Source organism: Camellia sinensis, chromosome 9, assembly GCF_055761805.1.
Source record: "Camellia sinensis isolate YWXY chromosome 9, ASM5576180v1, whole genome shotgun sequence".
Taxonomy (NCBI): Eukaryota; Viridiplantae; Streptophyta; class Magnoliopsida; order Ericales; family Theaceae; genus Camellia; species Camellia sinensis.
This window is the reverse complement of record NC_138969.1, coordinates 64652395-64724483: the sequence shown is the minus strand read 5'-3', so window position 1 is coordinate 64724483 and position 72089 is coordinate 64652395. Positions and strand designations below refer to the sequence as shown.

Below are 72089 nucleotides of genomic sequence, written 5' to 3'. Positions count from 1 at the left end.
TTCCAGCAGTGTTCCTCATTAGTCTGCAAACTAAATCACAATACATAGGATTTTTCAAACACCTCTTTGCTCTATAGGATAAGTATAATGATCTACTTCAAGCAGTGTTCCTCATTTTCATGCCAAACTAAATCATAATACAGAGGTTTTTTCAAACATCTCTTCGCTGTATAGGATAAGTACTATAAGCTACTACAATAGTATGAGAAGCGAGAAGACAAGATCTAAGTGCACTCCTTGTTTTATTTACTCTTAATGCAAGAAAGTAGGGCCTCTTCTTCATTTTAAAAAGTGATCATTAGCATAACATAAACATTTTACTTGTAACTCAAGGCATTAAGGCCTTGCTAAAATAAATCTACAACATTAATCCCATACAATAGTTTATTTGTGACGTGTAACATATATACCACTTGATATCGCACCATTTTGAATAAACTTGTCCATAACCTTCAGCAAGATAGAATATAAAAAATACTGTATGTCATTAGTGTAACAGGCAAATCCAGACACAAGTTTTTTGTTATTAATAGCAGTAATACTTTAGCAATTTTTAAGCATTGCTTATACATTGTTTTTCCTCAGGCATGACAGATATTCTAATTTCCATTGGAAGAAAAGTTGTTGAATTATCGGTGCAGCCAGTTGGGCGTGAGTTCAGTTATGTGATTCACAGAAAGAAATACGTTGAAAATTTGACAATCCAAGTTGAAACTTTAGAGGCTCTGCGAAATGGAGTGCAGAGATCCATTGATCATGCAAAAAAAAAAAATAGAGAAGAAATTCGAGAAGATGTCAACCACTGGATTACAAAAGTTGATGGGTTCATAGTGAAGGCTAAGAAATTTCTGCAAGGAGGTTCCAATGTGAACAAGAAATGTTTTAGTGGATGGTTTCCTGATTTGGTCACACGTCGCCGGCTAGGTAAATAAGCAAAAAATAAAATAGAGGAGGCTAAAGAGCTACAAAAAGATGGCAACTTCACTAGCATATCCAACCCTGCAGCTCCCTTGGGGATTGAGTCCATACCCTCTAAAAGGTTTGAGACTTATGGTTCTAGAAATTTGGCAATGACGAATGTAATGGAGGCACTAAGTAATGACAAGATCAACTTCATTGGAATACATGGTATTGGGGGCGTTGGAAAGACAACTTTGGTAAAAGAAATTGGTAAACGAGCAAAATCTGATAAGCTTTTTGATGAAGTTGTGATGGTTGTAGTGTCTCAGAACCCGGACATTAAAAAGATTCAAGATGAAATAGCTGGCATGCTGGGTTTCACCAGCTTAATTAATCAACCAAGTGCAACTGAACGAACAAGCATGTTGTGTGCAAGACTCAGGGATGTGAAGAAGATCCTTGTTATATTGGACGATGTTTGGGCCAAACTTGATTTGGCAGCCGTGGGCATTCCATTTGGTCATGATCACAAGGGTTGCAAAATCATAATCACAACACGGCATGAGCAAGTATGCAATTCCATGGGAATGAAAATGCAGAGGACAAAGATTGTTCATCTCAGTGTTTTATCTGAAAAAGATTCATGGAACTTGTTCAAAAAGAATGTTGGCCATGTTGTTGACTCTAACGTGTTGACTGTCGTCGTTAATGAGGTTTGTAAAGAATGTGGAGGCCTACCAATAGTACTCGTTACGGTTGGAAGTGCAATGAAGGATAAAGATGACCCTACTTTATGGGATGAGGCAGCTCGAGAATTGAGAAAATCAGTGCCAACAAACATTGAAAGTGTCAATCAACATGTGTACAAAAGTCTTAAGTTGAGCTATGACTACCTGCAAGATGAGGAAACCAAGGCTTGCTTCTTGCTTTGTTCTTTATTTCCCGAGGATCATAACATCTTAATAGAAGACTTGGTGCGATATGGGATGGGGTTGAGGGTATTCAAAAAAGTTGATACAGTGCATGAAGCCAGAGGCAGAGCAAAGTTAGTGATCAAAAATCTCGTAGCTTCCTGTTTGTTATTAGCAAGTGATAAACAAGATTGCATCAAAATGCATGATATTGTACGTGATGTTGCCATAAATATTGGATCCAAAAAGTATTTTGTACGAGCTGGTTGCAATTTGAAAGATTGGCCAAATATGGATAGTTTGGATCAATACATTGGCATATCGTTGATGAGAAATCAAATCAGTAACCTTCCTGAGGTCTTGGAATGTCCAAAGCTCCAAATATTGCTATTACAATACAATAAAAATGAATGGTCATGTTCACATGAATTCTTTTCAAGTATGAATGCACTTAGTGTTTTAGATTTGAGCCAACAACTTGACTACAATTTTGACAATCCAATTCGTAGTCCTGATGCTTTCAATAACCAAAAGTGTCTTCGAACATTAGTTCTTGATGGAATTAAGTTTGGGGACACTAAACTTCTTGGACAGTTAAAGACGCTTGAAGTCCTTAGCCTCAGGCATGCCTTCTTTTCTAAGGCACCAAATGCTATAAGGGAGTTAACTAATCTAAGGTTGTTGGACATGACTGAAAGCCATCATAAATTTCCGATTCCGGCCACAATGGTATTGCCTTTATTCCATTTGGAGGAGTTATACTTGTTTGGCATCACATCTTCGAGGCGTATCAGATACCCTACAGTGGAAGTAGTTGCTGTACTAAGATCTTTGTCTCGCCTAAAAATGCTAACCATTTCCATACCTGACATTGCGTATATACCCAAGGACTTTGTTTTTCCTGAGATGGAAAGTTTTTTTGTTTTTATTGGAAAACCGAGGTACCATTTTGTGGTTGAAGATTATTCCCCAAATTATTTGAATCTTGCAAATTTGGTTGGATCCATGGTTAATTGGAGTCAATGGCTAAAGATGGTGTTGAAGAGAGCTAAACATCTGAGGATTGAATATTGTTCTGATTTGGAATACTTGATCGACACAGAGGAATGGGGGATATCATCACAGGCACAACCACGTGATCTGCAATTGCTCTTCAACCTGGAAAAATTGCAACTCTTTGGTTTGGATAGTTTCAAAGGGATATGTGCAGCAAGTGCAGTTACTACTTCCAGCTGGGTGGGCTTCCTAAAGCTTAGTAGTATGGAATTGCGCAATTGTCCTGAACTATCAACTGTTCTTCTTCCATTCAATTTGCTTCAACATTTGGAGTATCTTTCCGTAATAGAATGCGTGAAATTTGAACAAGTATTTGATTTTGGTTCTGAATGAGAAGGCATGAAGCTGCTTTCTAGATTGAGAGATTTAACTCTAATCGACTTGCCTAGATTGAAGCATATATTGAATTGCTCCAGTCATCAACATGTGGAACTCAGCAACCTAAGAGATTTGACTATCTATTCATGTGGCAAACTGAAATATGTCTTCCAACCTTCCATAGCTCAAGCTCTTCATCAACTTGAATCCCTTAGGGTAAGGGAATGTGAAGAAATGAAGGAAATTGTTGCTACCAAGCAAAACGAAGGGCACGAAGAAGAAGAGAGAGTGGACTACAAGATGGTGTTCAAAAGTCTCAAAGAACTATACCTTGAATATCTTCCAAACCTAAGTGGTTTCTGCACAGGAGGAGACGACTTTCCTTTTGAATGGCCATCCTTGGAACAACTCGTATTGAATGAGTGCCCCAAAATGAAGATTTTCGCTGTCACTACTTCCGGTAGCACACCAAAACTGGAGGAAGTTGAATTGGATTACAGGGTGATACCGCTACAGGGGATGGACTTGAATCAGTTTGTGCAAACCCATAAGGTACTTCTCTATTTTACCACATTTGACATGTAACGCCCTCAAAATAATAACATTAAAACCCAACAATATAGACATGCATTGATATATTAAAACTCCACATTCTTCTATTCATCAGAGTTCTATTACAAAAAGTATTACATGTTAACGACAAAAGCAAATGCCCTACGGGCTTACAGCTTTCCAGGTTAACACTTGGTTATAATAAAAGAGTGCTAACTCATTTACACATTAAGCCCTTGGCTTGAATTTACATGTAATACATCAAAAGAAAATAAGACAACAAAAGTGTGTCCGCCTCTAGCCTCCCAAGCTATGTCCTTGGAGGTGGCATGCTACCTGTACCTGAAAATGATATTCCCATATAGGGTGAGCCACAGCCCAGTAGAAATACACTAAACCAAATATGAACAATGACTAAAAGATTAGCAGTTGATAGATGGCCAACACTGATACTTCCTCATATCACACTTTACAGTTTCATGACATACAAGTCCATGTTACAATTCATTTTCCAGTTTCTTTTCAATTCTCATTATTTTTAACCATGGCTCAGAACTTGGCCAAACAACTCATATGAGACGGTAACTCATATCAAACACTTCCCCATTTCATAATAGATAAGCATACTAGCTATATCACAAACCAACAGATAAGCATACAAGCTATATCATCAATTCCACAGATATGCATATGAGCACTATCACACTTTCAATGACAAGCATATGAGCTCTGTCAACACATCACTAGATAAGCATATGAGCTCTATCTACGGGGTCCATCCCCTATCTCCTCCCATCAACATCCGGTTTAGAGGTCCATCCCCTATCTTCCTCTAAACCGTGGAGTACATCCCCTATCTCCTCCAACACAACACAATGCATATAAACAATAATTATACACATCATCACACAACACATAAATTTAACGTGTTCTTTCAATCATCATACTCAATGACTCATTCCAGTGATTAGTTTCTGTTTGCCTAATCATCATGCATTGTCTACAACAATCAAGACTATCTTCCACCGATAGCCCAAAGCAGTTATTTCTATACAGAAAATAAATGCAACAAATGGATCTAAAATCAACATTTCCAACTAGGTGAGTGACATAAAATCCAACTACACCCTTTAATCCCATATATTCCCAATCTCAACATTTCCAATTCAATTCCTCATTTCTCACAATTAATTTTACAAATTAATTAACCAATGTAATTAGGGCATTTTTCATAATTAACATTACAACCCTTAGGTTCCATTTTCATTAATGTTTTAACATTAATTCCACTTTTACATGCCAAACATGCATCTAGGCTTTTATATAGTTAAAACCCCAACTTTGTAAATTTGCACAAAAGTCTCAAACTTTCACAAAATTACCAAACCAACCCCAACATCTCAAAATACTAAAATTTAAAGACAAAGCTCATAAAGAGGAGTAGGATATCCCTACCTCAAAAGATGACTCCCAACCGAGAAGATGAAGAAAACGGAAGTGCTCCAAACCACAAACTTTTCGGATAAAAAGGTAGCCCTCGACGATCAACAACTCTTTTGTAAAGGCCAAAGGTGAGCAAATCACTCCTACTAGATCAATACCTAGAGAGAAGGTAGAGTCCTAGAGTGAGAAGCTCAACAATGGGGTTTTTGGAAAAGTAAGAGAGAGTAGAGAAATGGAAAAAGTGATTTGAAAAGTCAAAACACGGAGCTTTAACCCAGTTGCCCCGCTCGAGCGTCAAATGCCCCGCTCGAGCGTCACTCACAGACTCCCGCTCGAGCGTCAACAATCCCGCTCGAGCGGCGGATACACACTCCCAGAACTTTTACAGAACTAGGTCTCCGCTCGAGCGTTAACTCTCCCGCTCGAGCGTCACACACAACATCCCGCTCGAGCGTCAAAACTCCCGCTCGAGCGTACAACTCTGCAGAGGAGATACTGGAAGATGGAAAACTACGCTCGAGCGTCGAAAACCCCGCTCGAGCGGACAGACAACAACGAAGGGCCCGCTCGAGCGTCAAAATCCCTGCTCGAGCGTGAAGGCCAAAATCTGGGCAACTACTCTTGGTTTCTAAGTTCAACCAACCTGTTTCAAACTCGCCCAACACAACTCAAGACTCGAATGCAAGGAGTAAAGGATGTAAACAAGACATATACAACAACAAACTCCACGGAACCTAAGTCCGGGTACAACAGTTAAAGGAAAGGGGAAACCGGGATCGTTATAACCTCCCCCCCTTAAAGAATTTCGTCCCCGAAATTAAACACAGTTTCAAAAATAGGTTTTCTCCATGTCCAACAATATTACGACATAATATTAAGCATTCCGACCCATTACCGGTCAATTCCATCTCTTTTCAAGAGGCATTTCACAACCCATATTACAAGTGCATCATCAACATGCAATTCTCTTCCACTGTCAACTATTTCCAATAGACATGGTTCATAGTTCATATCATAATCAATATACATGATACAACTCCAATTCTACAATATAGCCAACAAATGCAATATCATAATCAACTCCCATTTCAGGGTAAGTTCTGCAACATACTTCCATTAAACCAAAACATTACCAATGTTTTACAACTTAAGACATATATAAAGCTCTTAAGTCCAACAATATTACAAAATCTAAATACAAGATTACTCATCAATAAACAAGTCCGGATATTCCTCGCGGACTTCCAACTCACGTTCCCAAGTGGCTTCCTCCACTCCGTGATGTTTCCACAAAACCTTTACCAAAGGGATGGTCTTGCTACGCAGGACTTGATCCCGCCTATCCAAGACCCGTACCGGTCTCTCCTCATACGAGGCATCCTCATCTACCTCTAAGTCGGTCCAATCTAACACATGCTATGGATCCGGCTCATACTTCCGAAGCATACTCACATGAAACACGTCATGAACTCCGGACAACTGTGGCGGCAACGCTAAACGATAAGCAACCTCGCCAATCCTCTCAAGGATCTCAAAAGGCCCAATAAATCGAGGGGATAACTTCTCATTCTTCCCAAACCTCATCAAACCTCGCCTAGGTGATATTTTCAAGAAAACATGATCACCTACCTCAAACGCCAATGGCCTCCTCCTACGGTCGGCATAACTCTTTTGGCGACTCTGGGCTGTAACAAGCCTCCTATGGATAAGTTCAACTTTCTCCGTCGTCTCCCTAACCAACTCCGGACCCAACAAAGGTGCATCACCCACCTCGGCCCAACACACTGGAGACCTACACGGTCGGCCATACAAGGCCTCAAACGGTGCCATACCGATACTAGACTGAAAACTGTTGTTGTAGGCAAACTCCACCAATGGCAGTGCCTCTCCTACGTCCCACTGAAGTCTAGGACACACCCTCGAAGCATATCCTCAAGGATCTGAATAGTACGCTTGGACTGCCCGTCAGTCTGAGGATGATAAGCCGTACTAAAGGTCAACTTAGTGCCCAAGGCACTCTGCAAACTCTGCCACAACCTAGCAGTAAAACGAGGATCTCTATCTGAGACGATCGTCACTGGGACCCCGTGCAATCTCACTATGTCCCGAATATACAAGTCGGCAAGATGATCTACTGAATCTCTCACGCGCATAGGAATGAAATGCGCCGACTTAGTCAACCGGTCTACAACCACCCAAATAGCATCACTACCCCGCTGAGTCCTCGGAAGACGTACAACGAAGTCCATAGTGACATGCTCCCACTTCCACTCGGCAATAGGCAAGGGTTGTAACAAACCCGCTGGCCTCTGATGCTCGGCCTTCACTTGTTGGCAAGTAAGGCACATCGATACGAAAACAGCCACATCTCTCTTCATACCCCGCCACCAAAACTGGCGATCCAAATCCCGATACATCTTAGTGCCTCCTGGATGCACCGCAAGGCACGAATGATGGAACTCTCGGAGTACCTCCTCTCGGTGAGACTCCGGCACAAACAAACGGTCTCGGTATCTCACACTCTGGTCGGGATACACCGTCAAACCCTTCTCAACTTTCCCACTGGAGATCTTCTCTCGGAAGGATTCTACCTCAAGGTCACCTCTCTGTGCCTCTAACACTCTAGTCATAAGTGTAGGCTGCGCAACAACGGAAAACAAGGCCGTAGCCTCAACAGATTCGCCCAGTAGCAAATCAAACTCACCAAGTGCTCCCAACATCTCCCATTCCCAGATGGCTATACAAGCTACATCACTAATGAATTTTCTACTAAGGGCATCGGCCACAACATTGGCCTTCCCCGGGTGATAATGCAACTCAAAATCATAGTCCTCAATGTACTCCATCCATCTCCTCTGTCTCAAATTCAAGTCTCTCTGTGTAAACAGATACTTCAAACTCTTGTGGTCCGAGAACACTTCGAACCTCTCACCATAAAGGCAGTGCCTCTAGATTTTCAAGGCAAAGATCACTGCTGCTAACTCTAGGTCGTGTGTAGGGTAATTCTTCTCGTGAATTTTCAACTGACGTGAGCCATAAGCTACCACTTTCCCCTCTTGCATTAACATACAACCCAAACCCTCTCGTAAGGCGTCACAATAAACCACATAACCCAACTCTCTCTCCGGAATAATCAAAACCGGAGCGGTGGTCAATCTAACCTTTAACTCTTGGAACGACTTTTCACAAGTCTCACTCCATACGAACTTGACCCCTTTCCGCGTCAATCTAGTCAAAGGCGAAGCTAGCCTGGAGAAATCTTTCACAAACCGACGGTAATACCGAGCTAATCCCAGAAAACTGCGGATCTCAAACACACTCTTAGGCTGTGCCCAATCTTGCACTGCCTCAACCTTGGATGCATCAACAGACACCCCTTCCTCGGATACTACGTGGCCTAAGAATTTGACTTCCCTCAGCCAGAACTCACACTTCCCAAACTTGGCATACAGCCTATGGGCTCTAAGCAACCCAAGCACCACTCTCAAGTGTTCCTCGTGCTCCTCCTCTGAAGGCGAATAGATAAGAATGTCGTCCACGAAAACAACTACAAATCGATCCAAGAATTCTCGGAAGATCCAGTTCATCAAGTCCATAAAGACTGCCGGTGCATTGGTAAGCCCAAATGGCATCACCAGAAACTCATAATGGCCATACCGCATACAGAATGCCGTCTTAGGAATATCTTCCTCCCTGACCCTCAACTGGTGGTAACCCGATCTCAAGTCTATCTTAGAGAAACAACGGGAACCCTTCAACTGGTCAAACAGGTCATCTATACGGGGCATAGGGTACTTATTCTTGACCGTAGCCCGATTCAACTTCCGGTAGTCTATACACAATCTCAAGGCACCATCTTTCTTTTTATCAAAGAGGGCCGGTGCTCCCCACGGTGAAACACTAGGGCGAACAAAACCCTTATATAGCAATTCCTGGAGCTGAACTTTCAACTCAATCAACTCTGCTGGAGCAAAACGGTAAGGTGCCATAGAAATCGGCGCCGTGCCGGGCACTAAATCAATAGAGAACTCTATCTCTCGGTGAGGAGGCAAACTAACAAGGTCTTCGGGAAAGACATCCGAATACTCACAAACCACCCTCGGCAATACAAGTTGGGTCTCACCACTCTCACCACTCTCAAAGCTAGCAAGTAGACCACTAAGCTCACTTCGCCCTCACGAATCATACCCCGGTGGCAAAACACTACCAACCCGGTCTCCCAAGAAATGGAACCATTCCACGCTCAAGGTACATAACGTGACCCTCTGGCGGTAGCAATCGATAACAGCCCGGTATGACGATAGCCAGTCCATACCCAAAATAACATCAAAGCCCTTCATGGGCATGACAACAAACGGAAAAGGAAGCCTATGGTCGGCGACCTCTATATCACAACCTCTAACACCTTGTTTCAAGATCAGTTCACCCCCAAGAGGTGACACTACACAAATAGGAGATGCTAACTGTGCTAACTCTAACTCCAAAACAGATGCAAATGCAGTAGATACAAAAGAATGAGATGCACCCGTGTCAATCAACACATCGGCAACCGAGTTGCAAAACAGAAAAGTACCTCTCACTACTGATGGAGCCGGTACTAAATCCTGCGCGGTAACAGCATACACGCGCCCTGTAGGCCCCTGATCTACCTGCTCACCCTTCGGAGCATATGACTGCTGCACTGACTGGGATGACGAAGCTCCCGGATTGGCCCTCGAGGCCTGCACAGACTGAGCTGGTTGAAATCCCTGCGTCTGTCTAGAACCAGACACTCCCGATGTGGCGCCCAACTGTGGGCAATACCTCTTCAGGTGCCCAGGCTGACCACATTGATAGCAAGACAAAGATTGGCCTCTGCCCTGACTCTGGCCCTGAGGTCTAGCTGAAGAAGAAGCAGCTCGCTGACCCCCTCCCTTCTGCGGGCAAACCGAAGCTTTGTGACCCAGCTGGCCACACTCAAAACAAGTCAAGCCTCCCTGACTACCTCTCCCTGAGCCTGCACTCGACACCGGAAAGGTCGATCTAGTAACTCCGCCCTGAGACTGCTGAGGGTTATAACCCCTCTGTCTCCTGTCATCACCCTGGCCATCTTGCCTCCTCTTGGAGCCTCTCTGTCCCTCATTCTCCTCCTGCATCATGAGCTCCATATGAGCTGCAGCATCCACCAAATGTTTATACTCTCGAATGTAAGACCCACCAACCCTCAACTTGAGGCCCCGCCTCAACTTCCGCTCAAACTCATAGCAACGGCGTTCTTCGGACGCCACCAACTCAGGTGCAAACCTGGACAAACTAGTAAAAGTGGCCTCAAACTCTGCCACAGACAAACCCTGCTGGTTAAGCCGGCTAAACTAATCCCTCAGCTTCTCCCTAGTAACTGCAGATAAGAACCTCTCTTGGAAAGCATTTACAAACGCCTTCCATGTACCACCCACACGAGCCTTTTCGTACTTCCACCATTGACCTGCATCTCCCTTCAGCTGGAAGGATGCCAAGGTCACTTTCAATGCTCCGTCCTCGATGCCAAGCATCTCGAACGTCTTACTCATTTGCTCTAACCACTCGTCAGCCTTCAGTGGTTCCTTCGGATCTCTAACAAACTCGTCCAGATTAGACCGGAAGAACTCCCTCTTCAAGAAAGAAGGCCCTGCCTCAGCTGCCTGATTTCCTGCTCTGAGAATACCCAAAGCTCCTGCTATCTCTCGGGCCAAGGCACTCATAGCCTGCTGACCCGCTGGCTCGGCCACGTTGGCCTGACCAACTCCCTCCTGCACTGCCGGAATATCATCCGGTAAAGGTACTTCCTGCCTCACAGGCCTACCACGCCTAGCACCTCTTCCTCGTCCTGACATCCTAATAAAGGCAATACAGAACGTTAGCACATTCACAAATGTGCCAAAACTAAACACTCACGTCCTAGTGCATGGACAACAGTAATTCACTCCACATAAGCACATAAACACATAAGCACTTACGAATTTCATTTCCGGATAATGGTAGTCCCGAGGCGTTACTAGAGTTCCGATTAGAAACAGCATTGATCAAGTGCCTTTCCAACAAGACTCACAGAAACCCAAGGATCCAATCAACATCCTAGAAATTAAATCCCATACCCACATAGTCACAAAAGTATGTTATCAATTAAGCACATAGCATATGACACTACATCTAAGTCTCTATTAAGCGAGACAAACCCATTGTGATCCTAATCACTTCCCATGTACCCAAAGTATTCGAACCCGGTACGCTCTGATACCAAGTTGTAACGCCCTCAAAATAATAACATTAAAACCCAACAATATAGACATGCATTGATATATAAAAACTCCACATTCTTCTATTCATCAGAGTTCTATTACAAAGCGTATTACATGTTAACGACAAAAGCAAATGCCCTACGGGCTTATAGCTTTCCAAGTTAACACTTGGTTATAATAAAAGAGTGCTAACTCATTTACACATTAAGCCCTTGGCTTGAATTTACATGTAATACATCAAAAGGACATAAGACAACAAAAGTGTGTCCGCCTCTAGCCTCCCAAGCTATGTCCTTGGAGGTGGCATGCTACCTGTACCTGAAAATGATATTCCCATATAGGGTGAGCCACAGCCCAGTAGAAATACACTAAACCAAATATGAACAATGACTAAAAGATTAGCAGTTGATAGATGGCCAACACTGATACTTCCTCTTATCACACTTTACAGTTTCATGAGATACAAGTCCATGTTACAATTCATTTTCCAGTTTCTTTTCAATTCTCATTATTTTTAACCATGGCTCAGAACCTGGCCAAACAACTCATATGAGACGGTAATTCATATCAAACACTTCCCCATTTCATAATAGATAAGCATACTAGCTATATCACAAACCAACAGATAAGCATACAAGTTGTATCATCAATTCCACAGGTATGCATATGAGCACTATCACACTTCCAATGACAAGCATATGAGCTATGTCAACACATCACTAGATAAGCATATGAGCTCTATCTACGGAGTCCATCCCCTGTCTCCTCCCATCAACATCCGGTTTAGAGGTCTATCCCCCATCTTCCCCTAAACCGTGGAGTACATCCCCTATCTCCTCCAACACAACACAATGCATATAAACAATAATTATACACATCATCACACAACACATAAATTTAACGTGTTCTTTCAATCATCATACTCAATGACTCATTCTAGTGATTAGTTTCCGTTTGCCTAATCATCATGCATTGTCTACAACAATCAAGACTATCCTCCACCGATAGCCCAAAGCAGTTATTTCTATACAGAAAATAAATGCAACAAATGGATCTAAAATCAACATTTCCAACTAGGTGAGTGACATAAAATCCAACTACACCCTTTAATCCCATATATTCCCAATCTCAACATTTCCAATTCAATTCCTCATTTCTCACAATTAATTTTACAAATTAATTAACCAATGTAATTAGGGCATTTTCCATAATTAACATTACAACCCTTAGGTTCCATTTTCATTAATGTTTTAACATTAATTCCACTTTTCCATTCCAAACATGCATCTAGGCTTTTATATAGTTAAAACCCCAACTTTGTAAATTTGCACAAAAGTCTCAAACTTTCACAAAATTACCAAACCAACCCCAACATCTCAAAATACTAAAATTTAAAGACAAAGCTCATAAAGAGGAGTAGGATATCCCTACCTCAAAAGATGACTCCCAACTGAGAAGATGAAGAAAACGGAAGTGCTCCAAACCACAAACTTTTCGGATAAAAAGGTAGCCCTCGACGATCAACAACTCTTTTGTAAAGGCCAAAGGTGAGCAAATCACTCCTACTAGATCAATACCTAGAGAGAAGGTAGAGTCCTAGAGTGAGAAGCTCAACAATGGGGTTTTTGGAAAAGTAAGAGAGAGAAGAGAAATGGAAAAAGTGATTTGAAAAGTCAAAACACGGAGCTTTAACCCTGTCGCCCCGCTCGAGCGTCAAACACCCCGCTCGAGCATCACTCACAGACTCCTGCTCGAGTGTCAACAATCCCGTTCGAGCGGATACACACTCCCAAAACTTTTACAGAACTAGGTCTCCGCTCGAGCGTCAACTCTCCCGCTCGAGCGTCACACACAACATCTCGCTCGAGCGTCAAAACTCCCACTCGAGCGTACAACTCTGCAGGGGAGATACTGGAAGATGGAAAACTACGCTCGAGCGTCGAAAACCCTGCTCGAGCGGACAGACAACAATGAAGGGCCCGCTCGAGCGTCAAAATCCCCGCTCGAGCGTGAAGGCCAAAATCTGGGCAACTACTCTTGGTTTCTAAGTTCAACCAACCTGTTTCAAACTCGCCCAACATAACTCAAGACTCGAATGCAAGGAGTAAAGGATGTAAACAAGACATATACAACAACCAACTCCACGGAACCTAAGTCCGGGTAAAACAGTTAAAGGAAAGGGGAAACCGGGATCGCTATAACACATATATACATATATATCTATATATATATATATATCGGGTAATTAGTTTTTTGGGTGAATAATATATTAGGTAATTAGTCTTTTATTATTTAGTTAAAATTTAATATATTATCCTCTTTCATGCATAGAGTTTTATTTTTATTTTTAATTGTTAAGTTAAGTTGATGGATAACGAAATTTTACTTTTTATTGGATTATGAATCCGTGATACTGCTACAGGGGATGGACTTGAATCATTTTGTGCAAACCCATATCATTTCAAAGCCACCTAAGGTACTTCTCTATTTTACCACATTTAACATATATACCTACATATCTACTTACATTATGAGGCAATGTTTTTTTTTCCTTTCAAAAAAGTAAATTAAATTGGGTCCTTGACTAATAAACTAGTAAAAATCAATGGACTATATATATATTCATTGTGTTGGTATGATTCATATCCAACTAATTTTAAATTTATATCATGTACTTCAGTTTTGAAAAAAATTTCAAGATGAAAATTCATGATACATTGTATTTTTTAATAAACTACAAATCAAATTATCAACTCCTCCTCATAGTTGATAATTTAGTTTGTACATAATTATAGATCTCTAATAATTTTAAATTAAATTAGAGCAATACTACATACACAAAATTTGTACACTTAAAAATGCTTAAAAATTTTAATATACGGTCGAAATTCATTCAAATTGTGGACTTCACTATATTAGAGTTGAATCTTAAATACATATTATTTTTTTAGGTATATTTTTTTGTATGAATTTTGTGCATAGAGAGGTCCTTTATTACACTCAGATAACATTTTTAATTTTTTTTTCTGGGTGTAGATTACACTTTTTAATGTAAAATTTATTGTTTTATTTTATTATTTAGTTAAAATTTAATATATTATCCTCTTTCGTGCATAGAGTTTTATTTTTATTTTTAAGTGTCAAGTTAAGTTGATGGATAATGAAATTTTACTTTTTATTGGCCTTTTACAATGAATATTCATTCATGCCTTTATTATCGAGGGCCTTTGACTATCTTAAAAAAAAAATTGCCTTTGGACATGAGATAATAAATTATTTAATATTCTAGCAACCACTTATATGGTAGTACTCCCTATAATGCTTAGAATTTATAACCATTTGAATAGTTCTATTTTTATTTGGGAGATTTTTGTCAAATTTTAGTATAAGGACCTTTGGATAATGAATGTTTTTTAAATATGGAAGAGGCCTAGTGGATTGAGATAATGCCTTCCTTAAATAAAGAAGAAAAAAGAAAATGTTAACACTCAATTTCTTTTTTCTTTTTTTTTTTGTTTTTGTTTTTATGCATTTTAATAAATTTTATATTAAGTTTTGATTAGGATTTTTTCTTTTTTTCTTTTTTTGGTTTCAAGTTGCCTAATTCCAATAGTGAGACCTTAGGCCATTAAGTCAAATGTGTGTAGTGTATTTGATAAAATTAAAAACTGAAGATTGAAGATTATATATTGAATATTGAATATTGAGTTTTTTAAATTAAAAAATTATTTGATAAAAATTTAAGTGCTAACTAAAAATAAGTTGTTTGATATGTATAAAATCAAATTTAAAATCTATTATTTTCAAATTATATATTTTAATTTTTATATTGTCATGGCGGCGGCGGCGGCGGTAGTGGCATGGTGGTGGTGGTGGTTACAATAGTGATTGTAATGGTAATAAAATGATGATAGTATTTATGGCAACAATAACAATAGTGATGAAAGTGGAGGTAGTGATAGTGGTGTAGTGGTGGTAGTGGTGGTGGTGGTAGTAGTAGTAGTAATAACGGTGCTTGTGATGACAGTGATGGTGATGGTGAGTTTATAACAGTGTATATCAATATTTATGTGTAGTTTATCTAATAGGCAATTGATTATCACTTAATACATTCAGTTTTAAGTGCTAAATTTGGTTATCAAACACCCCCTACATGTTTATTTATATTAAATATTTTATTTTTCCTAAGATCAAACAAAAAAAAAATGTACACACAATCAATCAAAAAGTGATAGATGCCATGACTTGGAGTGATGATAAAAAGTGTTATTTGCCAAAAACTGAAAGAGAAGAAGAATGCCTACTCGTTATCTCTCTTAGAAAAATCTATGGTCCTTCTGCATTGTGTAAGATCTTTATTCAATTGATAAGTAATTTAAGAATGTTGTGAGTTTTCAATATAAATTTTACTACATTAGGAATAAATAAAATTAATTGGCCTTTCAATCTACATATTTTCTTTGAGGTGCATTCAACATACACTTGATACATTTGTTAGGCTATGAAATCATGCATAGGTTGTTTAAATATCTTATTTTCCATCCACATACAATATTATCAGGTTTCTCACTTTTTTTTTTGGTTGTCATTATGAATGTTTCCTATCATTATCTTTCCTATTTTTTTTTCTTCTTTTATGTGTTTCTTTTTAGGCAAGACCTACCGATGCTCCTGAAAATGAAATCCAATTGTGAACCAGATTATGAATTTATGAGGAATAACTCTCATGTGTAAGTGGACAATTCACGATCTACATCAAGCTATACCCAAAAACCATACAATTCTTACCTGAAAGGAATTTTTATTACGAAAAAATAGACATGATTTGTGAATTATTTTTTGAATACTTTTTTAAGAATTTTTTTCTAAAACCTATGTCATTTTTTAGGAAACAACAAAAATTTATCTCCAAAATTTCAAAAGTTGTTTTTTGTGCAAAAATGAAAACAATGTGAAGACAATGGTGGTTTTGAAATTTTCATATTTTTGCTTCCGAAAATAAAAAACAAAAAAGTGAACATTATATGTAGCGAAATATAGATATTACTGCTAGATTATTATTGAGTTTTCATTTTCTTTTTGCAGTTGGCAACCATAAAGAATGTTGAGCTACTCCTTATGGTTATGAGATGTCTACCTTAGGATTTTATTGTGTAAGGGCATACGCTTCCTATGATTTGTGTTTCTAAACAATTGTCTTGCTTTGCAATATCAAAACTACTACCCTAAAATAAAGGTATGTTTACCTAATGTGTGCTAAAGATTTGAAGGGTGAATAAAGGGGAAACAAGAAAACCCAACGTGTGTAATTTTACTTTCTCTGCATTGTAATGGAGCTTGTATCCAAAATTATTTATCTCAATTAACAGTATTATATGTTTGTTTTCATGCTTGTTTGTATCTATGATAAAAAATATATATATTGCAATTTGCTCTTTACAGTAATAATTTAAAGAACAAAATGAATTGTTGCCTGAATTTGTTAAGATGGACTTGTAATTCATTCGAAGGGAGTTTATATTACGGAATCCAAAGAGTCCATACTTAGATTTATGTTACGGAATCCTAAGTGTCCATACTTAGAATCAATACATGTTATTTCAAACATGCATCCACTTAAAGGCTGAAACATATATGGGGTGAATCCATCCGACATATATTAAAGACTTTCTTTTGCTCCCCCCTCCCCCCCCCCCCCCGATATGGGACCATTTTATTTAAAAAAGTTCCAACAATCTCTGCCTCAAACATAAACTTGTACAGCAGGCAAAGTTTTTGCTCGAGTCTAATTTACTACTCTAACATTGTGTCTTATGCCTTGTAATGAGGTTGTTAAGAAGTTACTGCTCCAGAAAGGTAGTTGAACTATCTTATGCAGCGTTTCAAAAACATGGTATGATTATAAAAACATGTGGGAAAGAATGTGTAAAACCCAAGTTGTGTGTAGGATTATTTTATTGGATAGATTAGTAATTAAATTAATTTATATGGGTCATTTATTAATATCAAAGAATTAGTTATGAGATGGCATTATATTTTCTATTACTTAGATGGGTAATTTTGTAACTTTGAGAAATTAGGTTAATAAGCCCACCTATATATTATGGCTTTAAGTCTTGGGAAACAAACAAAACAGAGGCTGGGAATTGCTGCATAGGCGGCTAGGGTTTGAGAAGGTAAAAGAAAAAAGAAAAGAAAAAGAGAAGAGAGGTTCAAGTGAGGGTGCAATAGGGATTGGAGGCAGCATGTTGGTGATTTTGGGACACCCATTGGTTAAGGTAAAATCTGTCTTTACTGTTAATTGTTAAGTTTATGTTGAGGAATTTAACAATCAATGCATTAAGGGGATTTGGAAGATCTTTAGGTTCCTACTTAGGTTTTGTCACGTTCCAAGCTCCGTGACAACGCCGCACACTCATTTAAGTAAGCATGCAAGGCTAAGAGTCCAACACATAACCAATAATGTAAAATATTCCAATTAAATCCTTAATTATCATAATGCTAAAATCCATAAAAATTGATTATTTTTATCGTATGAAATTATCCACCAAGTCCACTAATAAAATCCATTAACAAAACAATAATCCAAGTACTTAAATCATAGTCCTACTCTCGGCACATTATGATAATTATCCACCAAGTCCACTAATAAAACCCATTAACAAAACAATAATCCAAGTACTTAAATCATAGTCCTACTCTCGACACTCCCACATGTAAAAATCCCATGCAGCTCTACTCTTCAGAATCTGAAAAAAAAAAATAAGGGTAAGCTAGATAGCCCAGTAAATAACCAACCATCACTATTAGCTGGATCAAGTATACAAATAAATTAATAAATAAATCGATAACCAATAAATATAAATTTTTCTACTGTTCAATAAATGAATAATTATTTGTAAGATGGTTTCATAGCTAAAAATAAATAATGTACAATACATTTTAAATGAAAAGCCAACAAGATAATTCAAAGTAATTCGTTGTTCAAATCGATGGTTCGATATTCAGATGGTTCACTGATTTGATTCACAAAACCCAAGTCTTAATGACTATGGTCACTTAGCCCGTGACAAGGCCCAGAACCACACATAGGCCGGTGGTAAAGCCCCAAAAGAAACTAGTTTCTATGCCAATAAATAATTCCCATTGGCTAGGGTCCAAATCGTAGTCAGACTAGAGTGATGTTCAAAATTCAAACAATAGACAAATTTTAAATAAAACATTCAATATTTTCAGAATAAACGTTTAGTACAATTTTCAGAATAGTTCCACAAAATATTCAAATAATTTTCATAATAATATTCGATGCTGTTTTATACTTGACCCATATTTTATTTTAAGAGAACAGGAAAACTATAAATAAATACTTATAATTTTAAATGATTCAATAGGAATAAAAAATGTACCAACAGTGATAGAGGGTTATTTACCTCAAACAGCTAAAATAATATTTCCCAAGCTAATCTCAAATTACCAAGATCCACCTCAATCTCACAAACCTAATAAAATATTACACCGCATAAATAATTATTAAGTGCACCCATCTTTCTCTTCTTGTAACAACAATAGAATAAATTAACCCAATCGCCTATTAGCAACTCCCACAATTTAGCATCAAAACAAAGTCATCACGGCTTCGGAAATTCTCAACCCATATTATTCTATTGTTTATATACATGTAAAAATTTGTAATTGCTTGTAGTCAATCTTGTATCCCACAAACACACCACCATTAAACCTAACCTATCACATATTAATCTAAAAATATGATCCACCCAAACGGAATGCAAAATACACTCTAAAATTGAGCAAAATCGAGAACCCCAACATAGACTACATCAATATAATTATTTAATCATATATGCCCATAAAATCATCTATTGATATATTAACACCAAAATCATAGATAGGAATACAATAAAATAAATCTTACCTAAGTGATGAATAAAGCAAAACCACCACTCTTATGAATCCTCCCTCTTCCTTTTGGTTTTGGTTTCTTTTCTTTAATTTTTTTTTCAAACCCTTGCTGAGCATCCACGCCTCTCCTTTTTTTTTTTTTTCCTTCTACTTTTCAAACCTTGCGCAGCCTTTGAAATAGTCCTCCCAAGCCCTCTGTTTTTTTTTGTTCTTCTCCTAGACTTGAAGCAAAACATGTGGGTTTATTAACCTAGCTTCTCAAACTTACAAAATTGCCCATCTATGTTATAGAAATTATAATACCATCTCATAACTAATTCCTTGATATTTCTAAATGACCCATATAAATTAATTTAATTACCAATCTATCCAAAAATAATAATATACAAAATTTGGGTTTTACAGGTTTTGAGAATTGGGTGCAATGTGTAAGTGTACATTTGGGTGGGTAATAGAATCAATGGAGTTTTGTATTATGGGTAAAGGTGTGTTTGGCTATAATATAGCGATCCCGGTTATCCCTTTACTGTTCTGTTGTGTTCCGGACTCAGTTCCGTGAAGTTGGTAGTGGTATCTATCTTGTTGTCGTCCTTTAATTCCACTTGATTGAGTTTTAGGATGTTTCGGGCAGGGTTGTTACAGGTTGGTCAGGCCTTGGTTTCAATTCCTTGCTGTTCAGTTTTTAGGCGATCCGCTCGAGCGGGTCTTCTTGCGCTCAAGCGGGGATTGCACACCTCCAGTATTTTCGTGTCTCTGCAAAACTTCTGCAGATGTGATTTTTACGCTCGAGCGGGTTTGTTTACGCTCGAGCGGTGGCGCTCGAGCGGGTAGTACTTTCTGGGTTTAAGTTCTGGGAAGTGAAAATCTACGCTCGAGCGGACTGGTTTTCGCGCTCGAGCGGAAGTGCGTTATTCTTGTGTCTTGGCGCTCGAGCGGGCCTTATTGCGCTCGAGCGTGTCCAGATTTTTGTTCTTGGCGCTCGAGCGTCGTGTTCTCCGCTCGAGCGGATCATACGTATATGAGTTATCCGCTAGGTGATTTCAAATCACTTTTTGCTTTTCTTTCTCTCTCCTACTTTTTCTAAAAACCATTTTTGAGAGCCTCTCTCTCTAGAAACTTCATTCTCTCTAGGGTTTGATCTAGTTAGAGTGTCCTCCTTCTCTTCGGCCTTTGTAAAAGTTGTGTGGATCGTCGAGGGCGTCGTTTTGATCCAAGAATCTTGGTCTTTGGAGCATTTCGGTTTTGGCTTCTTCTCCATCCGAGCTCTAACTTCGAGGTAGGGATATCCTACTCCTCTTTATGAGCTTTGTCTTTAAATTTTAGTATTTTGAGATGTTGGGGTTGGTTTGGTGATTTGTGAAAGTTTGGGGGCTTTTGTGTGAATCTGCAAAATTGGGGTTTTAGCTATATAAAGCCTAGATGCATGTGTGACATGAAAAATGTAAAATTAATGTTGAAACATTAATGAAAATGGAACCTAAGGGTTGTAATGTAAATTATGAAAAGTGCCCTAATTACATTGGTTAATTAATTTGTATAATTAATTATGAGAAATGAGGAATTGATTTGGAAAGATATGGGGTTAAAGGGTGTAGTTGGATCATGTGTCACTCACCTAGTTGAAATGTTGATTATATATCCATTGTTGCATTTATTTTCTGTATAGAAATAACTGCTTGGGCGATCGGTGGAGGATAGTCTTGATTGTTGTAGACAATGCATGATGATTAGGCAAACTGGAACTAATCACTGGAATGTGTCATTGAGTATGACGGTTGAAAGAATACATTAAATTTATGTATTGTGTGATGATGTGTATAATTATTGTTTATATGCATTGTGTTGTGTTGGAGGAGATAGGGGATGTACTCCACGGTTTAGGGGAAGATAGGGGATGGACCTCTAAACCGGATGTGTTGGGAGGAGATAAGGGATGGACTCCGTAGATAGAGCTCATATGCTTATCTAGTAATGTGTTGACAGAGCTCATATGCTTGTCATTGGAAGTGTGATAGTGCTCATATGCATATATGTGGAAGTGATGATATAGCTTGTATGCTTATCTGTTGGTATGTGATATAGCTAGTATGCTTATCTGTTATGAAATGGGGAAGTGCTTGATATGAGTTACTGTCTCATATAAGTTGTTTGGCCAGGTTCTGAGCCATGATTATAAATTGGGAATTGAATAGAATTGGAAAATGGACTTGTATGTCATGAAATCGTAAAGTGTGATAAGGGAAAGTATCAGTGTTGACCATCTATCAACTGCTAATCTTTTAGTCATTGTTCATATTTGGTTTAGTATATTTCTACTGGGCTGTGGCTCACCCTATATGGGAACATCATTTTCAGGTACAGGTAGCATGCCACCTCCAAGGACGTATCTTGGGAGGCTAGAGGCGGACACACTTTTGTTGTCTTATTTCTTTTGATGTATTACATGTATATCCAAGCCAAGGGCTTAATGTGTAAATGAGTTAGCACTCTTTTGTTGTAACCAAGTGTTAACTTGGAAAGCTGTAAGCCTTTAGGGCATTTGCTTTTGTCGTTAACATGTAATACTTTTTTGTAATAAAACTCTGATGAATGGAAGAAGGTGGAACTTTATATATCCATGCATGTCTATATTGATGGGTTAATGTTATTTTTTTTGAGGGCGTTACAACTTGGTATCAGAGCGTACCGGGTTCGAATACTTTGGGTACGTGGGAAGTGCTTAGGATCACAATGGGTTTGTCTCGCTTGATAGAGACTTAGATGTAGTGTCATATGTTATGTGCTTAATTGATAACATGCTTATGTGACTATGTGGGTATGGGATTTAATTTCTAGGATGTTGATTGGATCCTTGGGTTTCTGTGAGTCTTGTTGGAAAGGCACTTGATCAATGTTGTTTCTAACCGGAACTCTAGTAACGCCTCGGGACTATCATTATCCGGAAATGAAATTCGTAAGTGCTTATGTGTTTATGTTCTTACGTGGAGTGAATTACAGTTGTCCATGCATTAGGACGTGAGTGTTTAGTTTTGGCACATTTGTGAATGTTCTAACGTTCTGTATTACCTTTATTAGGATGTCAAGACGAGGAAGAGGTGCTAGGCGTGGTAGACCTGCGAGGCAGGAAGTACCTTTACCGGATGATATTCCGGCAGTGCAGGAGGGCGTTGGTCAGGCCAACGTGGCTGAGCCAGCGGGCCAGCAGGCTATGAGTGCCTTGGCTCGAGAGATAGCAGGAGCTTTGGGTATTCTCAGAGCTGGAAATCAGGCAGTTGAGGCAGGGCCTTCTTTCTTGAAGAGGGAGTTCTTCCGGTCTAACCCGGATGAGTTTGTTGGGGATCCAAAGGAGCCACTCAAGGCTGACGAGTGGTTAGAACAAATGAGTAAGACGTTCGAGATGCTTGGCATCGAGGACGGGGCACTGAAAGTGACCTTGGTATCTTTCCAGCTGAAGGGAGATACAGGTCAATGGTGGAAGTACAAGAAGGCTCGTGTTGGTGGTACATGGGAGGCGCTTGTAAATGCTTTCCAGGAGAGGTTCTTATCTGCAGTGGCTAGGGAGAAGCTGAGGGATCAGTTTAGCCGGCTTATTCAGCAGGGCATGTCTGTGGCAGAGTTTGAGGCCATTTTCACTAGTTTGTCCAGGTTTGCACCTGAGTTGGTGGCGTCTGAAGAACGCCGTTGCTATAAGTTTGAGCGGAAGTTGAGGCGAGGCCTCAAGTTGAGGGTTGGTGGGTCTTACATCCGAGAGTATAGACATTTAGTAGATGCTGCAGCTCATATGGAGCTCATGATACAGGAGGAGGATGAGGGACAGAGAGGCTCCAAGAGGAGCCAGGATGGTCAGGGTGATGGCATGAGACAGAGGGGTCCTAATCCTCAGCAGTCTCAAGGTGGTTTGGCTAGGTCGACCTTTCTAGTGCCGAGTGCAGGCTTCGGGAGAGGTAGTCAAGGGGATTTTACCTGTTACAAGTGTGGCCAGCTGGGTCACAAAGTTTCGGTTTGCCCGCAGAAGGGAGGAGGTCAGCAAGCTGCTTCTTCTTCAGCTAGACCTCAGGGCCAGAGTTAGGGCAGGGGCCAGCCTTTGTCTTGTTATCAGTGTGGTCAGCCTGGGCACCTGAAAAGGTATTGCCCACAGTTGGGTGCCACATCAGGAGCGTCTGGTTCTAGGCAGACGCAGGGATTTCAGCCAGCTCAGTCTGTGCAGGCCTCGAGGGCCAATCCGGGAGCTTCGTCGTCCCAGTCAGTGCAGCAGTCGTATGCTCCTAGAGGTGAACAGGTAGACCAGGGGCCTACAGGGCGCGTGTATGCTGTTACCGCGCAGGATTTAGTACCGACTCCATCAGTAGTGAGAGGTACTTTTCTATTTTGCAACTCGGTTGCTAGTGTATTGATTGACACGGGTGCATCTCATTCTTTTGTATCTGCTGCATTTGCATCTGTTTTGGAATTGGAGTTGGCACAGTTAGCATCTCCTATTTGTGTGGTATCGCCTATTGGTGGTGAGTTGATCTTGAAACAGGGTGTTAGAGGTTGTGATATAGAGGTCGCCGACCATAGGCTTCCTTTTCCTTTTGTTGTCATGCCCATGAAGGGTTTTGATGTTATTTTGGGTATGGACTGGCTATCGTCATACCGGGTTGTTATCGATTGCTACCGCCAGAGGGTCACGTTATGTACCTTAAGCGGGGAGTGGATCCATTTCTTGGGAGACCGAGTTGGTAGTGTTTTGCCACTGGGGTATGATTCGCGAGGGCGGAGTGAGCTTAGTGGTCTACTTGCTAGCTTTGAGAGTAGTGAGTGTGATGAGACCCAGATTGTGTTGCCGAGGGTGGTTAGTGAGTATTCGGATGTCTTTCCCGAAGACCTTGTTAGTTTGCCACCTCACCGAGAGATAGAGTTCTCTATTGATTTAGTGCCCAGCACGGCGCCGATTTCTATGGCACCTTACCGTTTTGCTCCAGCAGAGTTGGTTGAGTTGAAAGTTCAGCTCCAGGAATTGCTAGATAAGGGCTTTGTTCGCCCTAGTGTTTCACCGTGGGGAGCACTGGCCCTCTTTGCTAAAAAGAAAGATGGTGCCTTGAGATTGTGTATAGACTACCGGAAGTTGAATCGGGCTACGGTCAAGAATAAGTACCCTATGCCCCGTATAGATGACCTGTTTGACCAGTTGAAGGGTTCCCGTTGTTTCTCTAAGATAGACTTGAGATCGGGTTACCACCAGTTGAGGGTCAGGGAGGAAGATATTCCTAAGACGGCATTCCGTACACGGTATGGCCATTATGAGTTTCTGGTGATGCCATTTGGGCTTACCAATGCACCGGCAATCTTTATGGACTTGATGAACCGGATCTTCCGGGAATTCTTGGATCGATTTGTAGTCGTTTTTGTGGACGACATTCTTATCTATTCGCCTTCAGAGGAGGAGCACGAGGAACACTTGAGAGTGGTGCTTGAGTTGCTTAGAGCCCATAGGCTGTATGCCAAGTTTGGGAAGTGTGAGTTCTGGCTGAGGGAAGTCAAATTCTTAGGCCACGTAGTATCCGGGGAAGGGGTGTCTGTCAATGCATCCAAGGTTGAGGCAGTGCAAGATTGGGCACAGCCTAAGAGTGTGTTTGAGATCCGCAGTTTTCTGGGATTAGCTGGGTATTACCGTCGGTTTGTGAAGGACTTCTCCAGGCTAGCTTCGCCGTTGACTAGATTGACGCGGAAAGGGGTCAAGTTCGTATGGAGTGAGACTTGTGAAAAGTCGTTCCAAGAGCTGAAGGTTAGATTGACCACCGCTCCAGTTTTGATTATTCCGGAGAGAGGGTTGGGTTATGCAGTTTATTGTGATGCCTCACGAGAGGGTTTGGGTTGTGTGTTGATGCAAGAGGGAAAAGTGGTAGTTTATGGCTCACGTCAGTTGAAAATACACGAGAAAAACTACCCTACACACGATCTAGAGTTAGCAGCAGTGATCTTTGCCTTGAAGATTTGGAGGCACTACCTTTATGGTGAGAGGTTCGAGGTGTTCTCGGACCACAAGAGTTTGAAGTATCTGTTTACACAGAGAGACTTGAATTTGAGGCAGAGGAGATGGATGGAGTTCATTGAGGACTATGATTTTGAGTTGCACTATCACCCGGGAAAGGCCAATGTTGTGGCCGATGCCCTTAGTAGAAAATCCATTAATGATGTAGCTTGTATTGCCATCCGGGAATGGGAGATGATGGGTGCACTTGGTGAGTTTGATTTGCTACTGGGCGAATCCGTTGAGGCTGCAGCCTTGTTTTCCGTTGTTGCACAGCCTACACTTGTGACTAGAGTGTTAGAGGCACAGAGAGGTGACCTTGAGGTAGAATCCCTCCGAGAGAAGATCTCAGGTGGGAAGGTTGAGAAGGGTTTGACGGTGTATCCCGACCAGAGTGTGAGATACCGAGACCGTTTGTTTGTGCCGGAGTCTTGCCGAGAGGAGGTACTCCGAGAGTTCTATCATTCACGCCTTGCGGTGTATCCGGGAGGCACTAAGATGTATCGGGATTTGGGTCGCCAGTTTTGGTGGCGGGGTATGAAGAGAGATGTGGCTGTTTTCGTATCGAAGTGCCTTACTTGCCAGCAAGTGAAGGCCGAGCATCACAGGCCAGCGGGTTTGTTGCAACCCTTGCCTATTGCCGAGTGAAAGTGGGAGCATGTCACTATGGACTTCGTTGTAGGTCTTCCGAGGACTCAGCGGGGTAGTAATGCCATTTGGGTGGTTGTAGACCGGTTGACTAAGTCGGCGCACTTCATTCCTTTGTGCGTGAGAGATTCGGTAGATCATCTCGCCGACTTGTATATTCGGGACATAGTGAGATTGCACGGGATCCCAGTGACGATCGTCTCAGATAGTGATCCTCGTTTTACTGCTAGGTTGTGGCAGAGTTTGCAGAGTGCCTTGGGCACTAAGTTGACCTTTAGTACGGCTTATCATCCTCAGACTGACGGGCAGTCCGAGCGTACTATTCAGATCATTGAGGATATGCTTCGAGGTTGCGTCCTTGACTTTAGTGGGACGTGGGAGAGGCACTTGCCATTGGTAGAGTTTGCCTACAACAATAATTTTCAGTCTAGCATCGGTATGGCACCGTTTGAGGCCTTGTATGGCCGACCATGCAGGTCTCCAGTTTGTTGGGCCGAGGTGGGTGATGCACCTTTGTTGGGTCCGGAGTTGGTTAGGGAGATGACGGAGAAAGTTGAACTTATCCGTAGGAGGCTTGTTACAGCCCAGAGTCGCTAAAAGAGTTATGCCGGCCGTAGGAGGAGGCCTTTGGCGTTTGAGGTAGGTGATCATGTCTTCTTGAAAATATCACCTAGGCGAGGTTTGATGAGGTTTGGGAAGAGTGAGAAGTTATCCCCTCGGTTCATTGGTCCTTTTGAGATCCTTGAGAGGATTGGTGAGGTTGCTTATCGTTTAGCCTTACCGCCGCAGTTGTCCGGAGTGCATGACGTGTTTCATGTAAGTATGCTTCGGAAGTATGAGCCGGATCCATCGCATGTGTTAGATTGGACCGACTTAGAGGTAGATGAGGACGCCTCGTATGAGGAAAGACCAGTTCGGGTCTTGGATAGGCGGGATCAGGTCCTGCGTGGCAAGACCATCCCTTTGGTAAAGGTTTTGTGGAAACATCACGGAGTGGAGGAAGCCACTTGGGAACGTGAGTTGGAGGTCCGCGAGAAATATCCGGACTTGTTTGTTGTTGAATAATCTTGTATTTAAACTTTGTTATGATTGTTGAACTTAAGAGCTTTATATAGGTCTTAAGTTGTAAAACATTGGTAATGTTTTGGCTTAATGGAAGTGTGTTGTAGAACTCACCTTGACATGGGAGTTGATTATGATAATGCATATGTTGGCTATATTGTAGAATTGGAGTTGTATCATGTATATTGATTATGATATGAACTGTGAACCATGCATGTTGAAAATGGTTGGGAATGCAAGAAAAATTGCATGATATTAATGCACTTGTGATATTTGTTGTGAAATGCCTCTTGAAAAGAGATGGAATTGACCGGTAATGGGTCGGGTTGTTTAATATTTTGTTGTAATATTATTGAGAATGGATAAAATCTGTTTTTGAAAAACTTGTGTTTAATTTCGGGGACGAAATTCTTTAAGGGGGGGAGGTTATAGCGATCCCGGTTATCCCTTTACTGTTCTGTTGTGTTCCGGACTTAGTTCCGTGAAGTTGGTAGTGGTATCTATCTTGTTGTCGTCGTTTAATTCCACTTGATTGAGTTTTAGGATGTTTCGGGCAAGGTTGTTACAGGTTGGTTAGGCCTTGGTTTTAATTCCTTGCTGTTCAGTTTTTAGGCGATCCGCTCGAGCGGGTCTTCTTGCGCTCGAGCGGGGATTGCACACCTCCAGTATTTTCGTGTCTCTGCAAAACTTCTGCAGATGTGATTTTTACGCTCGAGCGGGTTTGTTTACGCTCGAGCGGGTCTGGTGGCGCTCGAGCGGGTAGTACTTTCTGGGTTTAAGTTCTGGGAAGTGAAAATCTACGCTCGAGCAGACTGGTTTTCGCGCTCGAGCGGAAGTGCGTTATTCTTGTGTCTTGGCGCTCGAGCGGGCCCTATTGCGCTCGAGCATGTCCAGATTTTTGTTCTTGGCGCCCGAGCGTCGTGTTCTCCGCTTGAGCGGATCATACGTATATGAGTTATCCGCTGGGTGATTTCAAATCACTTTTTGCTTTTCTTTCTCTCTCCTACTTTTTCTAAAAACCATTTTTGAGAGCCTCTCTCTCTAGAAACTCCCTTCTCTCTAGGGTTTGATCTAGTTAGAGTGTCCTCCTTCTCTTCGGCCTTTGTAAAAGTTGTGTGGATCGTCGAGGGCGTCGTTTTGATCCGAGAATCTTGGTCTTTGGAGCATTTCGGTTTTGGCTTCTTCTCCATCCGAGCTCTAACTTCGAGGTAGGGATATCCTACTCCTCTTTATGAGCTTTGTCTTTAAATTTTAGTATTTTGAGATGTTGGGGTTGGTTTGGTGATTTGTGAAAGTTTGGGGGCTTTTGTGTGAATCTGCAAAAGTTGGGGTTTTAGCTATATAAAGCCTAGATGCATGTGTGGCATGGAAAATGTAAAATTAATGTTGAAACATTAATGAAAATGGAACCTAAGGGTTGTAATGTAAATTATGGAAAATGCCCTAATTACATTGGTTAATTAATTTGTATAATTAATTATGAGAAATGAGGAATTGATTTGGAAAGATATGGGGTTAAAGGGTGTAGTTGGATCATGTATCACTCACCTAGTTGAAATGTTGATTATATATCCATTGTTGCATTTGTTTTCTGTATAGAAATAACTGCTTGGGTTATCGGTGGAGGATAGTCTTGATTGTTGTAGACAATGCATGATGATTAGGCAAACTGGAACTAATCACTGGAATGTGTCATTAAGTATGACGGTTGAAAGAATACATTAAATTTATGTATTGTGTGATGATGTGTATAATTATTGTTTATATGCATTGTGTTGTGTTGGAGGAGATAGGGGATGTACTCCACGGTTTAGGGGAAGATAGGGGATGGACCTCTAAACCGGATGTGTTGGGAGGAGATAGGGGATGGACTCCGTAGATAGAGCTCATATGCTTATCTAGTAATGTGTTGACAGAGCTCATATGCTTGTCATTGGAAGTGTGATAGTGCTCATATGCATATCTGTGGAAGTGATGATATAGCTTGTATGCTTATCTGTTGGTATGTGATATAGCTAGTATGCTTATCTGTTATGAAATGGGGAAGTGCTTGATATGAGTTACTGTCTCATATAAGTTGTTTGGTCAGGTTCTGAGCCATGATTATAAATTGGGAATTGAATAGAATTGGAAAATGGACTTGTATGTCATGAAACCATAAAGTGTGATAAGGGAAAGTACCAGTGTTGACCATCTATCAACTGCTAATCTTTTAGTCATTGTTCATATTTGGTTTAGTATATTTCTACTGGGCTATGGCTCACCCTATATGGGAACATCATTTTCAGGTACAGGTAGCATGCCACCTCCAAGGACATAACTTGGGAGGCTCAAGGCGGACACACTTTTGTTGTCTTATTTCTTTTGATGTATTACATGTATATCCAAGCCAAGGGCTTAATGTGTAAATGAGTTAGTACTCTTTTGTTGTAACCAAGTGTTAACTTGGAAAGCTGTAAGCCTTTAGGGCATTTGCTTTTGTCGTTAACATGTAATACTTTTTTGTAATAAAACTCTAATGAATGGAAGAAGGTGGAACTTTATATATCCATGCATGTCTATATTGATGGGTTAATGTTATTTTTTTTGAGGGCGTTACATATAAAGTTGGGTTGAATGGTTTGATCACTTGGATATTAAAGCAATACATTAATCTAATATGATAGGGCTTTTGTGGGTGTATGTAACACGTAAAAATATTAATTTATTTGAGGTTTTGTTTATTAGGTTTGTGTGATTAAAGTGGTGGAGCTGAGTGTTTAGAGTTAGTGTTGGAATATTGTTTTTAAGCGTTTGATGCAAGTAACCCTCTATCACTGTTGGTATATTTTTATTCCTATTGAATCGTTTAAAATTATAAGTATTTATTCATAGCCTTCATGTTCTCTTAAAATAAAATATGGGTCAAGTATAAAACAACATCGAAAATTATTATGAAAATTATTTGAATATTTTGTGGAACTATTATGAAAATTATACTAAATGTTTATTCTGAAAATATCGAATATTTTATTTAAAAGTTGTGTATTGTTTGAATTTTGAACATCACTCTAGTCTGACTATGATTTGGACCCTAGCCAATAGGAGTTATTTATTGGCACATAAACTAGTTTCTTTTGGGGCTTTACCACTGGCCTATGTGTGGTTCTGGGCCTTGTCACGGGCTAAGTGACCGTAGTCATTAAGACTTGGGTTTTGTGAATCAAATCATTGAACCATCTGAATATCGAACCATCGATTTGAACAACGAATTACTTTGAATTATCTTGTTGGCTTTTCATTTAAAATGTATTGTACATTGTTTATTTTTAGCTATAAAACCATCTTACAAATAATTGTTCATTTATTGAACTGTAGAAAAAAATTATATTTATTGGTTATCGATTTATTTATTTATTTTTGTATACTTGATCCAGCTAGCAGTGATGATTGGTTATTTACCGGGCTATCTAGCTTACCCTTTTTTTTTTCTTTTTTTTTTTTTTTTCAGATTTTGAAGAGTAGAGTTGCGCGAGATTATTTTTACATGTGGGAGTGCCGAGAGTAAGACTATGATTTAAGTACTTGGATTATTGTTTTGTTAATGGATTTTATTAGTGGACTTGGTGGATAATTTCATATGATAAGAAGAATCAATTTTTATGGATTTTAGCATTATGACAATTAAGGATTTAATTGGAGTATTTTACATTGTTGGTTATGTGTTGGACTCTTAGCCTTACATGCTCACTTAAATGAGTGTGCGGCATTGTCACGGAGCTTGGGGCGTGACAATTTTATGGTATCAGAGCCAGGTTATAATTTTAAAGGCTGGTATAAAATAGTGGTGAGATTGGGTAGACGTAGTATTGGGAACGCTTATAATTTGATATAATGTTAATTTTATTTACATGTTATAGGGACTTGAGAATAGAATAAGATGAGGTTTTATTATTGATGCATATAGGTTGCAATGGAACATGAGGAGACATTGGCAAATCTCGTGTGGTTAGTATAGATAGCAGGAGATTGCTTGTAGACTTGACTGTTTTAGATATGCGAGACTTTGACATAATTCTTGGAATGGATTGGTTGGAAACCAATTATGCTTCTGTTGATTGTCGAGGCAAAAGGGTAGTATTTCAGTTTCCTGATCAACTAGAATTTTGTTTTGTGGGTAGTGGACTTAACACTCCTCCTTTGGTAGTCTCAGCTTTGCAAGCTAGACGATTGTTGAGGAATGCTTGCGAGGGTTATTTAGCTTTTGTGAGAGATTTTCATGAGACTGGATTAAAGTTAGAGGATATTCTAGTTGTAAAGGAATTTCCCGATGTTTTTCCTGACGACTTACCGGGGTTGCCACCAAATAGAGAGATTGAGTTTGTCATCGAATTGATACCCGGCACGGGTCCTATCTCTAAGGCTCCGTATCGAATGGCCCAGCAGAGTTGAAAGAGTTGAAGGAACAATTACAAGAGTTACTACATAAGGACTTTATTAGGCCTAGTGTTTTTTCTTGGGGTGCGCCTGTTTTATTTGTGAAAAACAATAATTGTAGTTTTCGCCTTTGCTTTGATTATCGAGAGTTAAACAAGGTGATAATTCGAAATAAACATCCTTTGCCTAGGATAAATGACCTATTTGATCAGTTGCAAGGAGCACAAGTCTTTTCTAAGATTGACCTTCGTTCTGGCTATCACCAGTTGAAGGTTAAGGCGGAAGATATACCTAAGACAACCTTCTGAACTAGATATGGGCATTATGAATTTTTAGTGATGTCGTTTGGGTTGACCAATGCGCCTGCAGCTTTTATGGATTTAATGAACAGAGTATTTCAACCCTTCTTAGATCAGTTTATGGTAATTTTTATTTATGACATTCTTGTGTACTCGAAGAGTAAAGAGCAGCACAAAGAACATCTGAGAATAGTGTTGCAGATATTAAGGGAGAAGAAATTATTTACTAAATTAAAGAAGTGTGAATTTTGGCTGGAGAGTGTATCATTTTTGGGTCATGAGATATCTAGAGATGGGGTGTCTGTTGACCCCAAGAAAGTGGAGGCGGTGGTAGAGTGGAATAGGCCTTCTAGTGTCACTGAAATTTGTAGCTTCTTGGGTTTAGCAGGTTATTATAGAAGGTTTGTTGAGAGATTTTCCCAAATTTCTATGCCTTTGACTCGTTTAACACAAAAGGGGGTTAAATTTGAATGGTCTGATGATTGTGAGAAGAGTTTCCAGGATCTAAAGAGTCGATTGGTGTTTACTCCAGTACTTCTAGTTCCGTCTGGAGATGAAGGTTTTACCATCTATAGTAATGCATCGAAGATGGGTTTGGGTTGTGTCCTGATGCAGAATGATAAGGTAGTGGCATATGCGTCTAGGCAATTGAAGCCATATGAGCAGAATTATCCTACGCATGCTTTGGAGTTGGCTACAGTGGTGTTTGCATTAAAAATCAGGAGGCACTACCTGTATGGGGTGAAATGTGAGATATTCACTGATCATAAAAGTCTGAAGTATATTTTCACTAAAAAAGAATTGAATATGAGGCAAAGGAGATGGTTGGAGCTATTAAAGGATTATGATTTGACTATCAATTATCATCCAGAAAAAGCCAATGCAGTGGCTGATGCTTTGAGTAAAAAGACCCCAAGTAATTTGGCTACCTTGATCACTGACCAAAAGAATATCTTAGAGGACTTGCGAAGGTTGAATATTGAGATTAGATGGCACAACCATGGAGCGCAGTTGGCAAACCTTAGGGTTCAACCCACATTGATTAATAGAATTAAAGACGCTCAAGGAAGAGATCCTCAGTTGCAAAAACTTAAGGCTGAAATGGAAATAGGGCTACAGATGGAATTTTGTATGCATAAAAATGGAACCTTGAGATTTGGAGGGAGGTTGTGTGTGCCTAATGATTTAGAGCTCAAGAGAGAAATCCTGAGAGAAGCTCACAGTTTAGGGAAATTGCTCAGTATGTTGCTCAATGTTTGGTATGTCAACAAGTGAAAGTTGAACATCAGAGACCTGCAGGTAAGTTACAACCTTTTCCTATTCCCGAGTGGAAGTGGGAACATATTACTATGGATTTTGTGACAGGGTTGCCTAGGACCCAAGGTGGTAACAATGCTATTTGGGTTATTATTGATCGATTGACCAAATCTGCTCACTTTCAAGCTTTTAAGGTAGGGTTCTCCTTAGAGAGGTTTGCAAAATTGTATATCAAGGAGATTGTGAAGTTGCATGGTATTCCGATGACCATAGTGCCTGATAGAGATAGCAGATTTGTATCTATGTTTTAGAGGAGTTTGCATACAGCTTTGGGTACTAGTTTGAATTTTAGCACGACCTTTCATCCTCAAACTGATGGACAGTCAAAGAGAACTATTCAGACTCTTGAAGACATGTTGAAGGCCTGTATTATTGATCTTGGAGGTTCTTGGGATGAGCATTTGGCCTTAGTGGAATTCTCTTATAATAATAGTTATCATGCGAGCATTCAGATGGCACTATATGAGGCTTTATATGGACGAAAGTGTAGATCACCTATTTGTTGGGATGATGTGGGCGAAAGGAAGTTGTTAGGGCCTGAGATTGTGCAACAAATAGTGAACAAGATCAATCTTATTAAAAAGCCACTTCGCACTGCACAGAGTAGACAGAAAAGTTATGCAGATAACAGGAGATGCGATTTGGTGTTTGGGGTTGGAGACCATGTGTTCCTTAAGGTGTCTCCTATGAAAAGAGTAATGAGGTTTGGTGTTCGTGGTAAATTGAGTCCTAGATTTGTTGTGGACTATTTGAGGTTTTAGATCGAATTGGAGAGGTAGCTTACAGACTTGCCCTATCACCTTCACTAGTTGAAGTTCATAATGTCTTCCATGTTTCGATGTTGAGGAAGTATATACCGAATCCCAATCATGTGATTGATCATGCACCGTTTCAGTTTAAGGAGAATTTAACCTATGAGGAACACCCTGTAAGAATTGTTGATAAGAAGGAGCAGGTTTTGAGGCGTCGAGTCATCCACTACGTTAAGGTTCAATGGAGCATTCACTCGGAGAGAGAAGCTACTTGGGAACTTGAGGATGAAATGAGACAAAAGTAACCACAACTTTTTGAGACTACAGGTATGTCAAATTTCGAGGACGAGATTTCTCTTAAGAGGGGAAGAATGTAAAACCCAAGTTGTGTGTAGGATTATTTTATTGGATAGATTAGTAATTAAATTAATTTATATGGGTCATTTATTAATATCAAAGAATTAGTTATGAGATGGCATTATATTTTCTATTACTTAGATGGGTAATTTTGTAACTTTGAGAAATTAGGTTAATAAGCCCACCTATATATTATGGCTTTAAGTCTTGGGAAACAAACAAAACAGAGGCTAGGAATTGCTGCATAGGCGGCTAGGGTTTGAGAAGGTAAAAGAAAAAAGAAAAGAAAAAGAGAAGAGAGGTTCAAGTGAGGGTGCAATAGGGATTGGAGGCAGCACGTTGGTGATTTTGGGACACCCATTGGTTAAGGTAAAATCTGTCTTTACTGTTAATTGTTAAGTTTATGTTGAGGAATTTAACAATCAATGCATTAAGGGGATTTGGATGATCTTTAGGTGCCTACTTAGGTTTTGAGAATTGGGTGCAATGTGTAAGTGTACCTTTGGGTGGGTAATAGAATCAATGGAGTTTTGTATTATGGGTAAGGGTGTGTTTGGCTATAAAGTTGGGTTGAATGATTTGATCACTTGGATATTAAAGCAATACATTAATCTAATATGATAGGGCTTTTGTGGGTGTATGTAACACGTAAAAATATTAATTTATTTGAGGTTTTGTTTATTAGGTTTGTGTGATTAAAGTGGTGGAGCTGAGTGTTTGGAGTTAGTGTTGAGATATTGTTTTTAAGCGTTTGATGCAAGTAACCCTCTATCACTGTTGGTATATTTTTATTCCTATTGAATCGTTTAAAATTATAAGTATTTATTCATAGCCTTCATGTTCTCTTAAAATAAAATATGGGTCAAGTATAAAACAGCATTGAAAATTATTATGAAAATTATTTGAATATTTTGTGGAACTATTATGAAAATTGTACTAAATGTTTATTATGAAAATATCGAATATTTTATTTAAAAGTTGTGTATTGTTTGAATTTTGAACATCACTCTAGTCTGACTATGATTTGGACCTTAGCCAATAGGGGTTATTTATTGGCACAGAAACTAGTTTCTTTTGGGGCTTTACCACCGGCCTATGTGTGGTTCTAGGCCTTTTCACGGGCTAAGTGACCGTAGTCATTAAGACTTGGGTTTTGTGAATCAAATCATTGAACCATCTGAATATCGAACCATCGATTTGAACAACGAATTACTTTGAATCATCTTGTTGGCTTTTCATTTAAAATGTATTGTACATTGTTTATTTTTAGCTATGAAACCATCTTACAAATAATTGTTCATTTATTGAACTGTAGAAAAAAATTATATTTATTGGTTATCGATTTATTTATTTATTTTTGTATACTTGATCCAGCTAGCAGTGATGGTTGGTTATTTACTGGGCTATCTAGCTTACCCTTATTTTTTTTTTTCAGATTCTGAAGAGTAGAGTTGCGCAAGATTATTTTTACATGTGGGAGTGCCGAGAGTAGGACTATGATTTAAGTACTTGGATTATTGTTTTGTTAATGGATTTTATTAGTGGACTCGGTGGATAATTTCATATGATAAGAATAATCAATTTTTATGGATTTTAGCATTATGACAATTAAGGATTTAATTGGAGTATTTTACATTGTTGGTTATGTGTTGGACTCTTAGCCTCGCATGCTCACTTAAATGAGTGTGCGGCATTGTCACGGAGCTTGGGGCGTGACAAAATGTTTCTTTAGCATTGAATCCTTAGCAATTGATTTGTATATTTATCTCAAGTGAACATGAGGACCAATGATATTGAGGAAATAGAAAATGACACACATTAAGAAGACATAGGATCTCCATTTAGAAATAGAAATCTATTGCATGCCCCTTTTAGAAAGAAGTGCTTTAGTCACTAGGGTAATGTCCAAGCAACTCCTGTATAGTTTATGGTTTATATGTCCAAGTCCACAAATATTGACAAACAACATGTATTCATACGTATCAACATCATCAATTAAGGAAAATATTGCAGTCCTTATTTTGAAGGAAGTTCTTAGTTACTATAGAAATATCCAAACAAACCGAATCGTAATATGTGGTCAATTTTAGTTCTCAATCAATAAAAATCAAAAGATTTGTTCCAAAACCAAACCGTTAAACCCTAGTGAGGATGCTTGTAACTACAAAGGCAACAACTAAGTATGCCTACTACGGAATTTGTTAACTATCTAAGCTTACTAATTTTATTACTTATCTTCATTCTCCTAACCAAGAAATCTTCCAAAAGGCTCCCACAAACAAGATATATGTGGAACACAAAAAATTGAGAAAAATTTATAAAAAAGAAAAAAAGAAAAAAAAGAAAAGAAAAAAGACATGTACTAAATCCATAAACGAGCTATATGTGAAACACAACAAATTTTGATAGTATGAAAAACGACAATTATTTGGCCCGTTTGGTAGAGCTGTGGGAAAGTGATTATAACTTATAGCCTATAGCTATGAACATAAGCTGATTTTTTACTTATAAATTAAGCGTCTCCTCCCCCACTCAAAGAATAAGTTGATTTTTGACTTACAAAAAGCAATAAGCTGTATTGTTAAGCTGAACCAAACACATCAAAATAGCTTAAATTAAGCTAAAAGCTGAAATAAGCTGAAAATAAGCTTTACCAAACAGGGCCATTGTCCATCTTCAAATCCCTAGCTCCAGCATTGAGTACAACCTACCATGTCTTGCCTTGACACCCACCAAAATATATAAGGTTATTGTAACAAGCAGTTAACATTAAGGATTAGCCCAATAGATGAGTTACCAAATGTAATGTCTAAATTCGAGTTTACTGTTATGTAGCTTCCCCTTCCCCTTCCCCTACCAATTTACATATATGTATATGTATATATATATATATATATATATTGTAGTAAGCATCTACCTTACTCCATGTTTTGTTCACAAAGGACCATCCAAAAGCACATGATATTTGCCTTCCACTTTCTTTCGTTTTTGTTTTTGTTTTTCTTTCTTTTTTTTATGAGCAAAAAAATCACTTTATTGATATAAATCAAGAATTGAAATACATCAATAAAGCTGAGGGAAGTGTAGAAAGAATCAAAGCTAAACCAAAACCCAAAAAAAAAAAAAAAAAGAACACAAAACACAAAACAAAACAAAACAAAACAAAAACAAAAACAAAAGCGAGAGAGAGAGAGAGAGAGAGAACAAAAGCAGAACTCATCATTTCTGCACAACTCAAAAGAGCAACAGAAAAACTTCTCCAAAACTCCCAAATCACACTGCAAGAAAATTGACTTTTACCCACATTTCAAAAATGCCGCAATAGGCTTGAAAAATGCTACAATATGTTTTCACAATGTTTAATATTTTCGTCATAGATACAACTGCCGCAATAACTTAACAACGTTTCAAAAACGTCGCAAAATCTTTGACACCTGCTTACTTTTCCATCACAATTAATATATGATGTAATGATGACATCAGTCAGTGGCGTTTTTTTGAAAAATCACTACGTTTCTTCATTTTTATACTTGTCTCAGATATGATGTCACGATGACATCATTTAGTGGTTTTTTTTTTTAAAAAATGCCCTTTTCTTTTTCTTTTTTTATTTTTAAGAACACGGGCCCAATTAATTGAGAATTTAACTAGGAACAAAGATTGAGAATTAATTGAGAATTTATATAAAAGAACACAAATTGGCTCAAATTTAAATTACAATGCCAAATTGAAGACCATAAAATTCCACTTCATCTCCTTGGAGATTTAACCCTACAACTTTCCAAATCTCAATTGTTTACTGTCCAACAATCTAAATTTTCTTCAAATCACCCCCCCATTTTGTTGTTAAACTATGCAAACCAATCTGCAATCTATATCTTTACTTTGCATTCAGCAGAAGTCAGTTTGTTGACACTAATTATCTTCATAGCACCCTGTTCAAAAATAAAATGAAAATGAGCACACCCAATCAACAAAACTTGTTTCCACAGTTTGGAAAAGCAATAATTGAGAGAATTTTCAACTTCCACAACAATAAATGAGCACACCCGATCAACAAAACTTTGTCTTCCAATAGCTAATTATCCCAATTGCTTTCTACCCTCTCAGATAAAATTATACACTTGTTAGCAATTTCTATATATCACTCTATTAAAACCAACACGATTAACTGCACACAGAAAAACACTCACACAAACTAAACTACTGATAAATCTGCAATGACTAATTTTCCCCCATTAATAATAATAATTAAATGCTGGCACAATTTAGAAGTAAAGAAATTGATAAATTGATGACGCTGATTCCTCGTCCCACAGTGTGTATGTGTAAAGTTTCCATATACAAAAATAATCCCACACAAACAAAATAAAAAAGAAAAGTCTTATCACTCACAAGACTACCACTTCTCTGTTAAGGGTAAATAATCGTCTGAACAATTCAACTTGTTACAACTTTTGATTGAATTCAATGAAAAAGTAACTACTTGACAATGATAAGATTTTAACAAGAAAACATACATGTCCCATGATATTCAAATTGGAATTCAAGAACCATAAAATGCCCAAACACAACAATTACACTTAAACCCTCTAAGGGTTTACAGTTAAAGCCCTTATAATCATAAAGATCAAAAAAAAACTTTCAAAATCAAAGCCAAATCCATAGCAGAATCCCAACCCAATTTGCAGAATTTAATCATTAGAACAATAATTACCCAAAAAAAAAAAAATTAAACCATCACAAATTGAAGCAAGTATTCCAACAAAAATTAAATATTAGCAGATGTATATGACTAATGTTATTAATGCTAAAAAGGGATTCATTTTAGGCTTACCCAGAATTAGAAAACTTGTTGAGAAGTTGAACCTGAGCGTTTCAGGGATTTGTGGGTCTTTTGGAGATTTGGGAGACACATGAAAGAAAAAGAAAGAAAGCAACCCTTTTTGTGGTGGACAATGAAAAAAAAAAAACCTTTTAGAAAGAGAAAGTTTAGAGAAAGATCAAAAAATAGAAGAAGCTTTGAGGAGATTGACAACTATTATGACATTTTGTTGTTCTTCCCAATCAGAAATGGACAGCCCATTTCTAGTTGACAATGACAAATCTTTCATATGCAATAAGAAATCCCAAACATCGGTTAATCAAACATTCACATTTATTAGTCCTTTTAACATATAAGGCTTTGTCTCAACAAGTAGATAATCTCTCTACTAATAAAATAAGAAATCCCAAACATTAAAGGTATCCCTTAAACAAATATTAATGTGCAAGCAACTTGAGGCCACTATAGATGAATTTAAAAAAGAAAAAGAAAAAAAAAAAAGAATCAGTCACACTATAGTCACTATTACCTCCCCAAGGCCAAGTCCAACCACATGTTTGGTTATTAACCTAGCAGTCACACTGCTGCAGAGAGAATAAACAACAAAGAAATCAGCCTCTTGTTCTTTTTTGCAATGATATTAATAACCAAGAGAGTAACTTGATAAGATTCTTACAACATTTTTTTCTTCTCCACATCGCCAAATTACAGAGGAAATCAAGCTGAAAGAAAAATAGATATTGGAACAAAGTATGAGTGAGTATGCAATACAATGAAAACCAACCATGTTCATCCTGTTCAGTAAAGCATTAATAGAAATGATATTCCCATTCTATTTTAAACTTTTCACTCTATTTTTTTGTCTTTTAGCCTCTCACAAGTGGAGTATGAATATCATTTGCTCTACCTTATATTCAATAAAAAAAAATCAAATATTCTATATCTAACAATCAAGAATACTGTCAAGAATATAGTTGTCCAGAATAAATACACCTCAAACATATGACCCTTTTTTTACTTGATTGGCCATCTTCATACTTCCCATTTTCAAAAATTTCAACAAATATACTTTCTGAAATTTGATATTTTGTTAACCATCTCATCAAAATCAAATTTTGATATGAACCACAAATCCAAAAATAACATTTGAATTTTGAACTGAAACATGATATAAACTCCTAAGCATGAATTGTATCAAAATATACTAGTGACAAGCACAAAGCATATTAGGCCAGCAAAGGTGTCTTTTCTCCTTTTTTTGATGGACCATGATCTAGGTAACTCAACAAAAAAAGAAAAAATAAACCAAGAGTTGAATGACCAATGTTAGAAACCACAGAACACTTTAAGATGCAGAATGATCTTTTTAAGATAATCTCTTGTAGCTTCACAAAATAAAAAGGCAGATCATCTACATATAGTTGGTTGAAATTGGTGTAAACCACATTTTTTTCTTTCCAAGCAATTGCAAGCAAAGAAAAATAGTAGTTTATCAATTTAAATGGGAACTACATTGAAATGATTAATAAGAGAGTTAGAAAGCAAGAAAATGCCAAAATGAGATTCCTAAAAAAAGGCAAAATAATAGACTAGAGAGAGCAGAGCAGATCTGATATTACCATATTAGCAGATCAGAGAGAGAGAAAGCATATCTGATCGAAGAGAGGGCAGATCTACATCTCTTCATCGTTGAGCTTCTACTCATTGTTTCCAATGATCCACATAAAAAAAATTAAAAAAAATCAAACAAATATCTTCAATGAATTTACTTCATAAAAGTTGCAGCAACAGTTACTACATAAAGAAACAAGGAATCAATATAACAATTAGTGGCAAATTCACAACCAAACCAATTTTTTTTAAAAAAAAATTCAAAAACTATAACATACACTATCAAAAACATCAATACTAAAAAAAAAACCAAAGTCTGGATATGCATTGAACATAGAGAGCAAGTTTCAGGAGAGATAATGAAGCTCATTACCTTTATGCCAAAGTGTAGTGCCGAAATGCAAGCAGAATAGATCTAACTCTTGAAGAGAGAAACATAAATTTATAAGTAAAAACAGAATGAGACTCACAAAAATCAATCAAATGATTAATCGAAATAGATCTAAACGAAAGCAAACGATCGATCAATTAATTGAAAGACAGTTTTGACAGGGGCTGATCTCAGATCTGTGTTCTCAGATGTATACAATCTTAAAAAAAAAAGAGAACAATAAATGAATTAAATACTCACAAAATCGAAAGAGAGAATCACAAATCTGGACAATCAACCTTCAAATCTGCAAGAATCAACCTTCAAATCATCGACAACCTTCATGGATTTGATGGAGAGAGAGAGAGAGAGAGAGAGAGAGAAACGTAGAACATTTAATCGAGAGTGACCGAGGGCTTTCAACCTCAAGAGCCTTCACAATATCTTCTGTTCAAACTCGATATCGGGGAAACTAAGAGTTTCTGAACATGGTGGTTGTACTATTTGATAAATCTGAAGTGAAGAGAGAGAGAGAGAGAGAGAGAGAGAGAGAGAGAGAGAGGGGGTTTTGAAAAGGGGATCTGAGTTTCAGAGAGTCTAGAGTGACATGGTTTTGAAAGGTCTCAAACGGCGAGAAGGTTTTAATATGAACTGGTGTGATCACTACACAGCTACATGATGTTGTCTGACCTAGATGTTAGACAATGTTTACAAAACATTGTGCTTCACTAATCAACAAAGACGTTTCAAAAAATGCTATATTATAAACACCGTACAAAGTCCTTTTTCTTGTAGTGTCAAGAACAACCCTCAGCCTTAAAAAGCAACAACACATCCTTATAAGTTATAACTTAAGGTTTCCTATAGCAGTAAAAATATTCTTCATGAAAGCAAGACCTCCCTAGCCAACAAAGCAACAACCCTACACCACCAGCAACATCAAAGAACATATCAGCAGCAACAACAAGAACAATAAAAAAGAGCCAAGCCTCCTTCGCACCTCAACCATCTCATTGCTTCAATGTTTGTCAAGGCGGCTTTGAGTTTCCTGATCCCGTCAAGGCAGTTGATAATACCAGACACTGGGTAATTGACAATACCAAAACAAGCTTTAGCCCAAAGAGCGAAGCACAAGTTTACTAGGTGAATCACATCATGAACATGCTATTCTGAGTGGTTAAAGGCAGTAGCATATTGAGCTAACCAGACAACCATGTAGAAGAGGGTCACCCAAAGTTGTTTCTCAAGGTTTTGAAAAGAAGGATCAAGCCACCACATAAAAAGATCAAAGAGACAGACTCAACAAACACCACCCACACCAGTTTAAACAACAGGACCAGCATTCCCAAGCGAACTGACAGTGAATTAAGATATGGTAGATTAGGGGTGGGCAACGGTTTATCCGAACCGCTCAAACCGCCCAACCCGTATATAAATGGGCGGTTTCGCAAACATAATGCGGGCGGATGCGGTTTGAAATATGACAAATTTGCGGGTTGCGGGCGGGTCGCGGGTTAAAACCGCAACCCGCAAAAACCGCCTGCACTTTAATTAGTATTATTATTATTATTTTTTATATACCAACTTTGTAACTTTAACAGGAGCATCATTATGTTCTCTATGACACTAGGATCCTTATTTTTAAGTATTTCTCAACTTTCTTAATGTCGTAAAATTATCAAGTCCTAAACTTGGTTTCTTATATGATTTTCATTGATGATTCATCCACTTTTTCCTAATAAATTTTTTCTTCTGGTGATCGATGAAGCTTCTAGTTTGATTATTGATTACTGAATTGACAATTCTAATTGAGTACAACTTTTAATGCATTGATATACATTTTTTCCATGACAAAAATGCTAGTGATATTCAATTTTTATTTGTAAACTCATCAGAAAATTGTTATCAAATGATCACAAATATATAAAATGAATCTAATGCCTAAATTCGATGGGAAAAAAAAACTTAAAAATTAATTTTTAAAGAAAAAAGTGTAAACCGCAAACCGCCCGCAACCGCCCGCACATTTACAAACCCTATCCGCACAAACCGCAAACCGCACTGCGGGCGGTTGCGGGTTGACTTTTTCTTAAACCGCATAGATGCGAGCGGGTCAAAACCGAACCGCAAACCGCACAAAACCGATCCGCGAACACCCCTATGGTAGACAGATTTGACAAATCTTAGACACATTGGACAAAGCGCTTAAAACTCATTTAGGATTACCCTTGTTAGCTAAAAATTTGCTAAAAGGCTACTTTACCTAGAACAGCTTGCCAACAAAATATTTCGAATTTGAATGGGAGAAGATTATTCCAGAAAAGAGATGCGACTTGAGACGACAAACCTCAAAACCACAAGATAAATTTTCAGACATTATAAAAAGATCTAATCGAATAGGTTCCATTATTTTTATCCCACTTTCATTGTAGCTTATCCTCCATGTCAAGAGTCAAGAATTAAGTTTATTCATTAAATTATCCAAAAGGACATTCTCCCAAACAAATAAACTCCTCCTGAATTGCAAACACCACTTGTTCAAGCTTCCCTTGAACAAAAGAACATCATTAACCATAACAGATTTCTGAGACAAAATCCAAAATAGTCTAGGAAACTCATATTTCAAAGATTTATCACTGAACCATAAATCATGTCAAAACAAAACTTGACGTAGACCCCCAAACTAATCATAACAGATAATCCTTGGACAATATTCCTATTTGCAATGCAAAGTCACACTTGGGATCTACCAACATTAAGGGCTTATTTGATAACCCTGGTAGGAGTTGGGACTGGATTGGTAATTTGATAAGTTCCGCATAATTCATGTTCAATTGCACACCCCCCAAAAAAAAAGAAGGGAAAAAAAGGCGTGGATAAACAATCCCATTAAACAATAAATTCCCCAAAATGGGTGAATTAGGAATATCATGGGATGAATTTGTCCTGTGAGAATGTGTGTTAAAAGACAATTTTACCTTTGCAATAAATAAACAATAAAATCAACTTTTATGTAATGAGGTCTTATATGAAATTTCATATATTTAATCCTGACGAACTAGTGCAATACAAAGATGAGCAATTTGTATTGATATAATAATCCCGTGGTAAATAAATGTGAGCATTTGGTATTACATATTTAACCTAATACTATCATACTAGCAATTCTTAAATGTTAGCCATGGCCAATGAATTTGCATGCCAGGGCTATAAGGTTCATTAATAATATGAAAATGTAGTTGTAGTGAGTTGAGCGATGTGTATAACGTTTTTCTCAAGAAAATGAAAGATTATCAAAAGGAAAAGAAAAATAGAAAAAAAGGAGTTGGTATATGTTCTTTGTCACCTTTTAACCCTAGAAACAATCAAACATCATACCATTGAACTCATGAAACTACATACAAAAAAGGACCGCAAAGTAAGGTTCGTTTATGGACAACCCAATGTGTAGACACCCCACTTTTGACCATTTAAGACTTGGGCACTCTTTCTTGAGTACCCAGTGATGAAAATGAGATATGCTAGTCCAATGAATCCCTTAGCAAAAAGTCTAAGATGCGATGCAAGCTATAAACTTTCCAAACATCTGTTTTGGCCAAAATGCTTTTCGACCAAATGGGAACCTTTTTCAAAACGAGTTTGGTTGTGCAGTTCCAAACATTACCAATATATCCTGAGGCTCATTATTTCTCAAGCTAGAATACCACGCATTTTCAAACAAACAGAGCAATGGATGAGGTGGGAATCAACGGAAGAGGTGAAATTCTCTGAAATATCTGTTTCTCCTCTCAATTCAGGCTATCATTACCTTGTTGATCTCAAAATGTACTTTCTGACTGGCGGGACAACATAAGATGGCCGGTCAAAAATGCATTTGGCCGGACACCAAATGGTACGACTGGCTAAATTGTCCAAGTACAAAGCATTTTCGGGAAGTTCAGCTTATTCAACACACTTTCCATAAATATCTTAGATATTTACACCCGAGGCTCTATAAATAGAGCTCAGCAGCCCCTTTCCAGGGGTTGGAAAATTTGCCCAAGGCTAAGATAAGCCTCTTGACTTCTCTCTCTTTCTCATCCATCTCCTACCTACCACCCTCTAACTTTGAACAATCCAACAACATCAAAGCTTGATCCCTAGCTTCTAGTGAAGGTTCTTGGACATTTTAAAACATATCTAAAAGGACTTGAGGGAATCAAGAGAGAGTTTGGTAAACAAAGAAGCTCATCCTCTTTAAAAGGTGAGATTATTGAACTTTTGACTATCATTTCTTCTCCTTTCCTTTATTTCTGACCTTGTTCTTCATTATATAACTGTTGTAAATATGTAACAAGTCCTCGTGGATGTAGAGGGAGTAGAAATTAGCCACCCATCCATTGAGTTGACAGTCTTTCTTTCCTTTCTTGCTTTCTTTAACTAAAGTCTCTTATTTTTGTATATTTTGGAACCCAGTGGAGGTGATTGGGAGTTGAAATTAGCCATCTGTGCACAAGTTTAATTTGTAGAGTAGTTTTCCTTCTTGTTACACACTCTCTCTTCATATATCCTATCTTCCAAGCACTTTGATCCATGTGTCTCAACTCTTCACTCAATGTCAATGCGTGTTGGGGGTTGTTTCATAGGATTGTTTGAATGATCCTTGGGATTTGATGTTGAAAACGTTGTGTTCTCCCTTCTATTGAGTATTTTTAGAAGTAAAACAAGAGGTTTTATGTCAAAAGGCATTGAACTCTCTCTTCTCAATCATTTGTGAACATGGAAAATGATAGAAACACTCTTGTTCCATGAATTATAGAAGAGTTTTCAATGGATTTTTGATGAATCCCTTGCTTTCAAAGCAAAGTTTCTGCTAAGAAATGATGTGCATTAATGTACTCTCTCCAATTAATAGCATAGATTTGGGTACTAACTTGCCCTTATTCACAAAGGGATGATGTAGGTTCCCATCTATTTCTTAGGCTTGAATTTGTTTTTTGCTTTGATCCTCTTATGTCCTCAATTTGTTGCAAAACATCTGTTGTATACATCTGTTTATTCTATTGTTAAGGGTTGAGGCCCATCTATCTCTTCCCTAAGTGATTCATAAGTGGAGGAGGTAGAAGGGATGAGCACCCCTTGGAAGATGTTCTTAGCTTCTCTTCTGGACTTTCTACACTGACCTAAATCTCGAACGAAAAAAGAGTTCGGCCCGCCCATTTTGTGTTCGGCCATATGATCTTTCCGAAGAATAGAGCAGACAATTTCTAGGGAATGCTCTCCTGGGTGGTTCTGGAGCTGGTGGATGGTTTATTTTAACCACTTAGAATGATTTGTTAGATTCAGCAGTAACTTGACTGAATTAATTTAATGTTGTAATAATTTCTCCAATCCCTATTCTTTTCTTTTATCATCTATTCAATTGTTGTAATAATCTCTCTCTTCCTCTCCCTTCCACTCCCCTTTCTTATTCAAATTGTTGTAATAATCTTCCAACCCCACGTCTTTCTAACCTTTTTATTTACAAGCTTTTATATTGCATCTTGTCTTATTTATCACGCCCATGTATTACATCCATTTTTAATGCATTAGGGTCCGACTCATTCGCATTTGTAGAGTTTATCATTTCCAAGTTGAATATATGCGTTGTTGGCACATAAATTTCAACTAAATTTATGACACGTATGGAGTCTATGATAGGAAGGTTGTAGGTAATCACTTCCTAAAAAAAGATCAATATGATCCGTTGAAATACATAAATAAAACGACGTTGCATCTCAACAACGTTATTCAAGATACTCAAGTGACACGTGGAGCCTAAGAAAGATGACACCTGTAGAGCCTACAGCAAGGACACCACACAGGATGAAACCCCAAAGATCAATCTGGTTAATCAGATATACGATTAATCAGATAGCGCTATTATTCAAAATTCAAATAGGCGCTATCATTCAATTTGAAATTCAAATTAAAGATGAAGCATTCCTATCACCTGATGGCCCTCTATAAATATGAGGACCATCACACAAGACGGAAGATCAGAAAATCAGAAGGGAAAAGATCAGAGAGAGAGAGAAAGAAATTGAGAGCTAAAGAAGTCGTTACCAAAAAAAAAAGAAAAGAAGAGAAGCCTAGAGAACTGAAGAGCCTACGCTAATGGCGATAAATAGGTAAAGGGTTCCAAACCCAAGAATTGTATTTTTGTATTTGAGGGTTCAAAATCCATAACAATTTCAATAAAATATTTATTTTTCTTAAATTGTCTTTTGTTGTTTATTTTGTTCTTCATTAATCGGAGGTTTCATTTGTATAAAATGTGTAATTAACGATCTGAAATAGAGATCGGAAATAAAAACCTGCTATTCAAATAATCAACAATGTTTAGTCCAAAAACTAAACAGTGGACATTTGTAACATAAATTTTGAAATATGTTGAAATACTTTATGTTTTAAAATTTGTGTCTACAAATTCTGGCACGCCCAGTGGGACATATTTCTCCTCCCATCTTTTGAAGAACAAAAAAATATATATATAAATATATATAGTTGAAACTTACTGATGTATTCTTTTGTTATAGGAATGCTGAAGCAACTGTTAGGAGACAAACCTACAATCCAGTGGTTCTGAAATCACCAAGGGTGGAGATAGCACCCATCACCGAAGAGGCTCCGGAGCGAATGCTCTTGGCTGTCCCAAAGGTAGAACCAACGAAATCCTAGAAAGATGCACTTCTTTCCCTTATCACCCAAGGGGCTCCGGAGCGAAAGCTCTTGGCTGTCCCGAAGGTAACTGGTGTGACAAAGAAAGTCACACTTCTCCAGAAAGCTGAAAGTTTGAGAAATATTACTAAAGATTATGTGAAAACGTCAAAGCAGTACGCAACTATGAGGGCCACAGCCCGAACGAAGAGCTTTCTAATTCAGGCAAAGGAGGCTAATCAGTTTGCAACTACGACTTTTGTTGCAGCTTCAACGGGGGCAACAAAAAATGTTGTGGCCCAACTACTCAAAAGGGTAGAAGACTCAATTAAAATGGTGGAGTTTGCCCAAAAGAAAGCCTCTGTTGAAAACATGGCCATCATTAGGGCCATTGGGATGAGGGTAATGACCCAAACTCCTGTTGATGGAAAAAAGGCCCATGTTGTTGAAAAAACAATTACGGCCTACAAACCGATAGTTCTGTTCAGAGCACAAAATTGGTCAAACCAAATCTCAGTCAACTCTCAAGAGCCAAAGGAACACTCGTTGGCTCAACAGGGTTCGAATAATGAACACCCGTTGGCCCGACAGAATAAAGAACACCCGTTGGCCCGACAAGGTTCGAATAAGGAACACCTGTTGGCCCAACGAGATTTGAATCAACATCAATTGGTCTGCTCTAAAAATGTAGGGACTATTTTGAAAATTCATGAGGAATTTGCAAAAACGCAAACGGTTCCTTCTATGCCCCTAGTTGCTCGACTTGATAAGTCATCCGGTCCAGTTTCGAAAAGACAAAGGCGAAGAAGAAATAAGGCCTTAAAGAAACTAGAACTAAGAACAGTAGCAACAAATGTTATAGGAGCTATTGAAAGGGCTCTATCGAAAGATGAACCGCAAAAACAAATTGAAAGTCCTGTCTTTGTTGGAAAATCCAAGGTGAAGGAGGGTAAGCAACCCTTGGGAAATGTTTCTACTTTGGTTGAACTATCTATTGAGGGAATAAGAAAAGGGCCTGTAACAAGGTCCATAACCCGTCAGGCTCAAAACAAAGCATCGCAGTCAGATACTTCAAATATGAGTAATGTTGTGGGGGTTGATAATCCTTTATACGAACAAGATGATTCTATCTCGTTTGTTTCAATGAATATTGGAAAGAATGAATTGAAAAATATCAACAAAGTCGCAGTTATGATGACTGAGGTTGATAAAGAAGGTGAAAATTCGCAGGTCCAACAAGACCAAGGTCTCAAGGAAAAAGTGGTGGCCCTACAAGAACAACTCGAGAGAAAAGAACGGGAAATGGCTGCTATGTTTGAGCAAATGCAACAGCTGCAGGCCCAAATGACAGGACCAGGAAGTGCACCCAAACAAATGACACAACCTGTTGTGGGGACATCTATAGGTATACAAAGTACACTAGCCCCAGGGGGCAATGGTCCTTGTTACTCTGATCTAACCAGTGGTGGTATGAATCCAATGCTCATGGCCATGATTGATGATATGGTGAGGAGACAAGTAAAGAAAGTCAAAGAAAAAGATGATGAGAACTTTCGAATAATTACCAAACCTTACCCAGCATGGGTAGATGTTGTTCCATTCCCTTCTGGTTTTTCTCAACCAGATTTCAAAATGTTTGACGGAACAAGAGATCCAAGACAACATGTGGCTCATTTTCTTTCAAGGTGCAGGCTAATAGCCCAGAATAAGGCCCTGTGCCTGCAGCTATTTGTCCAATCGCTTGAAAGTTCTGCATTTACTTGGTATGCTAATCTTCCTAAGGGATCAATCCTAAATTGGGATTCCATGGTGAAGGAGTTCCTTAAACAGTTCTGCAACACACAAAGATGAGTTGGAGTACTAGAACTAATTGAGACCAAGCAACGTGACAATGAGTCTGTTACAGATTTCATTGCAAGATGGCGAGCTTTGACATTTGCTTGTCCTCAAAAGTTTACACAATTAGAGTTAATTCGGATGTGCCTTAACAACTTCCGACACGAGCTCTCTACGGCTCTTATGGCTCAAACTTTTGAAGGATTCAATGATCTATGCACTAAAGCTCATGATATGGAGCTGCATCTAGCTAAACGAATGAGGCCTAGGGCCGTTGAAAGGGTTGAGTCCTCGACTACAGCTACAATCGAAACCAGAAAGAAGGGTCCCGTTGTAGTAGGGGCTAAAAAGCCCAAAGAATTTAAAAAGGTGACTATGAAAGAGAGGTTAGAGAAGAAATATTCCTTCATGGATGATCTGGTCGAAGACCTATTTGAAGATCTATTGGAGCAAAAGTTGATTGCTCTCCCTGAAGTAAAAACACCACATGAGGTAGGAAAGACCAACGATCCAAAGTATTGCCCCTACCATCGTTTGATTAGCCATCCGATAAAAGAGTGCTTTGTTCTGAAATATAAAATTCAAGAACTTTTGGACTCTAAAATTATCGAACTCCCTCCTCAAGAGAAAGCATCTGCTAACCCAATTACTATCGACAATGATAATGAAGGTGAATGGGTTGTTTATCAGTTAAAAAGCATGAAAAAAAACAAAATGCCACAGTAAAAGCTGGAAGTGTGGTTGATTCAACAACACAAGGGCCAAAAGTTTCCAAAAAGCAAAAACCAAAAGTTTCTAGGAAACAGAAAAAAGCCAAAGTAAGTAAGAGAAAAGGAAAGAAGAACCCAAAGAAGGAAAAATTGGAGAAATTAGTCCCTGATGAGCAGTTAGAGCAAGGTCCTCTTGTCCCAGTCACATTGGAGGAATTTCTACCTTCAAAATTTCAATCTGTGGAGTTGCAGACATACTTTGATAAAAGAATGGAGGAAAAGTTTACTTTGGCCCCTTGCCTAACCATCATTGTTTTGAGTGATGACAAGGAAGATGAGGGTGAAGTTGGTTCAAAAGTTAGGGAAGGAGATTGCATTACATCTCCTATCTGTATACCTGACTCACCAGAGTATACACCAACTTCTCCAAAATACACACCAGCCTTTCCAGAATATACACCAGCTTCTCCAGAGTATACACCAGAAGCCTTTTCTCCAGAGTATTCGCCAGTACCACCAATGTACTAGCAAAGTACTCCAGAATATGTAAAAGGAATAAAACAAGGAGACACTGGGTGTAGGTCCGACTCTGAGCTTGTGAAAAGGGCAAAAAAACGACTACACTTCAAGGATGATGAGGTGAATGGCAGGTGTATGTCAGATGATGAAGTATGGAAGCATTCAAGTAAACAAGCAAAGTCATCTCAAGTCGAGGATCCTAATGAGGATTAGGAACTTGACTTTTCTCCTGATAGTTCACCATACACATCCCCAGCTAGGACATACGATGGAGAAAGTGTATCAAGTGACCATTTTGACTTTCCTTGTAATGTCATCACTGTAGATGTAAATTTTGAAAAATGAGAAATACATATCATTCGCAATCCAGGTGATGATGAGAAAGCAAAAATTGAAGCTAGAAGGGAAGCGGAACATCAGGCAAAAGTAACAGTCTCTTTGAAAGATGAGGGTTTTGAAGCCCATCAAAATTTGATTATTGAAAGAAATCAAATTTTTGGACACCCTTTCCCTAATTGGGTCGAATGGGTTCAGTTCCCATGAGGATATGCAGTACCTCGTTTTCCTTTATATAATGGGATAGGTTGTCCAAGGCACCATTTGGTTCGTTTCCTTGCACAATGTGGAAACACAGTAAAAAGTCAGGCGTTACTTCTACAGCAGTTCGTTCTTTCTTTGGAAGGATGGCAGCAGATTGGTACTTCAGCCTGCCACCTAATTCAATCCTAGATTGGGACACCATGGCTGATAGAAATTGAGATGTCAGAACATTTGGATGACGAAGGTACATCTTCTCAAACATATGATTTCATAGAAGGCACAATTGAGGATAAGCTTGAAACTGCCCTTGACCTTCGAGAGATGGGCACTTATCGCCCAAGGGATTTGTTCCCTTTATGGATAGAGCAAACACCATTTCCTGAAGGATACGAACTTCCAAATTTTGTCCTATATGAGGGGTATGGAGATCCTCAAAAACATATTAGGCGTTTTTTGAAACAGTGTGGGGAAACAGCTCAAAATGAAGCACTTTGCCTAAAACAATTCCCCATTTCCTTAGAGGGGATCGCCTTTGACTGGTATTGCTCTCTCGATGGAGTCGTGGTGCCTAGTTGGGAGGCCATAAAGAATGGTTTTGAAGAATCTCAATGCTTTTATAGGCGTGACTCCCGGTACCTAAGAAATGGGAGAAGAATGCAGCTCCAAGAAGATGGAGAAGTGACTGATGATGATGATTACCCTGCAGCTGAACTAGTTAACATAGTCCAAATAAGTGAGGGAATAAAAGCAGTTGAGGTCAACGAAAAGGCGGTTGCTGAAGTATGCCAGACTTATTTGACCTACCGGAGGAAATTACGAAATCCTCAGGACCCTCAAACGTCAGAAGTTCCACAGGTTTTGTTGAAGGAGGAGCAACTGAAATGTGATGTACTAGCTCATCTAAAGAAAATTCCAGCATTGTTGAGTGTATATGATGCACTAAAAATGTCTCCAGAGCTTCGAAAGTCTTCAATAAATGCCCTGTCCAAGCCAGAGGATTTCCACAAAGAATTCGAGGGTAGAAATCAAGAGAAGGCAACTACATGCATGGCCATGGTAACCTTTGGTGACAAAGACATGTGTGCTAAAATGACAGACCATAATTGGCCTGTGTTTATCACTGGGCTTATCCATGATGTGCAAATTTCTCGAATTCTGGTTGATGGAGGATCTGCGGCAAACCTCCTACCTCGGAGGGCCTTAAACTTATTAGGGGTTCGAATTTCACAACTTCGCCCAAGTCGTTTGGTCATTCAAGGATTTAATCAGAATGAACAACGCCCAATGAGGAAGATTGAATTGCGAACCAAGTTTAGGGATATTGAAGAAAGCACTGAGTTCTTGGTCATTGATGTAGACACCTCTTACAATGCTTTGCTTGGGAGACCATGGATGCATAATCATCATGCGATGCCATCAACTTATCACCAATGTATTAAGTACCCGTTGTCTTCACCCAAAAAAGAGGGGACAATTGTGGCTAACAATGATCCATTTGGAGAAGTAGAAGCCTACTATGCTGATGCTCGCTTCTATACAAAGAATTCACAAAGAAAGGGAAAAGATATGAAGAAGTCTGAAGATACTCCGAATATCAAAGACGCTCTAGAGTCTATTCCAATTTCAATAAAAAGAACTTTTCAATATGTGCCAAAGTCCGAAAGGAAACTGGGGGTAAAGGCTCAAGCCCCAATAAATCCAATTTTGGATCTCAAGGGTGAGTTCACGTTGCCATTAAGGAAGGCAGAATGTACCTATGTGGAGAAATATAATAAGATTGTGGTCCCTTCTAAAGGAAAAGGGTCGAAACCCATCATATTCCACTCACTTGGAGATGTTGAACAGAAAGTGAAAGTTGAACAAGTTCCAGAAGAAAACATCTTGAGTTTTGAGAAGCCTACCTTTAGTGCAGAAATCACACAGATGCTGGTAAAAGTTGGTTTAGATCCTGAAAAAATACCAGGAACAATGACACCCTTTGACTTTGCATTAACACCTTTACAGAGGCAGGCTATCCAGCAAGGCAGTATTATCACCGCCAAGACAGAAGGGTTAGGCTATCAGGGGGATGAGGAAAAATTTCCAGTAAACATGACTATCACTCAAGATGTGTTGGAACATGTTGACCAAGATGAAGCTCAACCTGCACCAACAGAATTTGAAACAGGAGGCCAAGCCACCGTGGATGACCTTCGTGAAATAAATCTGGGTGATGAAGGAGAAAACAAACCAACCATCATTAGTGCAAATTTAAAGGAAGAAGAAGCTCGGCAATATATTTCCTTTTTAAGGGAGTATCGTGACATATTTGCATGGAACTACAGTGAGATACCTGGTCTTAATCCAGAGATTGCAGTCCATAAGCTTGCAATTCACCCTGAGAAATGGCCAGTTAAACAGCCTCAGAGGCGAACTCGACCAGAGCTTACAGTCCAAATTGAAGCCGAAGTTGACAAGCTTATCAATGCAGGATTCATCAGGGAAGTCAAATATCCAACCTGGCTAGCAAACATAGTGCCAGTCAAGAAAAAGAATGGTCAAATCAGGGTTTGCATTGATTTCCGTGATCTCAATGAGGCTTGTCCTAAAGATAACTTTCCTTTGCCCATCACCGAACTTCTTGTAGATGCAACTACTGGTATGAAACCTTGTCTTTTATGGATGGATACTCAGGATACAATCAAATCCGAATGGCACCTGAAGATGAAGAAATGACTGCATTCAGGACTCCGAGAGGAGTCTTTTGCTATAAGGTAATGCCTTTTGGCCTGAAAAATCCTGGGGCCACATATCAAAGGGCGATGACTGTAATTTTTGGTGATATGCTCCATGACACCATCGAATTTTATGTTGATGATCTTGTCGTCAAGACAAAGGAAAAGGAAAACCATGTGGAAGATTTAAGAAAAATCTTCGAACGTTTGAGGAGGTACAAGCTCAAGATGAACCCACTAAAATGTGCATTTGGAGTTTCATCAGGAAAATTTCTTGGGTTTGTGGTTCGAAACAAAGGGATTGAAATTGACCCTACCAAGATTAAAGCCATTACTGAAATGCCTCCTTCACGAAATTTAAGGGAATTGAAGGGGCTACAAGGGAGATTGGCCTATATCAGAAGATTTATTTCTAACTTGGCTAGTCGATGTTTGCCATTCTCAAGATTGATGAAAAAGGGTGTTCCATTTGAATGGGATCAGCAGTGCCAAAATGCTTTTAATAATATTAAGGAGTATCTTTTGAAGCCTCCAGTACTCATGAGCCCAATAAAAGGGAAACCACTTTTGTTGTACATAATAGCCTTGGATAGTTCATTAGGGGCACTGTTGGCACAACATAATGAGCGTGGAAAAGAAAATGCCTTGTATTACTTGAGTCGTACTTTGGTTGGGGCAGAAGTCAATTACTCCCCTATCGAAAAGACATGTCTTGCCTTGGTTTTCGCCTTGCAAAAACTAAAGCACTATGTCTTGGAACACGAAGTCAAGTTGATATCAAGAGCAGCCCCTTGAAATATATACCTTCACGGCCCATACTTTCAGGGAAAATTGCAAAGTGGGCTGTAATTCTCCAACAATTCGCAATTGAATATGTTCCCCAAAGAGCTGTAAAGGGGCAGGCTCTAGCAGATTTTTTGGCAGCACATTCTATACCTGATGACTCACCTCTAGTAACTAATTTACCAGATGAAGACGTTATGCAAGTAGAAATTCAGAAAGGATGGGAGATGTATTTTTGATGGAGCTTCAAGGAGTCCAGATGGCAAGAAGTAAGAAAATCCTAAAAACAATAAAGCTGGAGTTGGAATTATGTTTGTGACTCCAGACAATGCTATAATCACCCATTCTTTCACCTTAAGTGAAAGATGCTCCAATAATGAGGCAGAATATGAAGCTGTAATTGCTGGATTAGAATTGGCATTACAAATTCCTATTGAAGAACTCTCAATTTATGGAGATTCGAAACTAGTGGTAAAGCAACTCCGTGGAGAATACATTGTTAAGAAAACAAGTCTCATCCCGTATCATGAAAGCGCTGATCAATTGCTTTCGCAATTCAGGAAAACACATATTTTCCATGTCAAGAGAAGAACAAATGCTCAAGCTGATTCACTTGCAAGTTTGGATGCATCACTCACCCTACCAGATAGCAAAACAATAACTATCACGGTAGGTGAAAGAAGGATGTTACAACCTTTAAAAGAGGTTTCTGAATTGGTTCCAATCTTGGTCGTCACCACGAAAGGAGAAAACGAGGAGGATTGGCGGGAACCATTCATAGCTTACCTCCAACATGGTAGGCTACCTGAAGATAAAGTAAAAAGAATTGAAGTGAAACGCAGGGCTACCAAATTCGTCCTGTGGAAAGATGGAACGTTATACAAAAGGTCTTTGGATAGAATGTTCATGCGGTGTATAGCCAAGGAGCGTATTCAAGAGGTAATGGCAGAAATACATGCAGGTCTATGTGGGGCACACCAAAGTGGTCCTAAATTACATATGCAGCTACAACGGTTGGGATACTATTGGCCGACTATGATTGCAGATTACATAGATTATACTCGAAGATGCCAAGTCTGCCAATTCCATGGGAACTTTCTCTACCAACCCCCAGAGCCTTTACATTTAACAACTTGTTCTTGGCCATTTGCAGCATGGGGTATGGACATTATTGGTCCTTTTGTACCTCCATCTTCCGCAGGATATCGATACATCCTAGCTGCAACTGACTATTTTTCAAAATGGGCAGAGGTCGTGGCTTTAAAGGATATAAAAAGCACAGTTGTCTCCGAATTCATCCGAACCCATATCATTTACAGGTTCGGGATTCCAGAAAGTATCATCATGGATAATGGACAGCCATTCAGGAGTGATGCTTTGAACAAGTTATTTTCCAAGTACAAAATCAAAAACAACCATTCATCAAGATATCATGCACCTGCCAATGGTTTGGCAGAAGATTTCAACAAGACATTGTGCAAAATTCTCAAGAAGATTGTGGATAAGAACAAAAAAGCTTGGCACGAAAAGTTACAAGAAGCTTTGTGGGCTTATCGGACTTCACACAGAACTCCTACTCAAGCAACCCCTTATTCGTTGGTCTTTGGAGGAGAAGCAATGTTACCACTTGAGGTTCAAATACCATCATTGCGAGTGGCAATACAAGAGTCCTTAATAGAAGATGAAAGTGCAAGAGTGAGGTTAGCTGAGCTCGAGACCCTAGATGAAAGAAGGTTGTATGCTCAACAGAATTTGGAGATCTATCAACAAAGGATGGCAAATGCGTTCAATAAAAGGGTGAGGCTTTGCTCCTTTAAAAAGAGAGACTTGGTACTAATGGCTAGAACACCCATAGTAGTCTCACGAAGAACCAAAGGAAAACTTGAGCCCAAATGGAAAGGACCATATGTGATTGAGAAGGTTTATTCTAATGGGGCCTATTTGTTGATAACAATGGATGGTGACAGAATCATTCCCCCAACCAATACAAGGTTCTTGAAGAGATATTACCCTTAAGAAAGCCTGCTAGGTTGAAAACCCAAAAGGGCGGCCTAGAAAAAAGTTAGGGCAAAAAAAAAAAAAAACCACCAACAGTATTGTATGTGGTTAAACTGCTAAAATATCCCACCAAAATCTAAGGTGGTAAAACATTAGATACTCCTGGCCCGCAAGAGTATAAACTGTGCACGGCCAAACAAAAGTCAAAAACCACCAACGGTATTGTATGTAGTTAAACTGCTAAAATATCCCACCGAAATCTAAGGTGGTAAAACATTGGATACTCCTGGCCCGCAAGAGTATAAACTGTGTACGGCCAAACAAAAGTCAAAAATCACCAACGGTATTGTATGTGGTTAAACTGCTAAAATATCCCACCGAAATCTAAGGTGGTAAAACATTGGATACTCCTGTACGGCCAAACAAAAGTCGAGGACCACCAATGGTATTGTATGTGGTTAAACTGCTAAAATACCTCACCGAAATCTAAGGTGATAAAACATTGGATACTCCTGGCCCGCAAGAGTATAAACTGTGTACGGCCAAAATAAGACAAATCAATGTATTGTATTGAGAAATTTTCATATAACAAATAAATCTATCATTGAGCGAAATTTCATAAATACATTATGTTCGGATGAATAAAAAAATAAAAGTGCATTCATTCATTAAGAGAAGCCTTAGCCCTTTCAAAAGCACGTTCCACAATACTGTGTTGTCCATTCTTCTTCTTGTGTTGGCTCAAAGCATTCAGAGCAGTTTGCACGTCTTCTTCTGATTTAGAAACACTCTCGAAAGCTTGTGCAAAATCACATATAAAGGATGCATGTTCCGCTTGGGTGGATGACAATTCCTCTTCAAGTTGTTTGAGTAACTCTTTGGTTTGAATAATCCTTTGATTAAGACCCGCAATGTGCTCATCCGACTTGATAATTGAAGTAGACAACTGTTCATGTTCACCAGAAACTTTGTCGAAATGAAGCTTCTTCTCATAATATTGGGCCTCAAATTCTGTAGTAGACAAGTTTGAAGAATCTGCAAGTCGGGTTTTCAAAGCAAAGCACCCAAGGAATATCTTCACCTTCTCATAAAAGGAGATGAAGTCTACACCCAAACTCTTCAAAATCATGAAAACGTTGTTTGCTACAACAATCATGCCATTAACATCCGTCATTGATTGGAGAGAAATAGTAAGACCTTTCTGAATATGGGTGGCTGCTTCATTAGAGGAAGTTCCCAAAAGAAGGTTAGATGGAGCAAGGGGTGCTTCAAGTTTGTCAAATAATTTGTTAACCCCATTTGCTTCAAGTAAGTCTGCAAGAATTTGGGCCTCTTCCGAGGTATCGGAAGTAATTTCGTCTGTCTCTTCCAATGTGTCAGAAGTATTTTCTGTGAAAATAGAAGGAAATACTCAATGAAAACGTAGAAGGTAAAAACAATATATATATATATATATATATATAGATGAATGAAGTATACCTTGGTGTACAGCTTGAAGAGACTTAGGTGGAGGAGACAAGTTGTGATTCCCACAAGTGGACCACGGATTTTGCAATGTGGCATGATCTAAAGAGAAAAGAGTTCCTTGAGTATCTATACATGATGAAATAAAATGAGGTACAAGGAATGAATAAGAATACCCTTAAAGGTAGCCAATGGCATATGCGAGGCAGCTGGGGAAGTCCGAGGCGTAGTGCCTAAAAAAATTAAAGGTATTAAAAAAAATAATAATAAATAAAAATAAATAAATAAATAAATAAAAATAAAAAAAGAATTCTACATTTCTCTAATAGCTTGGATGACTTGTTCGAAGGAGAAAAAAAAAGCTACATTTGATGAAGGCGATTCACTCATCTTAGTCGGTGTGCCATCTAAAAGAGGGGTGTAGTCATAAAACTCATATTCACTCTCGCTACTTCCATTGAGAGAACAATCAAAAGATTTGGTAGGAGAAGGAATTTCAACACTCTTAATGCGAATACGACCCAAGGCAGTTAATTCATACCCATCTCCCTCAAAGAGTTCTTGAATCATATTCTCATCTTTATCTTCAAGAAAAGAGTACAAGTATGTGCGAAATTGATCCATTGGGGTTTTGGTCGCTATGGTGGGTTGGGAAGTTCCTGTACAATTACGATAGACATAGTCTCTGGAAAAAGCTTTGCAAGACAAGCAAATTGAGGGCCAGAATCTACTTGCTCAAAGCTAAATCTCATTTTAAATTGAGAATTACACATATCCTCGAAAAGATGAAGGAGATCTGAAACCGAGTAACTAGACCGAGAAGGAGCAATAAGTGGTCGACTATTATCCATTCTCTGAGGTGATGATGCTTCCAGAGCAATAGGTGAAGATGATGACCTAGCTCTAGAGTAAGAAGGATTCTTCGTCTTTCGGTCTTTAATTGGCATATCCAGTTTTCTCTTGCGTGAAGATTTCGGCTGGGAATGAGTAACATATTGGAGCACGGTAAATGAAGCTCCCAACCACCAATTGGCATAGGGCATGGTTACATGAGAAGTAGATCGGGAGCCTGGTAACTCCAATGGGACTTTTGTACCGCAGCGTAGCATATGGCACCAGTTGTAATAAAATTTCGACCACTCAAAGGGCTGCCGACAAGATACATTAAGCGGTATAGGGCTTGCTTGAGCAAACCCAAATTGACGATCGTATCGGTTAGGGGAGTACGGTTCATAAATGAAATTAAATCCCATTTTCAAAGTTAAAATCCCTTGCCTCAAAGATATAAGATATCCAAGGTGGAAAGGTGATATCCTTTCAGAGTCGACTAGAATGCCTGAAGGTTCACTTTCATGAGTAAGAGCCCTAAACTGACACTCCGTACGATAAGTTAGGAGAGAGTCCACAAATGGAAATTTTTCAGTAAAAAACTGGGCAGCCGATTGGTTTCCAATAAACCCAAGATATGGCATGAAATGAATATCAGGAATCGGACAAATCGACTGAGGATCCCCATGAGAGTAAGTCTTAACAAAATATAGTGAAATCCATCCAAAAAGGTAATGTAAAGGATCCTGAATATTTTCCTTCCCAGGTGAAGATGATGATGCCATTTTACCAAGAGAATGATAGAGGTATGCAAGGACGGGGATGGCCAGGCTAAATAAGGTTCCACCTGCCATTTTGGTGGCTACATGAAAGGTCGTCGGACGAATTTCCCCGGAAGAGTGAGGGAAAACAAATCCGCTAAGCCAGCTCGTCAAAAAATCAGAAAGATACACATCATCAGGAATTCTATCTTTTCGTTGAAAACCACTAATTGAAGTTGGGGATTCGTCAATGAATTTGAAAGTCCAGTGGTTAAACTTCTTGGATTGACAAGAGCTGGCATAAATGTTGAAAAGCCCACAGCACGCCTTGGATGTCTGGGACGAATATAAAATGTCATTGGAGGGGGTGAACTCTTCATAAAACTCACCACAAATGGGGAGCCTGCTAATGCGATGAAGGTCCCATAAAGAGATCCCAAGTTCGCCGTAAATGGTGTGGAAAGTGTTGGTGTCGGGTGACCACCGCTCTAAGAATCCTTTGAGGAGGGAAACATTCCTAGCATAACAAAACTAGGATACATAGATTGCAGCATAAATCCCACACTTCTTCAAAATACGGGCAAATGTGGAAAAAACGTCATTTAACCAAAAAATCCATATAGGGGATTGCAAATGGGTAGAAATGCCGCAAACATTAAAAGAACTATCCCACTTCAGTTTTTCATGCTTCATTCTCTTAAGAAGAGTATTAAATTCAGAGCAGTGAAGGTCTTCAGAAAATGGACGAAGGATTGAGACAGGGAATGAACCAATTGATTTGGAGTGCCCTTTCTCGAGAATCTCACAGCAGTTTCGAATTCCTGTATAGATCAAGTCTTTGAAAGCCGTATGTAAAGGGATGTAGGGGTCCAACTCGGTTGGTGACAATAAAGCAGTGATAGGTTTGTGCCGAATTATTTTCGGACCAGATTTATCCAATACATCCCTCTCGTCACGTCGAAGATATTCAAGTGCCTTTTCCATGCTTCCTAAAAAATAAAAAATAAAAAAAAGGTTAGTGAAGGCAAAATGTCATAATATAAAGAAATTGACGAAAGCCCCTTGCCAAGGATTGAAGCCGTTGGGGTGACGGACACAATCACTGCCAAAGTTTCAAGCCGTTGGGGTGACGGACACAATCACTGCCAAGGTTTCAACCCGTTGGGTGACGGACACATTCACTGCCAAGGTTTCAAGCCGTTGGGGTAACGGACACAATCACTGCCAAGGTTTCAACCTGTTGGGGTGACGGACACAATCACTGCCAAGGTTTCAAGCCGTTGGGGTGACAGACACAAGCACTGCCAAGGATTCAAGCCGTTGGGGTGACGGACACAATCACTGCCAAGGTTTCAAGCCGTTGGGGTGGTGGACACATTCACTGCCAAGGATTCAACCCATTGGGATGACGGACACAATCACTGCCAAGGATTCAACCCATTGGGGTGACGGACACAATCACTGCCAAGGATTCAAGCCGTTGGGGTGACGGACACAATCACTGCCAACGATTCAAGCCGTTGGGGTGAAGGACCCAATCACTGCCAAGGATTCAAGCCGTTGGGGTGAAGGACCCAATCACTGCCAAGGATTCAATCCGTTGGGGTGAAGGACACATTCACTGCCAAGGATTCAAGCCCTTGGGGTGAAGGACACAATCACTGCCAAGGATTCAAGCCATTGGGGTGAAAGGACACAATCACTGCCAAGGATTCAAGCCACTCATTGCCATTAGGCTAGAAGGGGCAATGATACCTGCAAACAAACTCTGACGCCTTGCGGGTTGCCTGCAAAAGAGATAAAAGGACATGAAATAATTGTTAAAAAAAAAAAACAAAAACAAAATTAGTCATCATGATTCGTACAATTAAAATTCACTTGTACGAATCACGAGGGGGCAAGGCTGATTTTCGACTTTTAACCCAAAAAAAAAAAAAGGCCAAGGACCAAAGCAAATAAATAATCTCATTTTGTTTGGTCTATTTAGATTCATGGTCTACAAAAAAAAGGTTTGCTAAACAGTTTGAAAAAATTTTGAAACCTTAAAAAAACAAAACAAATGTTCTGTGGCAGGGATTTTTTTTTTCCTTTGTTTTTAATGATTTGGAAAATCTTGCATGTCTGATGACGGCTTGACCTCTTTAAGGGGAAATTATTAACACTGTGTTTGAAAAAAAAAAAAACAATCTTAAAAAAAATAAAATAAAATTTCTAAAAAAAAAAAAACCTATGCTGGTTTGTTCTTCAAAAAATAAAAATAAAATAATAATAATAATAAATAAATAAATAAATAAAACCAAGTTACTAAACTTGTTCAGATTTTCTATTCTATACCCTTTTTTTTTCACCCAGATTTACTCCACCATGATGCCAATCTAGCCTAGGGACCACAATCTTATTATATTGCCCCTGCCACATATTAGGCAGACCTTTCTGAATATGATAGACAACACAACTAAGTTTCTTTGTTATTTGGCAGATGATGTGTCGTATCACAACACCAACGTCAAAGGCTTGAAGCTTGGTAATCAAAAAAAAAAAGTCTGTGTTCATATTTGGATTTAAAAAAAAAAAAACCTGCGTTGGTTTGTTCTTCAAAAAAATTATGTGTTCATATTTGGGTTCAAAAAAAAAATGCTAATAAACAAATACATGCTGTTAAAAAATAAAAGCATACCTGATTAAAATATATAAAAAAGGGACTGTTGAAAATTGCTGAAAAAAATAAAATAAATAAATAAATTATGCTGGAAGAACAAAGTTGTAGGAGGAAAAATATCTATTGTCTACATGCATGGATAGGTATTATATAAGCAAATATTTTTGCTTAAGAAGGGAGGTAGTGGTCTCCTAAAATACTTCAAAGAAGCAAGAGTTTAGGTAGGATTTGAAATACTAAGTAAGAGTTTGTGTTGGATTAGAAATCCCACCGATGCCAATCCATCCTATTCCATTTAGACAAACTCCTAAAATATATAGCTATATATATCTGCTGTAAAAAAAAATCCTAAAAATAATAAGTGGCAAGTTGGAGGCCCACAAAAGAAAAGGGCCCATTAAAAAAATGGTGGCCTAGAAAGGGAAAAGTCCATGATGGTCTAGAAAAATCCATGATGGCCTAGAAAAAAAATCTGTTGTAAAAAAAATGGTAGCAAGTTGGAGGCGCACAAAAGAAAAGGCCCAACTTAAAAAAAAATGGTGGCCTAGAAAAGAAAAGGTCCATGATGGTTTAGAAAAATCTATGATGGCCTAGAAAACAATCTACTACAAAAAAAATGGTGGCAAGTTGGAGGCCCACAAAAGGAAATGCCCGATTAAATCTTGGACCTTACTCATGACCCTTCAAAAAAAAAATTAAAAAAATGGTGGCAAATTGGAGGCCCACAAAAGGAAATGTCCAATTAAATCTTGGACCTTACTCATGACCCTTAAAAATAAATAAATAAATAAATAAATAAAAAATATCAAGTCCACAAAAAGAACTCATGCAACAAAAGTAAAAGGGCCCATGGAAAAAGAGCCGTCAACCCCAAAAAAAAAAAAAAAGGCTTTGGACCAAAGCAAAGAAACAATCACATCCAAGACCTAAAGATCATCCAGATAAAAGTGCCAAATCGTCGTGACTCGCACTGTCACGACCCCATTCCGCCCCTAGTAGAATGGTGCCGTGATGGCCAGTAATCCGAGATTACCGAAGGCCAACTTTCAAAATTCACACACAATCAGAGTATTACATATGGGGCTAACATGTGCAGAAGCGATATATATATAAATCTAATTAGTCCATAAGAGCTGTGTATAAGTCAAATGAAATGGCATACATCTTTACATAGCTTTACAACTTGGATATAAGCAGAATAAAATACATATTACATCTTGATTGAAAGGCTGCTTAAGCCGACATAAATGAAATACATGAAATACAAAGTCGAGAGGCATAATCTTCCAGATTGCCGACATCCTTACTGCCGACATAACGTACATACAAAACACACATCTCGGCGTAGCCGACTTCTTACTTGTTACCTACATATATACATAGGGAGGGTGAGCTTGGATACTCAGTGAATGGTATAAGTAATAAAGGGGTTAAATGAATGATTTCCGAGGTCCTTATCAAAACAATACATATATCATAGCTTGTTCAAAACGTGGGATGAATCAAGTTCATCAATCAAATCTTGGTCTTTCAAATCTTGCTTGGGATGTTAAATAACATCTACATAATACATGGGGTGATGACATTCCGGACGAACAAATCCACCCGTTCATAGACCATCGGTGGTCGAGATCTTTCAAACATGGTGCCACAAATGCTTAAAGTCCCCTGGCACGTACGGACTTCACATGTGTGCTACAAATGCTTAAAGTCACTTAGCACGTACGGACTTGTGCCACAAGTGCTTAAAGTCCCCTGGCACGTACGGACTTCACATGTGTGCTACAAATGCTTAAAGTCCCTTAACACGTACGGACTTGTGCCACCAGTGCTTAAAGTCCCCTGGCACGTACGGACTTCACATGTGTGCTACAAATGCTTAAAGTCCCTTAGCACGTACGGACTTGTGCCACCAGTGCTTAAAGTCCCCTGGCACGTATGGACTTGTGCCACAAGTGCTTAAAGTCCCCTGGCATGTACAGACTTTCAAGACAAGATGTGCAGTTGCACTATAGTCCCCTAGCACTAAGGACTTTCAAGAATATCATCAAAACGAGATAATACTTGATATTCAAAATAGGGATCATCATTCATGCTTAACAATACTTTTCAAAACAAGCAAAGAGAAGCTTTAACAAAACGTTATAACATAGCTTTATTAATAATACCACTCACATAGTTCTTGGGACGTCGGGATCAAGGCAAAGGTCCAAGTCCTACAGACACATGGCAAAGTCTACTAAATGCACTTCTCAAAACAAGTCTTACATGGATACAGATGATCTCGGGAAAACACGCTGGAAGTCAAAACACTGTTTTACATGTCAGGAAGACATGCTGGGTACCAACTAGGTCTTTGCCGAGGTCCCATACCTCTTGGCCGAGGTGTGGTCACCTAGGCTTCGGCGTGCGGCTGCATGCCGAAGTGCGCACAAGACAAACTAAAGGTGTAAGTGATCATGCAAGGTAGGCCAAGGTGAGATACGATGCTTGGCCTAAGTGTGAGGTCTAGGTAAAAGTGATCTCGGCGACTACACTTAGGGAAGTGAGGTTTGGAGATCTGGGTTTCCACCCGTGAAGAACATGAAGAACATGAATCGTGAAGATCGTGAAGAACATGAATGCTAAATCATAACTTCTTTATTACAAAATCTGGGATTTCATGCTATGAGTTCGAAAACATGGACCTGGGTACCCATACTTGAAGATCATATGGAAACAAACACAAAAACATGGATCTTGGCATGAGCTTTCGGATCAAAACATGACTTTTCTTGAAGAAAACATGAATATTATTTTCTCTTTCTAAAACCGAACTTCAAAGCAATGCATGGCTTACAAATCATATTTAATCACGCAATGCAATAACATGAATATAAAGAACAACATGAGCAAATCAAGAATCTAACCTTAGAACACGGATCTAACGGTTCGATCTCTAGGGACAAGCTTGGAAATCCACTCTCCCTCAAGAGCTCCTCTTCCTTTCCTAGAGCTCTCTCTCCTCATCAAAAACAAGGATATAACAAATGATAGGTTTCTCTCTCTGCCGGCTGACTTAACACTCAGCTCGGACACGTGGCAATGGCTGGTTAGTTCTCCTCAAAAAGGTAATAGATTGACAGGACATGTGTAAGACAAAGCGTATCTAACAAGCTACACTGTAAGGCACTCCGACAAGTGATGACATCGGCTAAGGACAAAGCTTCGACAACTAAGGTGACAATGACCTCGGCTAGGAAGGACAACACTTGACTAAGCTGTGCCACACCTTGGCCTAGATGTGCCACACCTCGGTCTAGGTCATACCACTCCAGGACAAGATCACTGAGGCGCAAAGGTAACATCTCGGCCTAGATAATACACATCTCGGCCTTGGTGATGAACACCTCGGCCTAAATAATGACATCTCGGCCAATATGTCAGGGCGAAGGTGGAGGTCAAACAAAGTGATTCCAAGATAATTCTAGACTGAAGATGACCTCGGCTTGGAACGATCTAGGCTTAACATAACTTAGGCTTGAGACACCAAGGAAGGAACAAAGCATGCATACAACACTTAGACAAATCACATGAGCACAAAACAAGGCAAGATTCATGAATGCAAACTTAAGAAGACCACATGATGTGAATGCACATGAACATGACTAAGCCATAAATGTGGGTTGTTACACGCACAGTTAAGAAAATTCACTTGTGCAAGTCACGAGGGACATTTGTTGGCACATACATTTCAACTAAATTTATGACATGTATGGAGTCTATGATAGGAAGGTTGTAGGTAATCACTTCCTAAAAAAAGATCAATATGATCCGTTGAAATACATAAATAAAACGACGTTGCATCTCAACAACGTTATTCAAGATACTCAAGTGACATGTGGAGCCTACGAAAGATGACACCTGTAGAGCCTACAGCAAGGACACCACACAGGATGAAACCCCAAAGATCAATCCGGTTAATCAGATATACGATTAATCAGATAGCACTATTATTCAAAATTCAAATAGGCGCTATCATTCAATTTGAAATTCAAATTGAAGATGAAGCATTCCTATCACCTGATGGCCCTCCATAAATATGAGGACCATCACACAAGACGGAAGATCAGAAAATCAGAAGGGAAAGGATCAGAGAGAGAGAGAAAGAAATTGAGAGCTAAAGAAGTCGTTACAAAAAGAAAAGAAAAGTGAAGCCTAGAAAACTGAAGAGCCTACGCTAATGGCGATGAATAGGTAAAGGGCTCCAAACCCAAGAATTGTATTTTTGTATTCGAGGGTTCAAAACCCATAACAATTTCAATAAAATATTATTTTTCTTAAATTGTCTTTTGTTGTTTATTTTGTTCTTCATTAATCGGAGGTTTCATTTGTATAAAATGTGTAATTAACGATCTGAAATACAGATCGGAAATAAGAACCTGCTATTCAAATAATCAATACTGTTTAGTCCAAAAACTAAACAGTGATATTTGTAACATAAATTTTGAAATATTTTTTAAAATTTGTGTCGACATGCGTCACTCCATGTCTTGAGATGATATCCATCATCCATGTCATGTCTTGGTATCCAGACCTATGTTACACAGACTCTTCAAAATAAATCAAATACTCGTGTCAGACACCCGACACTCGGGCAAGGGTATGGGATATGTGTCAGATACTTTTCAACGAGTACTTCTTATATAATTGTATATAACCCTATTATTATATGTACATGTTGTTGTATAATTATTATAAATGTCATTTTGATACTGTAAGTTACATATAGTATCATTTTGTCTCACATACTAGATTGAAAATATAAAAATATGATATTTTTTTACCGAGCCCGCGTACCCTTAAATTTATGATTTGATGAGTCCGACCTCTAGATACATACCCGCACCCGACACTCGTACCCGAGTCCTTGTAACATAGATCCGGACCTATAGATGCATGTCATATATGTGTTGCATTAGTTATTTGTATATAGGATCATGCATATACTCTAACCTATTCTTTTGGCTCACCTCGGAATACTAGGTGAGCATTTCTTTACTTTAGCATATTGTGTGTATATTTCCTCTATCATGTTCATTGCTATACCATGAGGCTAAATGCTTAATTGAAATACCTGTAGAAATGCTAGTGAATGGAGGTTGTGTCGCTTACATTGGAATGTGATTGATTTTTATGCTTCGGAGTTTGTACAAAATGGTTTTTCAAAAATGCATGAAATCAAAACAAAACCAAAATCAGTGACATAGTTTATATTTGATTGCCTTAGATAGTAATGTTAGCATTAATAATAATCAGAATATGAATATATAGACTATAAAAATCACATCATGACTTAGTAGAGGCTGATCTTTTGATCGGGTGAGTGAGGGTGCTCAATTAATGACCTTTCCCGCTCATACCTAAGTTCCCGAGCGGAGACACTTAGGTTATGGCAGGCAGTGGCCTTTGGCACGAGTCACAAGTTTCCTAATTTCTCCAAAAGATTAGGTGGCGACTGTGAGATCTGGTGATGTAGTCCATTTTCAGCAAAATATTTGCAATAAAACGATTTTTTACGAAAATTGTTGGATTTGGACTCTCATCTTTCGTTTTACATTGCACTAGTGAGACTAGATCAGGAGATTGGGAGTTTGAATTGTTAGGCATGCTTAATAACCCTAAAGACATGCCACCATGTCTTCCAACTTATTATTCTCATCTTCATTAATATTTCATTTGGGAGATCATTAACTCCCTTTTGACCAAAATTTCACTTTGATTCCTATTATTTTAAGTTGAACAATGTTAACCCTAAGATTCATCCAAATTATCATCAAAACTATCCACATCTACTTTTCATTTCTATAATTGTTCATAGAAAGAGAGGTACGTTTAAAAATCTTGCTTCCATTGTTTTTTTTGGTTAGAAATTTAACTAAGTAATTGAATATATAAATAATGCTAAATGTAGTCCATTAATTGCTTATTCTATTCATAATGCAAAGCTAATTGAATGATCTGCATGAGCTACTAAGTTCCATTATACATCAGAATATATAGTGGCCAATGGCCATAACATGTATGGCCACCGATGGGGTGTGGTGTGAGTATATTTTATGCATCATGTAAAACCTTTGTGATGTTGATTTTTTTTTTCCAAGGTTTTGTGTTTATTTACATATATGAACCATTTAGAGGAAAAATTATTGACTTATCTACTCTCCCCCTGTACAATTCCATTTTGTTGCATGGCACATGAAATTTCAGGAAAGAAATTATTTCAAAAAATGTTTCAAAAAACAAGAAAAAAAGGAAAACGTACGAACCGGGAAAAAAAATTCCATATGATAATGCCAATTTTGAGGTTTTTGGTTTAGAGAAAGCTACGTCATTATATAGACTATGCAAACGGATCCAAACGAAAAGAATTGTTGGACGATTAAAGGAGATATTTTCCATTTTTAATGTGTTTATTCATGAAAATGCTTTACAAATGAACTTATGTACTAATAAAATTTCATTATACCAAATGGAATCCAATGAACTAATATGAAGGAAACTTTAAAAAAAATATTTGTTAGAGGAAATATCATTTTGTCCCCCAAACTTTCACGCATTTTTCAATTTGAACCCCAAACTTCGATTAATATCAATTTTACACCCAAACTTTTCAAATTTTGATCAATATGACCCCTACCGTCACATTCCGTCTACAATTGGACGGAATGTGCTGACATGGCACCAAAGTTCATTTGGAATTTCATTTTAGTCCTCAAACTATACGTTAAAAATCAATTTGCCCTCTAAATATAAAAAAATTAAATTTCAATATTTAATATATAATTTTTTATCTCAATAATGAAAAAATTAAATTTTAAATAATATATTCTTTGCAAAAAAAAGAATAAAAAATATAAAAATTCTCATTTAGAATTATCTTGAGACTATGAAGTATGGATGATTGACAAACATGTCGTACCCGTACTGGATACGGGTACTTACCGATGTATGAGATTTCTTCATACATACCGGGTACACAAAATATGTACTCAATTTTTTCTTAATTTTTGACCTACCCAGGCATATCTAGCAAATATCCAAGCCGTGACATACCTCAGTCGAAACAATATTTTTCTTCTACTACAAAGATAAAATTCTTTTTACTAGACTTCTTTTTCATTTTTAGTTTTGTGCTTAGCATGTTTTTAAAATTAAGTTCTGGTTTGTAAGTTATTTAATATAATAATATTTAATTTTGGTTTATCTTATACTTGTACTTTTGGCATTAAATGTCAATTGTATGTTGGATTTAACAAATTAAACCATTTAATCAATTTTTTTATTATTTCAAATTAAAAATAAATATTTTTTTTATAAACGTATTAAACCATATCCGTACTCGTACCCTACTTCTTTTTTTTAAGATTTTACCATGTCAACATACTCATATCGTTCCAACACCAGTACTAATACCCATACATGTGCTTATAGGTCTCAAATTATCTCGAGTTGATCCTAGAGAAACTTATTGAGCCGAACATTTCTTAACTACTCCATGTGTATGTGCACGCGCAATTATAACTAGTTTATTACCCAAATTAATTTCAATAGAATTGATCAACTAATAGTAATTTCAAACTTGAGTGTGAAAAAATTTCAAAATTCAATAAGTACCCGGTACAGGTATAACATATTTGTCGAAGTACCCATACTTCATAGTCTTAAGATAATTCTAAATGAGGATTTTTATATTTTTTTTAATTATTTTTTTGCGAAGTATATATTTTTTAAAATTTAATTTTTTTTTCATTATTGAGTTAAAAAATTATTTATTAAATATTTAAATTTAATTTCTTTATATTTGGGGGGCAAATTGATTTTTAAGGTATAGTTTGGGGGGTAAAATGAAATTCCAAAAGAACTTTGGTGCTACATCAGCACATTCCGTCCAATTTTAGACGAAATGTGACGATAGAGACCAAATTGATCAAAATTTCGAAAGTTTGGGTGTAAAATTGATATTGATCGAAGTCTGGGGGTAAATTAAAAAAAGCGTGAAAGTTTGGGGGGCAAAATGATATATAACATAGCATTACTCTTTTATTTATTTATAAGAAATCCATCTAGCTAGTTGGCAAGACTATGTTCAGGCAGTAGAAATAGAGGTAAAATTAGAATTTTATCTTAGTTCTCCTTCATTATGTTGTTTGAGTGCATTCAAATACAAAATATATAATATAATTTTGGGTTACCATCCCAATGTGAGAATATCATTCCCACACTCCTACAAAAAATCTCATATTTCTTATTCATGTGTAAAAATATGGTTCCACATTGTTTAAAATTGAACTATTTTTCATGTAGAAATTTTTACTAATCCAAACAAACAACAGAACTGTATTAACCTTGAAATCCTTTTTTTTTTTTTATAGGATTCATATTCTTTCTTTTTAAATCCTACCATCCAAACATAGCATATGAAACTTACTTCCAAGAAAAATCATCTAAAGATGATCAAGGGAGCTACTAGAGTAGAAAAAGCACAACTCACTTGCCTAGTGCAAGAATGTAACGCCCTCAAAATAATAACATTAAACCCATCAAATAAGACATGCATTGACATATTAAAATAACCACATTCTTTTATACATCAGAGTTTCATACAAAAGTATTACATGTTAACAACAAAAGCAAAATGCCTTACAGGCTTACAGCTTTCCAAGTTAACACTTGGATACAACAATAGAGTTCTAACTCGTTTACACATAAAGCCCTTGGCTTGAAATTACATGTAATACATCAAAAAGATAACGACAAAAGTATGTCCGCCTCTAGCCTCCCAAGCTATGTCCTTGGAGGTGGCATGCTACCTGCACCTGAAAATGATATTCCCATATAGGGTGAGCCACAGCCCAGTAGAAATACACTAAACCAACCATGAACAATGACTAAAAGATTAGCAATTGATAGATGGCCAACACTGATACATTCACATAAATCACATATTTATGTCATACGACTTATGAGTCCAAGTTACTTTTCATTTTCCCCTTTTTCAACAGACAAGCATATTAGCTCTATCATCATTTCAACATATAAGTATAAAAACGATATCCCACATTCACAGATAAGCATATAAGCTGTATCCATATTCTCAACAGATATGTTTAACAACAATATCCCACATTCACAGATAAGCATATAAGCTATATCCACACTTCACAAAGATAAGCATATGAGCTCTATCTTTACTTCTCTAGACAAGCATATGAGCTGTATCTACGGAGTTCATCCCCTATCTTCTCCCAACACTATCCGGTTTAGAGGTACATCCCCTATCTTCCCCTAAACCGCGGAGTACATCCCCCATCTCCTCCTCTACACATAACGTATACAAACACATTGGTTCTATATACACTCACTCAATACATACAGTTAATGTATTTTATCAACCGTCAAATCCCATGACACTTTCCATTGATTAGTTTCCGTTTGCCTAATCATCATGCATTGTCTACAACAATCACGACTATCATCCACCGATAGCCCAAAGCAATTATTTCTAAACAGAAAATAAATGCACAAATGGA

At 38.3% G+C, this 72089-nt stretch overlaps 3 protein-coding genes and 1 long non-coding RNA gene across 7 annotated transcripts in view; 3 read left to right on the top strand and 1 right to left on the bottom strand.

Moving 5' to 3' along the window:
• Nucleotides 1-932, top strand: part of LOC114283204 (uncharacterized) — a 2064-nt gene extending 1132 nt beyond the window's left edge. The window contains exon 2 of the mRNA XM_082889089.1: nucleotides 586-932. Within this exon, the coding sequence (XP_082745215.1) occupies nucleotides 586-932 (347 nt within the window). The remainder of the gene's footprint in view (nucleotides 1-585) is intronic.
• A 138-nt stretch (nucleotides 933-1070) lies between these two features.
• On the top strand, nucleotides 1071-3200 carry LOC145799498 (disease resistance protein At4g27190-like). Its single transcript, XM_082889088.1, has one exon. The coding sequence runs from the start codon at nucleotides 1071-1073 to the stop codon at nucleotides 3198-3200; it is 2130 nt and encodes a 709-aa protein (XP_082745214.1).
• A 30364-nt stretch (nucleotides 3201-33564) lies between these two features.
• On the top strand, nucleotides 33565-34169 carry LOC145799497 (uncharacterized). The gene is made up of 2 exons (XM_082889087.1): nucleotides 33565-33829; nucleotides 33874-34169. Exons 1-2 carry the CDS (start codon nucleotides 33565-33567, stop codon nucleotides 34167-34169), a joined length of 561 nt encoding a protein of 186 aa, XP_082745213.1.
• Nucleotides 34170-37881: 3712 nt separating this feature from the next.
• On the bottom strand, nucleotides 37882-42194 carry LOC145798629 (uncharacterized). Of its 4 annotated transcripts, none has more exons than XR_014339820.1 (6): nucleotides 41452-42194; nucleotides 41289-41334; nucleotides 41031-41078; nucleotides 39723-40840; nucleotides 39576-39630; nucleotides 37882-38156 (listed from the first exon to the last, which is right to left on the bottom strand). It is a non-coding gene; the product is annotated as an uncharacterized LOC145798629 (long non-coding RNA). The 4 variants fall into 4 exon arrangements; XR_014339819.1 differs by having other exon boundaries at nucleotides 41031-41072; nucleotides 41452-42193; XR_014339818.1 differs by having other exon boundaries at nucleotides 41289-42190.
• Between the last annotated feature and the right edge of the window lie 29895 nt (nucleotides 42195-72089).

What these genes read in the sequence shown, in the direction of transcription:
- LOC145799498 (XM_082889088.1), top strand. Translation starts at nt 1,071, where the DNA reads ATGACGAATGTAATGGAGGCACTAAGTAATGACAAGATCAACTTCATT.
- LOC145799497 (XM_082889087.1), top strand. Translation starts at nt 33,565, where the DNA reads ATGGCACTATATGAGGCTTTATATGGACGAAAGTGTAGATCACCTATT. An exon ending in AATGAGGTTTGGTGTTCGTG is followed by an intron (nt 33,830 to 33,873) that starts GTAAATTGAGTC and finishes TTGAGGTTTTAG; the next exon opens with ATCGAATTGGAGAGGTAGCT.